The following is a 71,288-nucleotide window of genomic DNA, read 5'->3' on the forward strand; positions in this document are numbered from 1 at the left end:
TAAGTGACGATCATCCCTAACGTCTCCCTTCCGCTGCATCGCGCGTCCAAGTGGACGACGGTGAATGAAGTTCGAGATTTAGCGGCTTCTTGCGCCGACAGCCTGACGAACGATGCTCCACTGGGCATTAATGACCGCTTCCCGTTAGCTAGATAACCATTTCCGCGGACGTACCAATTAATTAGAATCGTTATGTAATATGTATCATACGTCCGAAGCTTGAGCAATAACTTGCGTTATTCGTGTCGTTATTCATGTCGATAGAAAGAGAGACAGAGCTTAATCGAGCTTAGGGGATTTTCATTAGAATTACTGATGAGAAAATGTGTTCTCAATTTGACTGACGCGATGCAAAATATCGTATTTTGCGCGATTTATTGTGTTTATTACTTTTGCGGGAGCATGCTTTTTGCCAAATGACATAGTCCACAAACCGACTGCGTTATTACGAGAGATCGTTACGTGTCTAAAAGCACTGTCTCAATTTGATGTAACTGCAGTGTTTTACCGCGTCGTGTTGGTCTCTCATTTATTCTGATAAAAACCTCATCTTTCTTACTATCGGTAACAGTATTTGCGTAACAGTCATTAAAGCGGAACATATTTGCAACGATCGTGAAATAATGTATCACGAAAAAAGCAACTGTCATCGCGCGTTACGCGTTACGGCACATTGTTCAAATTTGTTTCAAGTGTACGCATTCGTGCGTGCATAGCGCGCTATCCGTTACGCAACCGAACACGGAAGAAACGCTAAACGCGATTGGAACAATTGTTTTCCGTTGTAATGATCTGAAAACCGAGCAATTTATCTGACAGCATTGTGGATGCTGATCGCGAAAAAAACAGAATATATCCGCGCAAACGCTTTTATTACGTCCAACACTAAACCGTCCCGTACGATCGAGTAATAATTATTACTGGAAATCTCACACGGCGAAAGGGACGAGAGGGTGAGAGAGGAATCATTAATACATCGCGTAGTGATAACGATCCCAAACTAATTGCTTCCCTGGTATTACATTTCATGTCGTTACGTTAAATATTAGCACGGATCAAAATGCAGAAATGCATGCGTCAAGTTAAAACCAATAAAATGCAGATGCAGTTTCCACGTTATATTCTCGACATTGAAACTCCGAATATAACGGTTCGCGCATCATATTTTAAAATAAATTCGACACATGATGGTTTACGAAGTCCACATCATACTGATGAAAGTACTTCCATAATGGTTTCTCTCATCGAAATAACGGAATAATACAAGAAAATTCTAACGAAATTTTTACTTTGTTACTTATATTTTAACGTAACAATTAACAAGAGAGGACAACATACTAGAGCCCGTTATGTCAGATTCCACTAGCAATCATCGGTGACTTGGTTTCACGGTTTTTACGATCACGATCGTGGAAAGCGCAAGATCACTCGTGCGTACAGATAATAGGACTTACAACGGACGATCGACGATTCGGCTTGACGCGATACGCAATCTTTCAATCGCCATCGTTGGCAAGCCCAATCGTTTGACTTCTTTGATGACGCCTTTTGCAAAGCAGCGGTTTAATTACATAATCATCGATTGTTTCTCAGTCCGCAGTAAAACAAGGATTGGTCACCGCCAACCCGTTTAAAATACTGGACAGACGTCCGCGGAAGACGTCGTTACGAAATTAACGGGGCACGAGCCAAATTGCTTGTTTGCGCGATTGGCCACAGCGACGACAGCAAGATCGATGTACGCGCGACACGTCGATTGAAATTTCTGTCCGAGGGATTATCCGGCGCGAGAAAGTGGGAGCAATATAAAAGATCCGACAGGACGGATCGAGCGAGCAGGGCATCATCGAGACCGACGTGATTAAACTAATCCCACGGAGATGCATTGGAAAGTGCTGCTGTCATTGCTTCTGCATCTGTTCGTTCACGGCACTTTGGCTGGACCTATTATCTACGAGGCTGTCGAGGACGATGTCACTGCTGTGGGCTCGTTCATTCGCGAGGTACGCCAACCGGCGCCGCTGAAAGTTGCCACAGAAGTAGAGGACCTAATGAGCGCCAGTAACGCACCCGAGTCACGAGACACTAAAAAACGCATGAAAAATGCATCTGGTACGTTCGTCATACTAGTACCTTTAGAAAAATACACGACGCGGTGTTGCAACTTAAAAGAGAATAATAAAGTCATCTTTGAGAAGCCTTAAGACCAATAAATTATCTCGTATAACTGAAGATAGTTACGACAGCATAAAGACGACGAGTCAGAACGAGAGGATGTTGAATTCCGAGAAATTAATTAATCAGTAATTTGTAGTGCCTTGTCTTTCTCTCGTGCTGAAACGTCGGATTATCGTTTATCGTCGAATGTTGAATTTCACGAACGCGTCAGAACGTCTTGTCGAGCGTAACGAGGGCGGACAACAATGCGGTTTTAGGCAAATCAGACGAGGGCGGTTACTACAGAACCTACGGGAGCGATGCGGAGGGCGAGAAGGGTTACTTGAAGGAAACCCACGGTAAAGGTGATCAAGGCTACAAGACTCTCGACACCTTCCACAAACAGGACGGCGACAAGTACGAGTTCGAGACGCAAACCACCTACGGCAAGGGCTTGGCTGACGATAACGAGCAGAAGGAGCGTCACAAGGAGAAGCGAAATCGCGATCACGAAAGCGCAGGTAAAATAAAAGAGGCATCGTCAAACCGCGCGATCGTCTCATGAAATCCATGAGTGGAGAGGCAACCGTAGAAACTCCATAAAGCTCTATCAAAATTATCTTTAATGCGACATGAAAACTTTTATAGGTACCATGGTCGATACCGATTACGTCGGTGGTGAAGGGGGAGGCCAAGACGAAGGAAGCGAATATTCACACTATACCGGAAGCGACGATGATGATCACTATAGCGGCCACCACACGGAGAACGAGCCGGAATCTACGAGTTACGGCCATAGCGAAAATTATTCCTCCGGAGGTGACGACGAGGGTTCTTACGAGACGCACAGCTCCTACAGTTCCGACGGGGAAGGCGAAGAGGAGGAAGACCATTATTAGCTTTATGGGTGTATATCACTCTGATATTCATTACGATCCCGATAAAAGCGGCATTGTCCTTTGTAGTTGTAACCGCGACCCGTTATCGGTATAATATCAACGGTTTATCGCACGCAAAAACGCGTTGGTTATCACCAAAGCTACCGGAAATATAGTCGCGCGCGTACGCGCGAATTTATTCTCGAGCGGTGAAAGCGCGATATGCGCGCACATCGTTCATGATTATTGTATCAATGGTCACTTTGCGGTTGTGAATTTGTAATAATGAATAGCAATAATGACCTACGTTTGCCAGCTAATAAAGTATCATCGCGACGATCCACATGTTAATTTTACTTGATCGTTAACTTCATATTTCCGCGCCACCCACGTGTAACACATCAAACAGCGGTGATTCGCGATTGACGCAATTATCCCTGCGCGACGGACCTTTTAATCGCGATTGCACCTATCAATCTTTTGATCGCTGCAATTAGAAGACCCGAAAACAATGACCATTTGCGCGGTCGCGTTACGTTGCGTTACGTCGAAACTACACATGGAGTACACCGCCGGGCAAATCAAGCGCTAGATTAATATTATAACAGCGTTTCCATTATGAAATTTGCCTTTACGCTTTCGCGCTGGGATCGATCGGGAAAGTACGACAAGCGCGCGTTCGAAATTACCGGTCGGCGAAACTCGTTACATTAGCAATGTCCGTGCATGATCGATTATCAACAGCTAATCCATTCCGGGTATGTTTCGCGTTGCATGCAAATAGTTTGGTTTCACGATACGGATGGATGCGCGTTCATTTGTCGAAACATTAACCCGTTAAACGCTACATTTCTCGATCGAAGATGAGCGCGATTGCATTGTACGTAGATAAAATGCGCGACAAGACGAGGCACTGGTCGGTTCGATCAAATCAAATGGAATGCGTCCGCCATAATGCGGAAACCTGACGAAAGACGGTAATTTTCGGATAGAGAAATAAATTTACGACTTAATACTACGGTGACCAGTGGCACGCAACTAACACCCCGCGAGTTAACACGATTTAGATGTCGTCCGTGCGCCGTTTGTCGTGATAAGGCATTCGATTCGAATAAATTACGGCGAGCTCGTGCGCGCGCGTTTGTTACGTGCATCGTACTAATTAAATTGTCGTTTAATCCCACTGTGTGAGAGCACTGCAGCATTGTTCCGGCTGCCGCACAAAGCATATAATTCTAATTTCAGATTTAACGTCACTCTCGAGATTCGGACGCAATAAACACTGTATCTTCCGAGCGCGCCTTTAAATCGCTACGTATCGCTCGTTGTTCATGCTAGCATCGTCGTGTTCGGCGAGCAAGTAGCTTTTCGAATCTGTTCTGCGCCGCCGATTATAGATTCGCTTTAATTGCACGCCTAATGGCGACTGCTTGGAGCTGTGCGAGATCGCAGATACTGCCACTCGGTTGGCGTATACGACAGACACGGGCTAATCGCCGACACGCGGTAAGGCAGAAGACGAATACGATAAAAACGTGAGTGTTTGTTAAAAAGTACTTTCCGTCACGCGAGTACCGCGTCTTGTTGTATATACGATGTGTTTCAGCGCAGACGTGTAACATTCACGAGCGGCCCGCATTTTGCAATTATTTATAACGAGGAAACTTTTCTCGTGTGGCCGCCTCCGGCCCCGTCCCCCGACGCAGGAAATCGGTTTGTTAATTGCACGAGATAATTATCGTTAAACATCGCGCGTGACGAGGAATTATTTTGTTGTCATCGCTACGCTGCGCTCCATTTCCGGAGCATGCAATCCGGCGTATCACAATATGCGATTTATAATAAAAGACGTTTCAGGAAGACACCCGGATCTAATCATCTCACATCGCCGCGCCAATATCATGCGCTGTGTTTAACTAAAAATTCAGCTGGAAATATATCATGCTTTTCGCGAATGGATTAAAACGCAGGGCTTATCGAACAAAAAATAGCCGGCGCGATCCGCGCGCAAAGCGATACGCATCGGCGATTAATAAATCATTTAGCTTTACAAAAAATTGGAGGCACGCAATGCCGTTAATTCATTTCATTCGAACATTCGACCGCGATGAAGTTTTCATTTCTGCGGCGCATTCTCGTACGCATTTCTCATGCGTACACGCGATTAGAAGGCTGATATCACGCATGGCGGATCAGTTGACGAGGCTGTGGGGGAGGCTGGATCAGAATTAGGGATTATCAGTGGCGGTTTTTTTTTTCGCGATCATAGCCGGAAAAACTTGTAGCTTTGAGCACAGAGCTCTTGACCATAGAATGGTAGCTACCCCAGTCTCTCCAGGGTTTAAATTAGAAAACAATTTCATTAGCAGCCCAGGAGCCGGCACGCGGTCCTTTTGTTCGTCGTTGTATAGCCCGACGGTTTTATTCAGCGTGCGAGAATGCGCGCGCGAGGATGAAGAGTGAAACGACGGAGACGGGAAGGAAGAAAGGAGGAAAGAAAGATGCTGCGAGGGTGCGACCTGAATGTGAGACATTTCGGTCGTCGGATTGGGAGGGTTTGGGACCAACGGTTCCATCAGCTGATTGCGCACCTCACAAGTTAGCGACGTGGAATTAACGTCTGCGATATTCGCGCGCCCGCCGCTCCCGGCTTCGTGGGATGATTATTAAATAAAATTGACGGGGAAGTTGCGCGCGTTGAAAGCGACGCAACGGTGTCCCGAACGATTTTTCATCCCTCGTGATTTTATTACGTGATTTCTCGCGCATCCTTCCGAGATTCCCAGGGCGAGAAAGTTACTATTTGAAACTAATGATACTTCCACACTAGCGATATCAAGGCTGGCATTATGGAACTTTCGTATTATAACGAGCATAATGATATTGGAGTTTCTAATTATAAAAGCCACGCCCGCAGGGCCACTTCAAATCTCGCGATTAGCATTATTGTTACAGCGTTATTATTCTCCGCGTGAACTGAAGAACGATGCCGGAACGCTTCGGCGAGTCAACGAACCGTGCCGCGATTCACGGAGCTGCTCCATCCCACGCTTGTTTGCGCTTAAAGATCTCAATGGCATTTTAGATTCTAATTGAGGCCGCGCCTTGACCAAACGAAAGGGCGGTCTGCAATCCGAACGGCCCAACGTCGCCCCGACGGATTCGTTTATAAAGTGACCTTTCCATGCGAGCCTACGCTTCACTCCAACGAAAAACGCCACCTAATCTAATCTCCGTTACGGTACCAATGCCGCATCGAGATCGATCTCGAAGAGGAGACCCCCGGATTCCTCTTGCCTAAAGAATCCCAGGAAAGATGTTGAAGAGACCGAGTAACCAATCTTTATCTTGATTATGCAGCGCTAACGCGGCAGGGCGAGTGCCAATCTCAAGTCGAGAGCTAGTGCCGGAGTGCGGATCGTGGAGAGTCCGAATCGATCGATCACGGTACATCTCACCTGCGAATTCGACCGGCGCTTCGCATCTGCAATGGAAATCGGCAATCGACGGCCGGCGTATATCGCCTTTTTCCACTTGCGAGATTCGTTATCCGCTCGCGCGCGCCCGTTTGCTTATTCCGTTTAACTCCACTGCCACGTCAGAAGGTTATTTTACCAGAACGCCGTTATTATATCGTTTGCGAGAGTTATACGAACTTTTACGATTATCGAGATTTACGAGAGTCTCCTTTGTCGGTTCTGATTTCATTAAGCAACGACGTAAATCGAGTCTCTCTTTTTTGCCGGCGTGGGATCGGCGGAGGATTAAGACCGCCAGGACGGTTATTTCCCTCTGGTTTTCGATGGTTTTCCGGGATCATCTAATAAAACCGTCAGGATGTCGAGACGAATGGGTGAACAGTTAGCGGAACGATCCGCGCAACGAGCGCGCGTGATATATGCATAGCGGGCGTAACGTCTGTAAAACTCAATAAATTGTTTCTGGCTTATGACGTTATGAATGACGCTGCGTTTGCCAGAGAGGCGAATTTATGTCGCAGGTAATGGAATTAATGGTAAAATTAGACAGCTTATCGATGAGTTGGCGACGCGAACGCGAGCGCGCGGTGACAATAAAACGCTTCTGGGGCATTCATCCCGAGCGAGTGCATTCTATACGTTATACGTCATAACGTTAATTAAAATGATCGCGCGAGCATCTGGCGGGGTGCTTAACTTCAAATGTCGATTGAGGTCACACCGTTACGCGAGGTGTTGATCGAACACGAGTGGCATGTGTCGGCGGACGAGATGCTACTTTGATTGGAAGTAGACATTCCGGCCATTCGTGGCGGTTCCGAGCTTCGACCGGAATTTCGTGTATTAATCATTGTTATCCGGAAGAAATAAGAGGCCATCTGTCACGCTTCGTGTCGCTGTCGCGGCTCCATTATTCAGTCAGCAGATTTTTCTCCCGAGAAATGGAAAATGAAATTTTTTCACCGAAAAATACAATAAAATGTAGATATAATCAATGCATTTTGATTAATCACGTCGAAATGCCTCTACACTCCGATATCGGTTAGAAACGCCGAGAAAAAGACCAGATTGGAACAAAAGCGATAATGCGATTTGTTGCGGTCTAGAAATTTCCGTGGTATTGTTCTCGCAGCGGACCGATGGTCACGGAAAAAGTGGTAATGGAAAGTTCTTCCTGGCGTTGGATAGATTTTTTTGCGGGCATATTGCGTTCACGCAGTGTATCGAGATACGACTGATGATCGTTAAGAGGTTCACCGTAGCTGTTCCAATATTCGCGAGCTCGTAATTCTAAATGGAGACATTGTGGAAATACCAACGAGAAGCAATTCGTTACGTCACTTTGCGAGTAAGGAACTGTAACGTACCTATACTGACTTGACCAATGACGTTTTTAATACTGACTGACTGGATGGCAAAACGAACGCAGTGTGCAACGACGCGAGAAAGTGTGAAACCGCGCGCGTCCCCGTCGCGGCGTGTCGATTGGAACGAAATTTAGGAATACCTGCGGTCGCGCGGATGAAAGTGGACTCGACGGAAATGAGGCGGAAGTGGTCATGCCATCGATATTTAAGTGTCAATCGCCGCGACGTCGACCATCAGTCCAATCGAGATCGAAGGTGCGACCGAGATGGTGCAAGGTGCGATGCTGCTCCTGCCGTTCATCGCAATATGTTCGCTCACGTTGCACGCGCCGTGTTACGGTCGAGATCTGGCCGGTGCGGAATCGCGTGTAATCAGTCGACGCGATGTGCAAAGCAAGAACGATAACCGTCAGGTAGATCATTTGGTGACCGCGGCCGCGCCGGTCGCGGAGGTCGATCTGCAGACAGCTGCGACCGAGCACAAGGGTCATCATCACGAGTCCGGCGGTGGTCACAAGCACGAGTCCCATCACCACGAGGAACACGGCGGCAAGGGTGAAAAGGGTTACAAGAGTCACCACCATCACGATAAAGGCGAGAGCGGCAAGCACGACAAGGAGCATCACTCCGGTCATCACGACGAGCACGGCGGCAAGAAGAAGGGCCATCATGACGAGCACGAAAAGTACGGCGAGCATCACGAGGGCGAGAAAGGCCACAAGGGTGGCAAGTTCGGCGAGAAGAAAGGCCATAAGAAGGGCCACAAGACCAAGGGCTATCACAACAAGTTCCACAAGGATGAGTATCACAAAGAACACAAGTTCTACGATGATTATCACAAGGGTGGACACCATGAGAAGCACGGTGACTTCCATGGTCACCATGAGAAGAAAGAAGGCCACCATAAGAAGGGTGGTCACCATCATACCGGTTACCATGAGGATCACCACGGCAAGAAAGGCCATCACGACAAGGGACACCATGACGAGGAGCACAAGGGCCACCATGGCAAGCACGGCCACGAAGAGCACCATTCTCATCACGACGCGTACGGCAAAAAGGGCGATCATCATTCCGGAAAGAAATATGGCTACAAGAAGGGACATTAGGCCATTGTACGCTCAAGTGTTTGCGAATCGAAGGGGCGCGATCGCTCGTTTGGCAATTACGGTTTATGTACCTACTCCAAACGGAATCACGCGAGTGGTGTCGCGTGCTCACATAATGTAACGTTATTTTGTACCGTTCTTTACGTATACATATATACATTTAGGCAAGCGGGAAGAAATCGTTTGATTGCGCCTCGCTCGCTTTTCCTTCCCCCGTCGGTCCTAATGGGGCGAATAAGTTTCTCCCCAGCTCATATTTGTCCCAGCAGCTACATTACAGTCAAGACGGCAACGTGATATTACGCCTTATCGATTCCTCGCGATTTATTGCCGCCGTTTTTCTCGTCGGCCTTTTACCACCTCCCGCCGGCAAACTAAAGTAATTTCGCCGTTTCCTCTCTTTCTTTCTCGCGCCCCGCACCCTTACCCATTCACGGAGATAACGATCGTACGCGCGCGCGAAAGCGCGATCGTTTCGCCGATGGTGCGACGAGATGTCGTGCGGCACTCGTAATAATCGAGAAACGACGCGTCATTATCGTCAATCCGGCCGAAAAATTCAATCAGTTAAAGCTAGACCAGACGTTCATATCGCGCGCATCGGCACGCGGATGCAAATTTTTCCACGCGCATCGAAACGACCGTGTCGTTGGTTCAAGCGAGCGCGAATCAATTCACCGCGCGATAAAAAAATATTTCTCGGCGCCGCGCGTCTATTGTCGGCCAGCAGTAATGTATAATACAAGCAATGCATAAAGACATGAATTTTAATGTGTCACGTATAGCGCAGGTCATTAATGCGCCAATAATTGAGGTTAATCGATTGGCCAGCTGATTGAATTGATTACCGGATATTAATGTGCCGGTCCGTGGGAACGCGCATTGCGAATTAACACCGTTAAATTTGTAGGTAAATACCGCACACACGTGCTGCTGCAACGATACAGCACTTAGAACAACACATACACACACATACACTACGTTATCTATTATAAAGCATCAAAATGCAAATGCATTTTTGTAATGCTACCGATAATATCCAGAAACTTGAAAAATAGAATCGAGTAAACCTGCAATTTACAGTATATTTCGGAAATAACGTATTTTATTATGACTGATGCTTTTTTCTCTCGAATATTGCAGCTTTTTCTTTATTATCGTGTCTCGTTTCGACACGTGCGATTTTTAGTTTTTCCCTTTTAGCGAGCGATATTATTGACGTTGCTCTTACACAGATAATTCTCTATTGTTTTATCTGGCCTATCTATACCTCGTTTTTGCATCTCCTGTATATATATCTTGTACATTATTTCTTTCGCTGTCGCGTTATAATGATTCTCTCAACCAGCTGGTGCAAACCGTCGAAAACACATGTCCGCTTAATGTAAAATCGCTGACACTTCCTGCAATATGCATACACATAACCAGCGCTCATTATTCGTCGATTAATCAACGAAGATTTTAGGAAATGCTGCGCAAATCCATCTTCGTTACATATAGTAAATATGTAATTTATACGCCTGGCAATGAACCGGTTACGAATAATAAGAATCGAATTTTCATACAAATGTCATTGTTATTTTGAAGGAACAAAAATGTTTCTGAAATAAATTATGAATAAAACTGACTGAATGTGAAAACGGAGTCTTTGAATTTCTCCTGCTCCTTCTATGCTTCTGTTGACCTTTCACGTAAATTGCACTTATTTATGTACCACTGATGGTGCAGAGCTTTGATTATGAACATACTTAATTATCTCGGTTTTTAGTACAACACACAATGAGTGCGCCAACCGGATGAGCTTAAGACAAATATTTAATCTAACAGCTCACGTCGTCAAAGGATTTCTTGCGCGATCTCATGATGCAATTTTCATTATACGACTATGGCGCGCCGGTCATTTATTATTCGAGGGGTTGCTTCTGCTTCGTGAAAATTTTATCAAAAGCGCTTCGAGTTCAAGGTGCATCTTGTTTAGCTTGGGCTTTCAACAGCATTGTGTTAAACAACTCCCGCCTTTTGTTATACATTCACTTCATAAGAAATAACTTGTGCTTCTTACACTTTATCCGATGCATCATTTTTAGAATTAATTTCAGAAAGCGTGGTGTAATTGACGTGACGCATTTCTTGTCGACAAAAAGGAGCTAGGCACGGGGAAAACCATGTATTTGTTCTTTACACTTCTAACCCAGGGACAAGCAGCGGCGCGATGCAAAAGTCACGTGTTCCCGAGTCCTCGTTAATTTGGTCGAAAGACGAAAGACTCTATTCCGCTGACATGAAAGCGCGCGCGGAATCAGCGCGCACTCCCGCGTACTCCACATGCGCCTTTTTTTCACTCCCCGCGACTCGGCCACTTCAATTACATTAATTAAACCATCCACACACGTGCACGCGTTATGGTCGAAACAATGGCGGGGGTGGTCCTTTCGACGGCCGGCGGAGCATTTCAAGTAGGTTCGTTGTCGGCTGCGCATGCAATCTCCGGTGGAGAATGGGCTCGCGCGACCCTGAACACCCGCTACATCGTGCACGATGGCAAAGAAGTGCATAAAGCCCCCGTTAATCCGTGTCCGGAGTGCCGGAATTCAATTCGGACGGACGCCATGGAAATGGCGATCTCATTTGCTACGGGGCGCGGGATCGTTAATCAAATCCGCGGCGCAATGAATACGATAGTAGGCCCCGTGTGTGCGCCAGCAAGTTTTTACAAGCCTGTTTTTACAAGCGAGCGATGTGATGCACGCGCAAGACGGCAAAAAGTAGCCACATAACGAAATTCTTGCGAAGCAGATCGAGACAGAGCAAGAGGGAGAAAGACAGAGAGCGCACGCTAATGAATAACAAATATTAATTGAAAATCACGGTGTTCTTTTTGTGTGCTTTTGCATGTTTATGCGCCGCGCCGTAATTACAGTCACAGTGTTTTCCTTTAATCAACTTTAATAATTACGTTTATAAGATAATGAGCGTAACAGGGAGCTAGCTTGTATGTACTAACTTTATATTCCTAGAACGGTTCATTGGACTGAATATTGATACGTAATACTGCGAGAATAGACTTTATTTACAGCTGTTCGATAATGCATCATAATCAACGGCGGATTTAATGGAGCTTATTAATATCGAGAATTGATAAATATATAGTCATCAGAATTTTCATTAAGAGCCGAGATTCTCCAAGCATGCCAGTAATTTACGGCGTCCGTTAATTTACATATCGCTCAATATACCTAGTATATGTTTATTTAAGAAAGTGCAAGTTATCGATAATTTGATAATTGCTAGTTTGCGCGCATGGAAATAGCCGATGTATTCTAGATGATAAGCTATGTATCGCGGTATATAATCGAAACGATATCGAACGCTCTTGTTGCATTAATAATCACCGCACAGAAACAACTTCCGCATTCCATTAAGAGAAATATAGTTGGTTATAAAAAGAAACTGCATGAAAAGCCTCTATATGCCATATTAAAGAAATATAACCGGTTATAAAAAAAAGACTCTTAAAGCTTCTTCCAACAGTCATAAGCTTGGTAATCGTTTGTGATGGAGCAATTTGTGCAAATATTGTGCAACGTTATGAGCAAAGTGCATATAGACATAACGATACGTGACATATATATTATTTTATTTCAACAGCATATGTGCATAATTAACAATTAACAGATTAAATATGTATCTTGAAACTATATCGTGTAAAGAAGAACAACATGAAAACAAACGATAATTGTCGATTCCGTTTAAAAGCAGCTGGTGGTATCTCGCGATAGCAACGGTGAGTCTCAATGTCCCTTTTTGAATCCCCATTCCTTATGATGCTCGTGACCACCCTTCTTGCCGTGATCGTGATGATGATGATGATGCTCCTCGTGATCACCGTGGCCCTTGTGACCCTTATGATCGTGATGATGGTGACCCTTCTCGTGATGACCCTTCTTACCGTGATGACCCTCATGATGATGGTGATCATGATGACCTTTCTTGAAGTGGCCGCCCTTCTTGTGACCATGCTCATGATGATGGCCACCATGGTCCTCGTGATGTCCATGATCGTGGTACTCGTCGAAGAATTCCTTATCCTTTTTGTACTCGTCATGCTTTTTCACTTCGTGATGACCGTGAGTGCTGTGGCCCTTGCCAAAGTGGCCCTTCTCGTGAAACTTGTGGCCCTTTTCTCCCTTCTCGCCCTTATGATGCTCTTCATGGTAACCATCGTCATGATGATGGTGCTTCTTATGTCCTTCGTGCTCATCGTGATGTCCGTGATGGCCCTCTTTATGGTGATGCCCTTTTTCACCTTTCCCGTGATGATCGTGATGCTTGTAACCCTTGTGACCATGTTCACCATGTTTGTGATGATGATCAGAGTGATGTTCTTCACCACCACCGCTCTCGTGATGGTGACTGGCGGCTACCTGCAGATCGTCATCGAAGTGATCTTGGATAATCTCACGCGCGGTGGTGACGCCATAAGTAGCGATATAGATCGCCATAAGAATGGCTACTAATTGTAATGTACCGCGTAGAGTGCACATAGTGCAACGAAGATTGTATTCTAACGTTCGATCTGTTAATTTATCACACCGATGTAAATGTTTTCTAGCGGTGCGACGGTATGATGTCGACGATCTGTGAGAAGTTGATTTATATTGCGATTCTGGTGCAGTGAGCCATCAAGTGGTGTAAAAACTGCTATATATATTTGTATAAATAAAAGCGCGAGAGTTTCCCGTTTTATTCCCCTCGTTGTGGTAAATTATACAAAGCAACTCGCATTTTGCAATCTGTTACTCGTGTTTGAAATTACATAAACGGAATCACGTAATATTGATCAAGCTTCCTTTATCGATTTTCAATGCTACATCAAACTTGCGTTAGGAAGTTACACTGCGTGTCAATATTGCCGTTTATTGTGTAGATTTGAATTAAATATAAAAAGTTAAATATTCCTATTAAAATAGCCATGAGAGAGGGTTGCGTTTTAATAATTTGATTCAGATTTATACATTGTTTATTTACGTCCTCTCAATGGTCAGAGCGATATTGTTATCACGAATTTTTTAAATTTGCAGTTTACAATAGCGGATGAGAAAAATGTTATATTATGTGTTATATTTTATTATCTATTTGTATAAAATTCCAGCAGAATAAATATTTAATACTCGATTGACTTTTAAATATTTATTCTGCTGGAATTTTATACAAATAGATATTTATATGATTGAATAATTAATGAATTAAGAAAATATCTAGTATTAAAAGTAATAATCGTCGGTTTATATGTATTCTTAATTTGCATTTGTATGAGAAAAATATTGTGAAATTCAACTTGATTCTTACCATGTTAAATTAAATATTTCTGCATTTATACAAATCATAATATTATATTAATGCACGTATATTTAACCAATAATAAATACGTGTATAATAATTTTTTTAAAGCAAAAACAGGCTGCGTATATTACATAGCGGTATGTGGTTTTATGGTTTTTATACTCAAAGGAAAAATATATTTGTCTCTTATAGCAATGTTACAATATTATTTTATTATAAAAATGCTTTATGTGCATAAGCACACTATAAAACCATTGCGCTGCATATACATCGAGGATTATAGGAGAAATAATATATATTCGATGATATTTGATGTAGACATTTTAATTTCTCAATGACGAAATGAATCGCTAATTATATGTCATCCTAAAATTAATCAACGTAAGAACAAGAAGTGAACGGTACAACAATTTATTTTCTCGGCGTACTCAGTTGGCATCTCGTTTTGCATAATTAATGATGATGACCATGATGGCCGCTCGAAAAACCATGCTTCTTGCCGCCATGATGCTCGTGCTTCTTTCCGTAATCCTCGTGATGGTGATGATGCTCCTCATGACCATGTTTGCCATGATGACCGTGGTGATCCTCGTCGTAATGCCCCTTATCATGGTGGCCCTTTTTCCCGTGATGATCCTCGTGATGGCCGGAATGATGATGTCCGCCTTTCTTGTGATGACCCTCCTTTCCATGATGATGCTCATGATGATCACCATGCTTCTCATGATGACCACCCTTGTGAAAATCGTCATAGAACTTGTGTTCCTTGTGGAACTCGTCCTTATGGGACTTGTGATGGTAACCGTGAGTCTTCTCGCCTTTCTTATGGCCCTTTCCATGGCCGAATTTCGACTCCTTGTGTCCGTGCTCGTGTTCGTGATGGCTACCATGTTCATCGTGTTCATCGTGATGTCCCTTCTTGTGACCGCCATGCTCGTGATGATGGCCCTCGTGGTGCTCTTTACCATGATGGCCGTGCTCCCCCTCTTCGTGATGATGGTGCCCCTTGTGGCCTTTGTGCCCTTCTTCACCGTGTTCTCCGTGGTGATGAGAGTGATGCTCGTGGCCACCACCGTGTTCATGATGATGTCCGTGATGATGGCTACCAGCCATCTCCAGGTCCCCCATAAAGCTTCGCACATCTCGCGCTGAAGACAAGGCAACGGCCGCGCATATCACGACCATCACCAGAAGCAAGCGCGGACCTACGTATTTAGCCATGTTGGCGCTTTGTAGGACCAATCAGTCAACAATCGACTGGCCAGGAATCTTCAAAGCACAGCTTATATACCTGCGGTTCCACCAACGTCTTGTACGTAATCGCTTTCGTTCCTTCGCATTCGTTTAGTAACAATACAGGGCTCGTATTTCGTAAAACATTTGTTCGCAATGCGTGCCGCTGCTTGAACGCGCTGCTTAGTCGCAGATAACCGTTGTCAATCTTGGATTACTTAACGCAGCAAAACGATGTCACTTTTCACGCGTTCAGTATCAAGTAAAAAGCAGAGAAACCTGACACGCGTGCAAGAGATTAAAATATATATAATCATCTGTAGAATTGTGTATCAAAAGTTCATGTACTAAAATATTTTGAAAAATAAGATGTAAAATTTCATATACAAAGTGTAATATTAAATGTAAAATTATATTAAATTTAATATTAAGCAAATAGTGATATAAGATATATGTCTAAAACAATATTTCGTCTCAACAGAATCATTCATTGAATCTTCAGACGTAATAATGAAAAAGAATATTTTATTACAAATGACGTAAGGAATCATTTTTACTCAAATTTCTTGTCGTTTCCAGAAACAATTGCAGATACATCTGCAGATAGATATCGAATTAATTCAAACTCGAGTAAAACATCAGTGAATCGTGCAGTCGGCGCTGATCCAGAAATTTATCAGGAAGTAAATAGAATCTGTCCGCCAATGTAGCGATTGACGCACCACGGAACGCAAAATAAATCAGAACGATTTATCGCCTTTTATTCATTACCGCGCAATTTAATTATCGCGTCAATCACAAAATAGTTTTTTTTCAGCGTACTATCCACCGCGGTAATCACTGGCAAATGCTCAGCGGCATCTCTGAGCGTGTCCACGCGACACATATAGTAATCGTATGAATTCCCGCGCATTGTACGAACGAATATACGAGTTGTCGAAAACCGGCGCTCGCCGCGGGGCGACAAAAACGCGTTATTTAGGCTGCACGTGAAGTTTGGCAAGCGCGGGAGCAATGATTTCAGTTACATTGCATAACTATCCGAGCGACAGTCGCACGTGGGTTCACTGAAATCCGTATTACAATTTAAGCAGGTTAAGGAGACGTTGCTTTCGTAATGTCGGGCCAACGAGCCAAGAAAGAGCTCCTGACTTCCCTTATATCGATTATCCCGCGATCGATATATAATCCGAGCGGGGCGACCAGTTTAATCATACCTGCCGATCACGGCGGCCAAGTCAAACACACCTCTCGTTGATATTGGACCGAGCGCGGAGATAAACACGGCACGATGAGCAGATTGACGGTGGTGATCTGCCTGCTGGCGGTGTATATCGCCTCGCATCGCGCAATCACCGCGCGCGAGATCACTAGAGCTCATTACGACGATCTGCAGGTAGCTGCCACTCATCATCACAAGAGCGGTCACGATGAGGAGCATCACTCCGATCATCACCACAAACACGGCGAGAAAGGCGACAAGGGTTACAAGTCGGAACACCATCACGAGAAGGGAGAGAAGGGCCACCACGACAAAGAAGGCCACTCTGGACACTATCACGAGGACGAGGGTCACAAGAAGCACCATCATCACGACGATGGCTATTATGGCGAGCATCACAAGGGTGAAAAGGGAGAAAAGGGCCACAAGTTCCACGAGAAAGGGCATTACGGCAAGGGCCACAGCACGAAGGGCCACCACGAGGTGCACAAGCTCGACGAGTTCAAAAAGGACAAAGAGTTCTTCGACGAGCACCACGATCATGGGCATCACGAGGAGCATGGTGGTCATCATCATGAGCATGGCCATAAGAAAGGCGGTCACTTCAAGAAAGGACATCACGATCATCATCATCACGAGGACCACTATGGCAAGAAGGGACACCACGAGAAAGGACACCATCATCATGATCACAAGGGTCACAAAGGCCACGGTGGTCACGAGGAGCATCATCACCATCATTCGCACCATGGCAAGAAGGGTGGCCACGAAGACCATAAGCATTGGGGATTCAAGAAGGGGCATTGATATGACAATCGTCATTTCGCTGCTGTTACTTTCATTGAGTTGCATTTGTTGGTTTATCGGGTTGCATCGATCGTTGTACACGTCGACGAAAATAAAGTTTTTCCCATAGAACCACGTAATTTGCGCGTTTTTTTTATATTACCGTAATATTAATTGCGATACATGGCCTGCGTTTAATTGGTCATCGTTCCTCGCGCTCCCGCCGCCACATATTTCTTTGTGAATGCGCAATGGCTTGCATTAATCAGGCCGTTATAACGCTATAAACGTATAGTGGACGTAAAATGAAATTTGAATTATGTCCACTCCGCGGCCGTAACGCGCGTCGGGAAATCGGTGACTGTCGTAATAATTTAGTGGAGTTTCATGTTTTGTGCCACATCAGTCACGCTTCTGCGGTGTAACGGCTGTCACAAGAAAGTATGGTCGCTCGTTACACACCATTTCCATAAAACCGTTCTATCGGCTAGTTATCGCGCTCAATGGTGCAATTGACATGGTTTTATATTTGTTTTGTAAGGTTTTTTCAGGAAATACGCACAGCTTTAATATCAACAGTGTAAATCGCAATGAATGAGTCAATCCCTAATTATATGTCTAACTCGTTTATGTGAGAAATATATAAATTAATACTACGATGGTAATCGCGCCATACAACCAATAATGCATTGCTTCCCGATGTATTTCAATTACACTTTTAATAACCATCCTATGTAACGTTATTCTATTATGAGTACATTACCGAGGTCAATAGTCGCTTTTAATATTTTTCAGTGTATTGTTTAACATATTGAAAATTCGCTCCGCAAAAATATACGATATTATAAAATTCTAAATAAAATAAAATTCTTCTCTATACTTTATTGTATAAAATACAAATTGCGATCAATATAAAACAAAGATAAATTACATTAGAACTAACGTAATGTTAATTTTTATGATACTTGATGACGTGTATCAGGCTTTTTGTGCTTCTTGATTAATTGCGTATCCTTATCGGAATCGTAATTTTCGTAATCACTATGAAAGGAATCCTCGCCCTTTTCCGCCATATAACCCTGATCGCGATTCTCCACATGCCCTTTATCGTAGAAGCCTTCCTTTCCGCTAGTCTCGTGATCGAAGCCAGAGTTATGACGTCCACCTTTTCTGAAACCGCCCTCGGCGGCATCGTGATATTCGTCAGCGGCGACGTGCTTGTCAAAATAGCCTTTCTTGTGGCTTTCGTCGTAGAAATCGGTATGTTTTTTATATTCATTCTTGCGGTATACTTTATGAAAGCCACTGGTCTTTTGCCCTTTATTGTGGTACGACGTTTGCCCATAGCTGCTACTCCGTTCGCCACCTTCGACCTCTCCGTAGTGTCCATAATTTCCGGCCACGTCGCTGTATCCCTTCTTGTTCCGGGTTTCGGCATCGTAATGCTCTGAAAGATCCAGCGAGAAGTAACAATGTGGCCGCGTGAACGCCCTCGCGAAGAAACATAAACGCCTAAACGCGTAAAGCCAACAATTCAATAAAAGTCTATTGGACAAATAAATAAAAATCTACCTCGTCGGCTGCTCTTATCATGCCGTCCGCGTTCACCCACGTCAAATTCCACCCGTTTGTTGTACCCTTTGTCGCTCTTTTCCCCGTGAGCGAAATTCCGCGCGGCCGAATACTCCTCGCCGAACTCCAACGAAACGTCGATATTCGGACGAGGGTTGGCAAGGCCGTGAATGGGATCAGACACTCCGGAATCAACGACTGCTTTTTCGCGATTCTCCGTCACGTGATCTTTATCCGCTTCCTCCTCGCCGCTATCTTCCTCATCGTAATTGTCACGGGCGTCCTCTTCGTCATCCTCGTCCACCTCGTCATCCTCGTTCATCTCGTCGGCGTTCCTCTTATCAACGTTCCCGTTGATATCGCTCGGTTTAAACGCATTCGCCGTGTAATACGGCGCGCGAGCAGCCGTCTGCACGGGCGGTCGCGCGTATCTCGCTAATTGGCTCCCACCATAATTGATGAATCCATCGCGCGGGTAAGGCTGTATAATTTCGTGCCTCGCGGTCGCGTACGGCGTGCCAGTTTCATGCGGCGACGCAGTTTCAGAAACGGCGACGGGCGCAACAGGTGCAGGACCGTCGGCGTCGACGACGTAATGCACCGGCGCCGGTGCACGGTAGTAACGTCCGCTTCCGTGATTGGTATACCGCACGTACGAGACCGGAAGCCCGCCGCGCTGGCTGTACGCGTACCCGCTCGCGGAGGACACGAGATCGGTCGTCCTCATCTCGGAGACCATCGTGCGCGCCGTCCCCATCGGCGATGCGCCAATCTCGACGGTGAGCACCACAGCCATTATCATCGTTATCATCTTCATCCCCGAACCCGCGATCATACCGCAAACCGCACCCCCTTCTCGCTCGCGCAAACGATGCATCGGATAACGATCGCTATTATCACGCCGTGCGGACGAATTGTCTGGCACTGTAGCGTCAGATTGTCCGCGTTATCGCTTTATATATGAACACTGAAAGAATGGAAGGACACGTTCGTCCTTCGGTCGCATGAGTGATCCGCCTACGTTTAGCATCGTGTCAGGTGTTTCACGGTCGCGTGGACGCTTCAAGTGCGCTGCTGAATGCTTCTTGCGCCAAAACGTTGGCCAAGACCACCGTCGTTTTGCGTGACGATTCGTCCAGGATTTCTGCGTCGATCGCAGAATCGCAGTTACGGGAAATATCCAGGAACGTCAAAGTTAAATTCGAAAATAATTCACGATTATGCAATAGAAATCTTGTCAAACCGTCAAGCGAGAGAGAGGATACTTCGGGCATTTTTTGAAGTTTCCGTTCCCGATCATGCTCTAAGCCGATCTAATGCGAGGTTGCTCTGCATCGCCGATTTTCCAACCGACCTTGAACTGCACGCTACGCTAGATGGACACCGAAACCACGTGAAATCGATGGCGCGGGTTTGTCGAAACGTCTCGCAAGTCGTCCTTCCAGATGCATTCGACGGTCCTGGGCGAAAGCCAGCGGATCTCGGCTCGGCTGAGTGATCGCCGCGTGATATAAAAGAGCTGGCTATTATTGCGCGGTCATTACGGCGCGCTCGCACGACTCGTGTCACGTCGGAGATCCCTCCGTTTCGTGCCGAGTGGCTATTTATCTAGACACGTAGATAGTACACGTAGATATTGAACAGAGTAGACTTGTGAATCGCCAATCGGATTACTCGGGCTCGCAAGCAGCCGAGGATACCTAGACATCGGAGACAAATGAAGATCCGTGAAGGATGGTCCACGGCGGTATGGTACGCCGTCTGCACTTTGCTCTGCGTCCATGCGCGTCCGATGAGAGACCGACCTGACAAGATGTACATTGAGGACTCCAGATTGTTCAAGACAAAGTCAGCTAACGGTTACGGGTTCGAGAAGGAGGTATCCGCGAGCAAATTGTCCAAGATTGGCGAGAGTCTAGAAGAGTTTGATGAGAAGAGTCCATCGACGATGAGAGCCATCATCACGAGAGCGCGCACCCACCCGGTTCTGCTGCCCTTGATCTTGGAACCTGAAGCAGAAATGCTGCCGTTCGGTTACGAGGGCGTGAAGCCACCCGGTGTCAGTCATATGGAACTCACGTTGCAGAAATCACAAGCTGATTCACCGTCAAATCGTTACGAAAGCACACGAGCCTCAACAATGGACGACGATGAATCAGCATCCGATCAGGACGATGATCCGCGTTATGCCGCGTCGAAGTATGCGACACAGAACAATGATTGGGACAGCGTCGCCGTCTTCAAGGCGGGTTCGAGAAAGCAACGCAAGAAAACGGAATACAGGGAAGCTTCCGGTGCGCGAAAGAGCCATTCGAGGAATGAGAATCGCGCGAGGGACGATAAAGAGAACATCGCGAGGAAGAAAGGAACTACGTACGAGGCCAGAGATGGTCGCAGGAAAGCCCATAACGCTGCCGGATATCGCGGCGTTTATCACGAGGACGAGATCGAAAAGGACCTCCATGATAAGGAGTGGACACTTTGAGGGGCATGGTCGATACAACGAGCAGTGTGTCGCCGCGAGCACATACACGAAAGGCAAGAATTCGACGATTCTGGATCGATTGAGGTGGAAGTTCGAGAGGACCAGGAGCAACGAAGAAGCTCAAGGTCGCGCCGCGAGGGGTTCTTCGGGAACTTGGACAGATTCATAAAGCAGGAACTAGCTTAATAGGGAACTGAAAGTTTGCCTTCAACGAGCGACAAGCGTTAACGCATGGTGTATTTGTGCGAGTCGCGATCGTACAATAGGTCGTACGGTAATTAATTTAGACAGAAAGAGAATTAATAACGTACAGATAAACGTTACATTATTTTTTTGGGGGTTTTGCTCATGCATTTAATACGCGATATATGTTATTCATTATATTTCACATGCTACGTACGCGTAATTTAGCGAGATATGAAATTAAATAAGCGCGACTTTTTGTACTTATTTTTAATTTTTTACTGATTTATTCAAGAAATCTGATTAATATAAATACGTCGTATTTTCAATGTTCCTATCCAGTATCCTTTCGATTTTTCGTTTCTCGGTAATGCTGTTTTATTCTACGAAATTACGTTTTAACATGCAGATATTTCTCTGGTCTTAGCTTCATTTATTGATCGAATGGCTCAAGGCTATCATGTTAATATTAATAATGTCCGCGTAGTCGTTGGCGATAAATTGCAATCTTTCGCGAGTGATCTGGCTGAAATGGGAATAAACGCACATAATTGATGCATGTATGGTAACGTTGTATTCCCTGCTCTCTCATTGCGGCTTCGCCGACGGGGTCCACACGGAGACTTTCCACCCCGGTAACATATACCTATCGGTCTCTCCACCATCATCCCCCTCGCGCGTAGTCTACGTAGTCTACCCGACTACCGTACACGTATAAAGCCCGCATCCCCTTCGTGGCTCAGTGAGCTCGGGTTCCCCGCATTCATCAACAATATAAGCCGCGGTACCTACCACCCTCGCGCCCGGTATCCGCCGTACCACCACCTTATGTGAGCATATACATGTGCGGGGGTATGTTTGCGCGACTCCTCTCATCTACGCACTCCGTCGATGTACGTATTTATATATGTGCAGCACACATGCACACAAAATCGTGCTCGGCGTTATATGTATCCGCGTTCATGTGCGCGCGGGTGTGTATATCGGAGCGGCGGTGGAACGCGGCGCGAATACATAAATCAGATGCCGCTCTGCAGGCTGCCAGCCATATCACTTCGTACAACGGCCATGAATGAATAGAGCCGTGTTTGAGTTATCGTCCGACCTGGTCTCTCCAGAAACTGTGGAACGCCGGCGTTAAGTCCCACCGTCGGCGTCGCCCGGAATGCTCCTTAATGGAAATGAAATGTGTTCTTCCTTGGCCGCCTTGAATTTCCTCGCGGAACTCGACTCGCGGAATTCAGTCGGATGAACAATGAACGTTATTCGTTTTATTTCGCTGGTGTCTCGCCCGAATGCGGCTATCTCGGGCGCGACGTTCCTCCTCCGAAAGCTCGACGCGTACAACGAACGTCAGCCGGCCGGATAATAAGATAATTCACGTCGAAGAGGTGAATCTCTGACGGCTCGCCTCGACGGCGACGTTTTACGCCGTGAAGAAATGCAATTTATCTTCTGATAATCTCCTATCCTTCGAGAGCGAACGTCCGCCTCGTATCTTGCTTTTCTTCCTTTTTACTTTGACCGTCACGCGCTCGTGTAGTTCTCCAAAAACGACTAATTTCAGCGAGGCTGCTTGATCGTTTCCCTGCGATGGTTTATTGTTAGCCGTTTGTCTTCGCCGAAGGGGAAAATCCTAGTAATGAAACAGGGGAACCTCTATCCTCTAGCAGAAATAGGGTTCTGATGGCACATCGATTTGCATTTTTTTAAGCGGCATGAAGTACGCGGTAATCGGCAAAAAAATGACGGATGAGCGTGGAATATAATGTGCACGTGCAAGAAACACAAATGGTAGTTTCGACTATTCATTCGTATCGTGACTATTCATTCGACCGTGTTCGTGAGTTCACGAAATATCGTATTTCAAATTTCAGACGGAACGAAGTAAGTTGCCTTCGCTGTAATATCTCATTATAATACATCATAGGCAAATGAATCTAAAAACCAGATAAATGGAAAGTATCGCATGTAAAATGTCAATTGTCAACGCGAGAACCTTGAGGCACGTATGGAAAGATGCGTCGCATGCTTCAAAGAATTCTATAACAGTATACATTTTGCAGATAGATGAAGATCATCACGTCGGAAATATGACAATCTTTTCGAGGTTGGTTTATCCTGTCACAAGATGTGCGAAATACAAATCGCGTCTTAGCATCCTTAAGAATCGAGACCACTACGTCACGGCGCGGAATCATGCGGCGAAATGCACCGTAAGCTACATCCAAGTTGGCGCAAAAATTTTTTCGCGCAGATCAAGCACCAAAAACAGCTCGTTGTCTTGAAAATCAAGTAATCGTTTACTATTTAATCGTCAAATGCAGGATCCACTAGTTTACAGAACACGATTGGCCTTCCCGATGGACTACGACAGAGTGATGAGCTTCATGTGTGACGCGTTCTTCAAAGACGATCCGACTATGGTAAATATAGGTCTGGACGAGGAAGAGCCCTCGCCGTCGTTGCTGAAGCTCATGTACGATGACATTCGTGAGGGTATGACGATAATCGCCGAGGGACAGGACAATCATATCATGGGCGCCGCGGTGAACGCTGGATCCTGTCCTTGGGATCCGGACAGGTTCGCCGAGTTCGCCCGGTGCTGCGAGTGCGAGCCGACTCGCGACGTGATCGAGTTCGAAGCGTACGTGACCAGCAAGCCGAATCTCTGGCGGCGCTACCGCGTCCTCAAGATCTTCGAGTGCAGCTATCTCGCGGTCGGATCGGACTTCCGGGACCGGGGTATTGCCAGAAAGCTCGTGCTGGATAGCTGGTATCTCGCGCGCGATTGCGGCTATCGATTGTTCCGCGTTGACTGCAGCAATAGGTGAGTCCGGCTGTCCGACCGTGGAATTCCGGTTAGGTTGTTAGACGCGCGCGGAATGCCAGTCGTTTCGCTTCAGTTCGTCTTCCAGACGGATCTTGAGTAATTTTCGCGACGGGCCGCGTCTAGGAGAGAGATCGTCGGTACCTCTGACGCGGTATCTACACGCCAGCCTTTGTACGTCGCATGTTCGACGAAACCTTGTAACGCGATAGGGTGAGACAGCTGATATACGGCTTGGCGTCGGATTAAAAGAATAACGAACGGGTTATTGGAATTGCTGCGATGACTTAATGGGATTTGTACGAGAGCGTATGAGAATGTAGCTTGATATCGTAACGTCTCCTCGCAATTCATGTTTGATGAAATGAGCAAAACATGTAACATTTAACTGACAAATAACTGACGTGTGGATATCAGTCTGACATACTGCTGTAATTGTACTAATATGTAGTTAAATTGAATTGATGTAACAAAATATTAAAACACTCTTGAGTTATATCACGTTGAATATGATTCATTGCAGATATCTTGCACGAATCGCGAAAGGTTTCGGATGGAAAAAAGTGTGTACGATCCCGTTTCATCAATACGTTAAAGACGATGAGCTGGTGTTTAAGCACATTAGGGAGCCACATACTGAAGTGGAGGTGTACGTCGACCAGGTCACATATTGCAAAGATTATTACCCACCTTATAAGAAATATAAAAGAACCACCAAAGCATCGGAAATACATGAGAAGAGAAGTTAATTAGATTTACTTAATAATTACTTGATCAATAAAACATTAACATAATTTATTAAAGTACCATAGCCTTTTATTTAACCTTCTCATAAGTCAAATATTCTATTTCTTGTGTCAACCATGCGAATGATTCATAAAAATTCTCATGCATAATAAATAAGTAACGTGTTTTATACAACCGAAATTGACGCAGACTTTTCTGATCCGACAATGTGTCATTGCGCAACTATATGACATTTATCGAAGGAAAGTAGATTATTGACGGATTCGCTGTAATAATGAAGCGCACTATAGTTACTGGGTAGATCTAAAACAAAGTTTTCGTTCTCGCGCTTTGATGACACACATCGATTTTACCCGGTGCTAATTTCGACAGTTGGCCTTATTGGAATAGTCTGTCAGAGTCGGAGAACAGTGATTGATGAGTTGAACGGCGGCTTATTCTCGTGGAGGTGAAACTCCTTTGAGTACGATTGAATAATACATTGCGCGACGCGCAAATGCAATTCTCGATATTTGACTTCTAAGCTCCGACTTCTCGAACGCGAGAACTAGAGAGAGAGAGAGAGAGAGAGAGGGGGGGGGAGAGGATCGACGAAACTTGGACAGTAAAATTAGGATTGTCCAGAGAGTGCAACACTCGAATCTCGAATTTAAATTGGAAGAGACTCTCTTTCGTATAACCATCATATTTATTCCGCAAATTTATTCCATTCAGTAATTGTCCGCCAAACATCACTTGGGCAGTTTGTTGATCACCGTTATAAAACACTAATGATCCGTTGGGTGAGTTCCAACGTCATAGGCATGCAAAGACTAAAGTCTGTTTGATAATGGTAATTGAATTGCCGGTCTCAGGTAATCTATCGCTAAGGCTAAGTCAACTCATTTGTAAAACAATTTCGAACGGACGTAGGATTGGCTATTACTATCTATCATTGCTGAGCACACGCACGTTAAGTAGCGAAAACTTCCTCGAACTCGCGCAACAAAACAGAATTCTTAAAACACGCGAATAATGTAAGCAACTAATTTAATAATTTAAATGATGCAGCAAGCATATAAAAACTTTCCGTACGATTGCAAATATATTCAAGAACGGAGTCATATCTTTATGATAAAATTTTATTAAAATCTTGTCATGGACATATATTATCGTGATATGAAATATTTACGTAATTCTGTCTGCTAGAGATTCGTGATAAAACTGTAAATGCGTCAAATTGCTCGGTTTTTCTACGAAATGCAACATGCGGCAAAACTTAAGATTATCTATTATCTAAGATTATTTATCATTCGTGGCAAATTGACCATTGTATAATTGAATTCACCGACATTGTAACCGACTCCACTTGCTTTAAATGGAAATAAAATGGATAAACTATCTACAAAAACAAGGTGCCAAGGATATTCCTGTCACCAGTCGAACCTGTTTCTTACGCAATGTCTCGACGATTTACACAAAGATTATTAAAATTATTTACTAAAGAATCCAAACTTGACAATCGTATCATGTGAAATTTTAATTTTATTTCCTAATTATTTACGAACAAGATTTTAAACCTGAATCTATTTTTATTCGGAGAAATGTCGAATTCATTAACAGATGCGTAAACTTGATCGTATACTATATTCTGTACTTATTTCCGCGTCGACATGTTCGATGATTCATATTCCTATTGACACGCGCCCTTGTCGAAAGCCAGGAAATGCGCAAAGCACGGCCAAGATGGATTAGGATTCGAGTAGACTGCTCGGACCTTTTAAAAACGATCTTGGGCAGATCTCGGAGCCGTAATGATTAATGGAGTTAGGGAGCCGTGCGCAGTTCCGTAATATCGCGGCAACTATCGACTCAGAATTACAGTTGAGAAACTGTGCGGGGTGAGTTAGACGGGATATCTACCCTGTCGTCGTCTCTCAGTCGACCCGGAGGACTCTGTCGTTCCTCTCTCTTCGGCTGCACAGCCATCCGATCACGTACCGAGCTTGATTTGATTTTGATTCGACCTACACTAGAAACGCATTTAATACATGTGCTTACGTGCGTGTATCGCCTTGAGGATGAGGCGTCTTTCGTCGATGAAGCGACGATAAAATAGTGTTTCTACTGTTCGTATCGCTCCGTCATTATGCATACATGAAAAACGTCAAAACTCTATAACTTTTTACGATACAATTTTGCGATTCGATTGTCACAGATGTGCAACTTTTTAAATTGTTCGAACAATAGAAAACTGGCCTCGAAGCACCATTTCAAGAGAATAAAAGAAAATTTCTCTCTCTCTCTCTCTCTTTCTCCTCTCTCTCTCTCTCTCTCTCTCTCTCTATATATATATATATATATATATATATATATATATATCATTTTTTGTGCATAATACATTTTTTTAACGAATATCATGTATGCAAAACTTTCAAAAAATGATTTAATTGTCAAATCAGCCATTTATAAAATAAAAGTAATAATAAAAAAATTAATGAAATAAAAACACAAAAAAAATTAAAACGACAAAAACAAATAATAAAATTGAAATAACAAAAAAAATCTTTCGTTACCTGTACATAAGCGTTCTAACAATGAATCGTGTTCTGACACACTTACAGAAAATAGTGAGAGGCAAGGGAACTCACTCTAATCATTTTTCATTTCATTTTTTAGCTACATTGTTTAAACAATTTTGTTATAAACGATTAATATTTTTAACATGTTTAATTCACTTCACATAACTAACAATAAATGTCAAAAGTTGATTTTATTGTATTTTGAAAGTCTCATGTCGAGTTACTGTCTATTCAAGTAATTTTTCGAGTTTTCGTCCGCCATATTGAATCCGCCATATTGAATTTTGAAAATCTGATTTCAGATTCGGATTCAGCGACTTAAAAAACCAATATATTAAAAAGATCGAACAGTTAAAAAATATAGTTTCACAAGGTGTTTCATGCGCAATGCCAAACGAACGCGGCAATTTAGGGATTGTTTACCCCCCAAATATTTATATAAAACAAAACAAAAAAATACGTGTTCCTTAATTAGCTTTCCTCTTGAAGTTTTAATAGATTTTACTTCGATCAGATCAAAACTGATTTTTTGCAGCAAGAAATTGGTCACTTTAGGAATAGTTCACCCCCTAATTTTCACTCCCCTTCCAACATACCTAGGCCGATTTTCGTCTTCTATCGAAAGATACTTTCATACCAAAAATCATTAAAATCGCTTCACTGGTCTCAAAAATATCGCAATTTTTCCATTTTACCCCCCATTTTGGGGGGTCGTTTCACCCCCTAAATATGTTTTTCCGCCGCTAAAAAAAAATACGTGTCCCTTAGTTTTTCATGTATTATAACATATCCAAATTTCAGAAAAATCGGAGAGTGACACTTCCGTAGGTTTACTTGTCAGTAACTAAATTAGTAATTCGTTGCTTTAAATCTTCAAGCGAGATTACTTCTGTACTGTAAACTTTATTTTTTAAAGTTCCCCATAAATAAAAATCAAGAGGCGTTAAATCGGGCGATCTTGGAGGCCAGAAAACCGGTCCTCCTCGACCAATCCACTTATGAGCATAATGTTCATCTAATCAGTTTCTAACTTGTCTAGCATAGTGCGATGGACAACCGTCTAACTGTATCCAGCTGTTTTGGCGAAACTGCAGTGGCACATTTTCCATCAAAATTGGTAAATCGTTTGATAGGAATCTTCGAAAAGATTCTCCGTTCAATCGGTCAGGTAAAAAGAACGGACCAATAAGCCGGTCATGAAGCATACCCATCCAAACATTACATCGAAATTCGTGTTGAAAGTTTCTTTGTCTGGTAGTATGTGGATTATTATGAGCCCATACATGGCTATTATGAGAATTGAATATGCCTCGTCTTGTAAAGGTCGCTTCATCTGTCCATAATATCATTGATGAGAAAAGATTGTCCCTTTCTACTGCATTCACATACCAGTTACAAAATTCGACTCGTTTCTGATAATCGATTGGAAGTAATTCTTGTACAGGTGTGTAATGATATGCGAATCTGTCATCAGCACGCAATGTTCTCGAAATAGTGTTTCGTGATATCTGCAGTTGAGCTGAAGCACGTCGAACACTTTGTGTAGGAGTATTATCAAAAGATTTAAGATTCTTTCCGAGCGTCGTCGGTGTCTTAGAGTTGAACGAACATCATCATATTCATTCATAGGTCGAAATGAACCCAAATTACGTAATTGCAAATGGGTATTACTAAACACAGAACTATCTGGTACTTTCCTGTTAGGAAATCTACGTTGATACTCTCGTACGGCAGCTCGTGCATTTCCGTCACAGAATCCGTACACGAAATGAATATCAATGTATTCCTAATTTGAAAACATTTTTGGCATTCTGATAGTAATTGCTAGTTCACACGACGATTGAAATCTAACAGCTACTGTTGTGAAAGTAACAATCATACTGAATCATTTCAACATAGTGAACATGAATACATGTGAATACACATAACATAAACATCTTCGACCTTCCAAATTCTACACTATGTTCCGTTGTTACTTATCTCATATTTCTTTTCAATATTGGTTTATAACTTTGTAATAAAGCATTTCTAAGCAAACTCGATATAAGAATTTTTTCTTATTTCCACTAGTAGAATATGCTCCCGCAGTTTGTCAGTTAAAACCCGGGACACCCTGTATATATATATATATACAGGGCCCGCCACTTAAATCCGGACATGAAAATGTTTTCTCGAAAAAGTCGTGTATTACAGAAAATATATAGAGATACAAATAAATTCTTTTATAGTTAAGGTGAGGGATCTTTTCTGAGTTTTTTCACTCAATGTAGCCGCCCTGCGCCTCGATCACCGCCTCGATCCTGATTCAAAAGCGCGAGCACGCCGTCTGTAATTACGTCCGGTCCATTTTCGCGAATGCCGCTTCAATAGCGGCCCGAAGGAAGGCCACGTTGGGGTGTCTGGCTTTGTTAGTAACCCTCTCGACTACGCCCCACACGTAGTAGTCGAGAGGATTCAGGTCGGGACTATTGGGAGGCCAGAAATCCTTCGACCAAAACATATCGACATTGTCGAAGAGCCAGTTTTGCACTAAATGACTCGTGTGAGCGGGTGCGCCGTCTTGTTGAAATATGTACGGTCTCCCAGAGGGCACAGTTTCCATCCACCCCCAAGACGGCCGCCAATTTTGTGAGTGAGGTCCCTGGATCTTTCGAAATGAGGTCTTGTGCTTTTCGAATGAGTTCCGGAGTCCGTGTCGCCTTCTCCCTTACGTGTATCTTTCTCTCCGGAGTGCCGGAATCCACCTCGGACTCCTCTGAGGCCGCATACCTCTGGACAATGTCATAAACCGTCGATCTGGGATATCCGAAAAACTTGATGATTTCACTTGGCGTCCTTCCGGCGCGAACACCTTTAATAACCGCTGCTCTCTGGTTATATTCCGACATCGACCTGAACGACTCGGCCATTTCGAGGTTATTAACGTCTTACCCACATCTCTGACTTACTTTTACGCCATCTGACACCCACTGCTGCACTCTTATATAGCGGGAATTTCAAATTTAAATTTGTCCGGATTTAAGTGGCGGACCCTGTATATATATATATATATCTCTATCTCTTTCTCCCCCTAGGCGGTAATAACGCGGAACGATAAGCGATTCCTCCAGTTGACCTAAACGCGCGGTCGGAGTTAACGTTCGCCTGGGCTCTCGGACACGGTGTGAACGAGCCATAATCTGCATAATTCCAATCCCCAGCGTAACGCACGCGTTCGTGTACATGAAACTGCGCGTTTGCGCATCGTACACATTGGCCCGAGTGATTCCGCCAGCATCGTAAATTGTTCGCCTAATTGAAATAGTTCGGCTTGAGACTTCCAGCCTCGCTTCTTCCGCCGTCGTAGCATTTTCGCGGTTTCGATCGAGGATTCAGTAGCGAGCAATCCCTGCACACGTCTGGATATCGCGCGGTACTAACGGAGCTCTTGGGAGGAATTCAATCGCATTACCAACCGTTTATTTCTGATCGTATCCGCGGAAATCCGCGCCAGTCGCGACGACCGTTTCGTGCACCGCGCTAATCTGCGCGATCTCTCGTATTACTCGTGTTTGTCACTTCGCAAACGGTAGTTTCGAACATCAGTCTATTTGCTAATACGTAAATGCATAACTGAAAAAAAGAAGGACAAAGTTTGCGCAAAATCTGCTTGTGCAAGACGAACAGATAACTAATGCGAGCATATTCCTTACGTTGGATATCTTACAATTGTAAGCGATAGAGTGCGGTAGAGTCCAAGCGCTAAAAGGAATGCGATTTAATGATATATTAGGCGGTCGCGAGATAGCGTATCGGCGCAGCGTTCTAGTAGCGATGATTTGCGAAATTTCGGAGCGGAGAGAAGGCTCTTGAGAGCGTTAGCGTATAGACGTGTTTAGCAACGTGTACGAGGGACTGTTACACGCGCTATTATTATATTGTTAACTCAAAGGACTGAGTTAATGTTGGAGTGGATACTCATGTATTAATGGAAATATAAGTGTGCTTTGTTATATGAAGAAACTTGGAGTTATTAATTATTTACGAATAAAACCTGATGCGTACACAATTAATTTATCTTGGTACCAAGCCAATCAACGTACGACAGTTTTCCTCGTGGCAATTTTCTCGTATCACAAGTATCTCGGTTCTAGAATCGTTTTTCTCTGGTGGACGTTACACAACCGTATCGTGATCACGTTTACCATTAATGCGGAAATCAATGCGGAAACACATTTGCAAAAGTCCCACCACGAGAAGAAGAGATCTACATAACGTGTTCGCTACGTTTCGGGAGTTTCAGTCGAAGCGCATATTTTTCCTCGAAAACATGCTGTAAACCGTTTCTGCCGAATGTCAAAAGTCATGTTGTGATCAAGTTAATTGATTCAAGCCCTCTCGAGTAATTTGTATCTTTTCACGATTCCAGAGGTGAATTAGATCTGTCCTACCGCAAAGGATAATTACTGCGTTCCATATCTCTCAACATCGCACATGTGAGTATGCGTAAACCGGTTTGATTAAACGCTGAAATTTGTGAAACGTAACCGATGGAAACCACCAGACACCATACGCAGAGACAACACGATAGCGCGGATTAAACACGGATAATCGTTATTCTCTTTGTTCATAGAATGAGACTGATTACCGGTATCTCGCCGATTATCGCGGCCCTGTGGGTTCTGGTTACGGTTAACGCGGCGCACAGCAAGAGGCTATTGATCATTACCCCGGCTCCATCCTACAGTCACCAGATAGTATTTCGGGCGCTGTGCCTCGCATTGAATAAACGGGGACACGAAATAGTAGTATTGACTCCTAACATCCTAAACGACTCGAGCTTAATCAACTACACGGAAATAGATTTCGGCTTTGAATACGAGAAGATTGATGACACCGATCTGAGCCAGACCCGGTGGAACCTCACGCAGCTGGGCGGATTAAAGACGCGATTGCTAAGGCTGGGACACGACATCGCGGAGGACGTTCTCAGTCATCCCGACCTGGTCAAGTATTACGCGAACAACACGAACGAGCACTTCGACGCGGTAATAGCCGAGATGATTATGACTCCTGCGATTTACATGCTGGCGCACAGATTTAACGCACCTTTGATAGGTAAAACGCGCGACGCGGAACACAATTTTTATCGTTCTTTTATCATTCGTTTTTAATTATTAATAATAATTAGACTCTTATTACTTGCACAGAGCTCTCCAAGAGATAGCATCGTGCACTTGATTATAAGATAATAATTAGATTCTTGTGATTAATTGTGTGAATAAGTTTAAAAATATATTTTGCCGATGCTACCATCGCTAAGGAAGTTGTACGACCATAGGAATCATGTCCATGGACCTACAAAACTGCCATCGTTTCAATCTGGGCAGTCCGGTGCTGCCGTCGCATCCATCAAACTGGGAGCTCGAAAACTTTACGGGATTGAACCTTCCATTCTGGAAACGACTGGTGAATTACGTCAATACCTGGTGGAGCATACACTCGTGGTTCAACAATTTCGCGAACAAGCAACAGCAGATTGCTGAAAAGTATTTCGGCAAGGATATACCGCACATCATCGACATCGCGAAGAACATGAGCCTCGTCTTGATCAATCAGGAACCTGTGCTCGCGTACGCCAGACCCGAGATACCAAATATCGTTCATTTTAGTGGACTGCATATCGCAAAGACGCCTCCGCCCTTACCGAAAGTATGATACTTCACAACTACTAATTGGTACTCTCATTATTTTTCGACTTGACGTGTTTTAAACACACATATAGGAAGATTTCTTTCCCTATAAATAAAGTTTCGAATTTACAGAATTTGAAAAGTTTCCTCGACGGAGCGACGAACGGCTTCGTTTACATGAGTCTGGGAACGAACGTGAAGAGCAAGTTTCTGCCGAAGGGGATGCTGGAGACGTTCACCAATGCCTTCGCCGACCTGCCGTACAGGGTGCTGTGGAAATTCGAGAACGACAGCTTCCACGTACCGGCCAACGTTTTTATCTCGAAATGGATCCCGCAGCAGGGTGTATTGGGTAAGCTGAGACGCTACGACGCGCCAGTTAGTATTTTACAATAATTAATACGAGAACGTTATTAATCTCTTGATTCTTTCTCCCCCTTATCTCGGCGCAGCTCATCCGAACATTAGACTCTTCATTTATCAGGGCGGACTGCAGAGCACCGAAGAAGCGGTACATTACGCAGTTCCGCTCATAGGAATACCATTCGTTTTCGATCAGATGTATCAAGTTATGAAAATGGTCTCTCTGCGAGTGGCAAAGCATCTAGATATAGTCCAACTCACGACACCGGAACTGCGGGATGCTGTACTCGAAGTCGCTGGCGACAGACGGTAAGTAACGATATCGGTTACTCACGAGTGCGCGCGTATATGGATGTGCATACGTGTGTGTCTAATCGTATGAACCAAGAGAACTAATGAGCGCGACATTTGCATATCATAATTAACATTTATAATTAGCATCGCGCTGCATGTTTGCAGATACAAAGATAGAATGGCGGCGCTACGTGTCCTCACGAAAGACAAGCCCTACGACAGCTTGGAGAACGTTATATGGTGGATCGAGTACGTGATGCGGCACAATGGCGCGTCTCATCTGCGTTTCGATGGAGTCGACAGCGCGTGGTACCAACAATGCGACCTGGATCTCATCGTGTTCCTCACGACAACGGTGTTTGTTACTCTGTGCGCTTTCTTGAGTCTCGCGGGATGGGGACTGATGCAGTTGTATAAACGTTGCGATAAGAACAATGCCTGCGAACAGCTGCAAACGTTCACGAACGGGAAGGTGAAAGCGGCATAATCGATTTCTGCAAATTAAGAGAACGTTCGAGCCATAATTTTCCACATTAACATCGTTTCCCTCGTCGCTTCACATGTAAACTCGTGCGTAATTCAGTTTGGCGATAGGATTATCTCGTGCAGAGAATATCATCTGAAAAATATACACCGCACCAAACAATGTGAAATGGTCGCGAAAGCGGAGCCCTTTTACCTCTCGAGTGCTCGCACGTGGATTTTACAGTGCTCATTTATACGAAAAATAGGGAAGCGAGAAAACTGGAGAAAGTGAGAGAGGGCAAATTTCGGCGTAGAGGCGAACGGCTCCGAGTTTAAAACTGGTGGTTGAGTGAAATGGGTTTTGTGGACCTACGAAATTGCATCCCGAGGTCCATTACGTTCATTTGTGCGTATTCACAGAATTACGAGACATAAAAAGTAGAGATAGGAGGAGTGAGGGAGAATGAGGGAGAAAAGGTGAGTCTACAAAAAGGAAAATGGACGAGGGGGACAGAAAAAATTAAAATATCACAGGACCACTTTCCTCGTACGAATCTACTTTCGAGTTAAGCATGAGTATACATAAAGAGAGATTACCAAAAGTCCTAAATGCATACACACTGAACAAATGGACTTCAACAACAAAAATACAAAATTGTAGATAAAACGAAAAGACAGTCTGGATGTTCTGGACGATCGAGAACATTTGACGGAATCGCCGAGAGTAATCGTGCCCCATAATAGCGCACGCAACGAATGTCGTTACGCACGATATATCGATATATTCCCGCTGATATAATTGCGACGTACCGTAGAAATTCAAAACTCGGTTAGTTACGGAAATGACGCTAAGTGTCAGGTATTATTGTTAACATGACCGATGCGTTTCGAATATCCGGTTAATGAGGCTGCCTTTGTCGCTGGTCGGCGCGTCCATTTGGCAGATGGACCTAATTCAGAGTGCAAGGATCCATTAACACGTATACTCGCCCCAAGGAATGTATAGCGCGATAATGTATACGATGCTAACATCGCGCACGTACACAGGGGCAAACGCCGCCGACCTGGGTGCACACGTATTCTATGAACGTTGCAGCAACAATTAGGAGACCCCTTTGCCATTGAACGGAATACATATCTACGGCCATTTCAAGTGGCTGTGTGAAACCCATGCGAATCGCGGACATGTACCGCACACAGGTACACAGCGTCGATGACTATGGCATTCATCGCCGTTGTAACGTGCGTAGTCGCGCTACACTTCCTGCCCGTTCCTGCCTCGGGAGCGAAACATTGACTAATCAGGGTATCGATCGGCAATTTCGACGCTACGTTGGAAAATTTTCCGCCTCGGTCAGGCAGGCCGTTTCTCACGCGACGTTCAACGCAGGAACTTATCTAAACGCGCGGACTATTCTCCGCGGCGCGATCTCTTTGCACGGTTAGCGCGCAAATGAGCCACCCGAATGAGCGACCAGAAATGGCCGGCACGGTTACGTGGTCCACCGTAAATAACATTGAAGCTTATTTAAAACTTTTTCAATTATTGCGATATCTTCCACCGACAGCGAGCTCAAAGTCGCCGTTTATCGGCACCGGAAGAGATGCCCGCTTTCCTCCGTTCTTTTCTCGCGCGTCCCAACGACTACGACGATGAGTTCGCGCTCGTTCCCGCTGCTGGCGAACGTTTCATAAATAAGCCTTTGTGCGACCCATCTAGAAATTGAATTGAAAAGTTCGCCTCTCGCCCGCACCGTGGGAAAGCTGAAAACGACACCGCGGCTCGGCGCGGATCGGCGCGACGCGCGAGTCCGCTCGGCCGGCGGACTCGACGACGTCAATTTTCTGGACGATTTTTCCCTCCCGCCTCGCGTCATCGTCCCGCCATCGTCACGACGTGCGCCTCGTTTATTCGCATTCAACCCGTTGAAATCTCATTTATTATCCGTGTCCGTATGCAATTTCGTCGACCGATGCTTTACCGCGCCGCCGAGCCGGCCGGCCAGCTTTTTAACGGCTACGATTCTGCGACTCGCACGGCGAGACGCAATTTCCGACTGCGCTCGCAAATAATGTTCGATTTGCTGCGGAGCGATCTGGCTATTATCATCAGCGCAGATCGGCGTTTATTGTATTTGTCGTCATCATCGATGCGATATCAATCACGATAACGCAATTCGCGATGAGGATGCAATACCGCTGACGAAGGCAACATCCTGCCGCGATATCCTTGTTCGCGCTACATTCGCCGATCGTTCACGCTCGCCAAACTTTCATGCATTCAGCGAAGTGTACGCACTCCAAATTAACATTTCGAGCCAATAGAAGCGGAAAATTTGGCTGTGCGATTCAAGTGCGTTTTATTCGTTTCGGAACGATACGCGTTCCGTGATTTATGCACTCGGAAAAGAAGTAACGAATTACGCAAAAGTGACATATGTATGTTCCTAAAGCTAAATTTCTTTCCACGATTGATCACGACGTTCCGCAAATCTGGGTCATGTAGCTCTACCACGAGAGAGCGAGGTCTCCAGATTTATCGCAGCTGTAAAATTATCTCCGAGTTTCGGCGCTAATATGGTCCCCGCAGAGCGTCTTCTTATTAGTCCATTTTATTCCGTTCCGCCTACAACGGCGAAGATTAAATGGATTCGCGCGGCAATTTGTGGATCGATAGATTTTAACGCACTTGGCAGACCTCGCCGTGTCGGGACGTTGGACTGTTTCCAACTGGGGCGTACTGGAAATGTAGTTGGCCCGGCACGTATAATTGATATTCTTGATGCAAAAATTCATTTACGAAAATCGCCGGAGGCGGGGTGAGGAAAGCCGGGAGGTATGTCAAATAAAGAAACGTTCAACTTTGTCCTAAATAAAAATCTTGGGAAACTCCATTTAATTTTAATCCGATTATCTCGGAAGCGCGCGATTCTTATTTGCACGCGGGCGCTCGCGCGCGATTAAGTATTTGATGCGTATCTAATTAAAAGATGCAGCTAGCGGCGGACTCGCGGACGAGAGGCAAACAACAATCGGGAGATGGCGACCAACGGGACGTTTAATTATATAAAATTTTACGTGGCGACGGTTAAGCGCAAGATGCATGCATAAACCACGTCTCGCTTAACGAAAACGCTCGGAACAAGATTTACAAAGCAATCTAGCGACGTATACTCGACGTTCCGTGAGATGTAACCGTTTCAATGAATATCATCATGCGCTATGCATATGTGTATTTGTTGAAATATTTGACGTAGGATTTAATCAACAATTTTGCGTGGAAACTGAAGTCTTCCTTGGATTTTTTGAATTTGCGCGCACTAGCAATGCAAATCTCTCTCACGCAGATATAATTACGATCCGCTTCAGAATTTACCATCGGCCGCGCTAATGCAAGTGCAAACATTTACGAGCAAGCAGCTCGAAGGAAGGAGCCCGTCCATCTGCGCGAAGAAGCTCTCTCGCTCTTTCCCGACAGTGCAGAGAAATGCATATTTGTCAAAAGTTATTTATACGCCAGTCCCGTTGCTCCTGGAGTGCTTTAATAAAAAATACCCTATTACGTTTCCTTCCACGGTCTCCTCCCCTGTCTACAACCGGACGCGCCGTTCCTATTTTTCCTCCGTTTAACACTCCTTGTTCCTCCTTTCCCGTCAATCTTCTTTGTATTGTACTAGTTCTCCGTTGAGAGGGTGAAACGGGAGACAGGAAACGGAGTGACTCCAAATGCGACGTTCTCGTCGCTTTCCTACCCTCTTTTACTCTTTCTCTTTCTGTTCTACCAGCAGCTTTCGTTTCTTTGTAAATTGAAGATGCATAATAGCTTGCGTACACACACGGTCCCTCTGACAGATACGCCTCGTCTACTATCTGTAATTATATCGAATTTCGTGCCGCGACTGCACGAGCTTTCTGCTCAGAGAACGAATTAAAGTAAATCTCGAAGATAGCAGATCTGCCGGCGAGCGAGAAAAATCTTGTTGGATCTGGCATAATGAGAGCTCTTTATGGAATACTTTGCGAGTGTCCTGGTAAATGCGCAAGGGGAAACAATCAGACTTCATAAACTTGGATGCGTATCCGATCCTGTCGCAAAAGATCTGTCTAAAAGATAGATTTTGATGTTTTGCAAGCAGATTAAAAATTAAACTCGAGAGGATTACTCGTTTCACATGATTTTATCTAATCCAAACCTTCAGTCGACTTTTTCCATCAGTTTAAAGAAATATAATCGGCTTATAATCAGTTTTCCTTTTCCAATCTACACTTTAAGCCACGCCGATGTTGCGCCGATGTCATCTCCCGATCACGGGGACGGATTAGCGCGTGAGATTTTTATCAGCGCCGACAGAACTTGGTGATGTATTAGTTAGAATCTAAAGCTCAAGTTAAATCCGGCTTTTAAAATAAAGAGGACGGACGTATCCCGTTTTAGTTATTACTTATTACTGTTTCGCGCGGCCGGCCGCGTCGGACGCGAAGTAAAAATCCGAGCTTAACGTTTCGAACCCGGGCGATTGCCCAGTCGGAGACAAATTTTTGCGCGATATTGGAATTCTTTTTCCTTGTTCCTCGTTTGGCTAATGCGATCTCGATAAAGAGAACAGAGGCAGCGCTCGATCAAAGAGGCAGGAACGCGTCCCTTTTCGTCGGCGGGCGGAGGATGGGGGAGGCGCGCAATCAGGAATCCTTTCACTGCAACTTACTGGGATGTAGCCGATTCTCCCGCGTTGTATGCAAATCCATCTTTACTTGATTATTTCGATTCATCGTCGATGGTCTCATCGGCTGATCAAGCCGATCTAACAGGCCGCTCGACGGGGAAGGGCAAGCGTATTGCTGCGGGTGTTGTCGACGCTTCTCTTCATTGTTAATAAAAGTTCGGCGAAGCCGCTCGATAGAATTTCGGCTCTTCGATGCCTTTCTAGCTGAAGGATTACCGAATCGGAAATACGCACGGCGCTTGTACCTCGGCGTATTCGTGCCTTACCGATTATTAATAAAATCATTATCTGCGCGAGCGAGATGAAATTTCTGAACGTAAAATTTGGCGTGACAGTGCAGCATCGTGAATTCACCATCAATCGTTATTCGGCTTGCAACGTCTGCAACTCGGCGCGTACTCGTATCTGCAACTGAAACCGCGGATCGCAAATTGTACAGCAAGAAGCGTGCAAGAAGCGTGCCGGCCGACAAAGAGGGCAGGGCAACGAGCATACGTGGCTCGAATTCGCAAGTTGTTTGTAATTGGACAACCGACTTCAGTCCGAGCGGACGATATCGCGGACGATCCTCTCGTTTACGTCTCGCATGCACGCGCGCGTGATTCCGCACGGCTATCCTTTATTGGCGGCCTGCGGAGTCGCGTCTAGAAGAGAACGCAACCTCGTATCGGATGCTCCGGTTCGTTGTGTGTCCTGTACGCGAGTGTATGTGTGTGTGTGTGTGTGCACGGTAGGAAATTGAAAATACTCCAAATTCCGTTGATGCGGCGAAACGTGATAACGTGTCTCTTGAATGCGAGAGTGATCCGCTTTCGGCGGCGGCGGTGGCGGCAGCAGGCTGCTAAAGTAACGGCGCGCGATTGCGCGCGTGAAGCTCCCTCCGGCCTTTCCTCCCCTGGTGGCGCACTTTTATTCGTATACTTTTTGGTCGTGCACCGTGACGCGATCGCGTCCTTTATCGTTTCCTCTCTCGAGCTCGCCCGATGAATGTGCGCGCGCTCGCACGAATTTACTGTGTTTTAAATAAAAGTCGGGGCGGCTGCGAATAATGCGATCCGATGCATTCATTGCCGGGGGAGGAATGCGCATCGATCAGCGCTACGGGAACGCCGAAACTTGTGTAGGAGCTTAGAAGCGCTCCAGTATGTACGGTGCATATATACATGTACGTATACACGGAGCTGAGGTATATCGCATAGCGCGCACGTTTCTCGATTGGACGTTTAGACACGTTGAGTGGCAGGAGCCCGACCGAGGAAACCCGGGAAGGGTCGAGGGGCGCGGGAACCAGGGGATAGGGTGAGAAATAGGCAAGAAGTAATTCGGAGACGGGGGTAACTCCCGAGCTACTGAACTTTCTCGATTAAAAGTTAATTACCTTTCGGCTAAGACCGCAGAATTTCAATCGACGGACGAATAATTGTTCCGCCGTGGACGGGAACTAGCAGCGCGGGAGCAATTAACAGAATAAACATTTAATCTCGTCTCACGCTGGAGTTCCTTGACGTTAATGTCAACGATAAATCGCGCGTGTGTATGCCGTCCCGCCGTTATTACATTTTACGTAAAGTTGCGCAAGACTGAACTGAACTGATTTCGCGAATCACGGATCCTCGACGGCAACGCGTGAGTCTTTCAATTTCACGTATACGTAAGGACGGAAGAAAGGAGCGCAGCTGGGTGAACGGCGTATCATTCTCCGTTCGCGAGGAAAGATTCTACCACTCGGAATACACCTATATTTTGTGGACGCGTGGGATATCTTCTCGTGCGACTACAATCACGATGTATTTTCCCTCGCACTCTTCGGGCAAAAAGAATCTGAAGCCGAACGCGCGACTTTCTGGACGTTTCCGCGGTGGATACATGAGCATCGCGTGTCTCTTCTTCAGGGGTGTTAGCGAGTCAGCTGAACGCACTCGGCGCGCGTACCCGCGAAATCACCCCTTCGGTTCTCCGCTCGAGGAAGCGGCCGTGGATAAAGCGGCAGCCGAAGAGTTTTACGGAAAAAGCTCCTCCTCTATTCGCGCAAACGCTTTTTACCGCCGTTCCCGCACGAGGAAGCAACTGAAGACGGCACAAAAGAGGCGAGTCTGAAAGGACCTTTCAGGAAAACCTCGGCTGGTAAGAGCAAAAGGAACGATAGGCACCAGGGGCAGAAAAGCGCGAATGGACGAGCGCGAAATTCGCGTGAGATATAAGGGGAAATTAGCAGACGGCTAGCTGTGCCTGTGTCTGCGTATACGTTTGTATGTGCATGTGTGTATGGTCGGGATACGTTAAATTGAATAGGAATTCCTTGGACGGGGGATGGAGTTCACGGAGGAGACATAACTCAACTTGCAACTCCGGCTGTGGAACTCATAGCTCCGTACTATTCCCATAGAGGTTGCCGGTGTTTCCCTCCCTTCGCGTTATCGCGAGTGCAGGGCAGCATCCACATCGACCCTTTCCTTTGCCGAACGGGCCCAGTGAAACGCTGAAACTCTAGTGCTGGATTCAGAACGGAAATTCGCTGCGAACGTGCACGCGAACGCGATGATGTTGACGGGATCATTTAATTAACAGCTGCGACAGTGGCGGGGCCCGCATTCCTTAATCACGAGGCGGTCAATTATGCAATCGTCAAAGCGCAGCGGAAACGCTGAATCGCCTTTCCCTCTCTTCCTTCCGGAATATATTCACTCTCGAGGATCTCCTTCGCTTCGCGCGCAATCCTTCCTGCTTTCTTTTGTCGCGAAAATAGGTCTCCGTGAGAACGAGTCTTTTTAACGGCTTTCATTTCCCGGGATTTCCTTTTTTTTCTCACGCTCTTTATCCCTCTTTCTCTTGCTCTTCTCTCCCGCGTACGCGACGCTGGACGATTTTCATCGGGCATAACAAAAAGGAGACTGCAGATCGCAAAATCACAAGGTGCCACAACCACAAACTACGTGGATAGGATTCGCCAGAAGTTTCCAGGAATCGTCTGCTTTTGCTGTCAGTTGCATCGCGCGTCGACGATGTTGAACGAATATTTGCTAAGGCTGGTAACTGAAATTCGTTCCGCGCCTTCCGGATGGGCGATTTAAGAAGGGATGGTGTAATTCCGCGGAAAGTGCACGTTCGAAATACCGGGCGTGGAGCGAAACGTTCCGTGCGATGTTTGGGTCGATGATGAATCGGTGTTCGCGGTTGTGAGATTGCCCATGTAAACGATGCACGGTTTTACGTGTCCGTTGTAAACGAGCGAAATTAATGGGCCGTCGCAAAACGCGATGTCAACAAACAATATTACGCGTGCATTTACGTGCCTACTGAATGGAAATATATAATTTTTCGAAATGACTGGGAAATAAAATTTCCTAAGCAAACATTCATTATGTCACGAAATACAGGATAGAAATATGTGTAAAATGAAATAGGAATTCACGCAAGAGCAAGACGCGATTCCCTTTTTCAAGATTAGCAGTCTGTTACAAAAATCTATTAAAATCTTAAATGTATAGTACATTTATATCTCCTCTAATATATAAATACTACAATTTACTGCAAATATTTAATTACAAGACATTAAATTTCAATTAGACAACACGTTTCAAGATTTCAGATTGCGCTACAATTTTGTTTCCGCCGTTTCATCGGAAAACATAGACTGCTAGTTTTAGGAAAACGAGTAAAAGGATCGAAATGCAAGCGGGAGTGAACCAATACACATCGACGAAACAAGCGTACAGCAAGTAAATAGCAAAACGAGCCCTAGAAGGCAGACAGGAACGGGAGATTTAAGTAGGATTCTTATGTCAATCGGATTTTCGCCGGGAGCGGCAAAGAGAAAAGATCGAAAAGAGTCAGACGCGCCGCCCCGGGGCAGATGCGACAGAAGGGTTGCGGAGCATTCCGACGCTTAAGGGAAGAACAAACAAATCGATGTGCAAGCATTTCATTTTCACCCTTTTATCGACGCCCGCTCAACTTCACGATGTGCATGACTTTTACTCGCTGTCGAGGGAAGATTTAAAGGGAACTTGCGACGCGTACCCCGTCTGTCCCATCAATCTGCATAAGCCTATCGACATTTTTCGCACGTCGTAGTGATCGCATTATAAATCGCCGGATTTTCGGCGCTCGTTAATTCGACAGGCATAATCGCGTGCGATCATCTTTGTTATCTCGACGATTCGATTTGCTTGCCGGCAGTGTTATCTGTTTGCAAGCTGAAATAACGTAAATCCACTTCTCGGCGCGATTTATGATTAAGCGCGTCTCTCGTCGCTATTGCGATATTTCACCGTGAAATCAACGTTAAAACGCGAATCAGCTTAATTGACGGATTGTTCTCGAGATTAGCTCGCCGAAGCGAACGAACAAGAATGCATTTTTCCTTTGAAGCTTAACACGTTGTTGCACGCAACAGCGTGTATACTTTTTACATTTTTTGCATAATCGCAGGATGAAAAGTGTCATGTACTGTTCGTGCAGTTAATGCAGTAAACAAGCAACGCTATACACGTTGCCGAAACTCTGTTTCATAATATTCCTTTTTCTTGCGACGTTTTCATTAATAATCAAATTTATTCGTAAATGTGATGCGAGCGCTCTGCCTATTCTCCGCATATCCTGTTAATTCGACGTTCTGCGGGCCAGATCCAAATTTGCGCGAACTCGTACGGCAAAAATATTATACCGAAATCGCATTCCCGTTGAAACGGCATTTTTTCGCAAGATAAAGCGGCAAAACGAAAGCGCGGGGAAAAAATGTCGAGCGGAGAACGAAACGATTGTCATGGTGGATAAAGAGGGTGGAAGAGGGTGAAATCCCGCGGCGGAACTGCTTGGTGGTACTACGTTTTCACAATTATTCTCCAGCAGTCGGTGAAGAAGAACACAGGAGGGTACGAGACGGATGAACGAGGGCGAGGGAGAAGTATGCGAGGCAAGAGCGCGTGGATGACGAGGGGGAGACGGAGGTGAGACGGCAGGAGGACGGAAGAATTCGAAGTGGGTCTCCTCCCCAGAGATGGGGGCCAAGGGGGTGGCGGTAAAACTCTCGGTGAGTACTTTTGTTAATTAAATGCCGTTGTTCGGTTCAGCCGAGCTCTCTTTTGATCGAGTTATCGTTTAAACAGCGTTCGCTTAACAAAAGGGCCCCGTTTAAGCGGGTCGGAGCTGCTTAAAACGCCGCGCCCCCATCCCCGCCAGCGCAAACATATCAAACCACCGCCATCCTTCGCTAATTAGACCCAATTTCTGTTTCCGTGCTGTCGCTTCCGTGTTTTGAGCTCGTGCATCCGAGCGAATTACGAATTACGCTCCTCCGCTTTTCACGTGTGCGGCATGTAATGCGTTTCGCCGTAAGTAGCACGTGAAACAACCCCTTTACATCGCGGCCCGGTATTACACTTGTTAGCCATGTGACGGATTTTACGAACCGCGTGATGCTCAAAGCACTATCCGTTTTTACGACGCGGCGTTCATCGATCCGTCGATCATCGTCATCGTCGCCGAGCACACACCGTTGCCGCGGAAATCAAACGGCTTTACAATATTTCCGGTGGTCGTAAATCCGCGGACAAGGACGCGCGTGCACGTCACGGGATGAACGGTTCGTTTCGCATAAGCGGACCGAGCGCACGGATTGATATCACAGCGAGAGCAGCGAGCGTGTTGAACGAACGAGCCAGCGAGTGAGCGAGCAAAAAGTTTCGATCGCGTTGTTCGAGGCATCGTCGTATGCATGCTCGCCGGAGCGATCATGTGTGTCGTCAAAAGGCGTTAACTTAGACGTAACGCCACGCATGACACACCGTCACACCGACACTGTTAATAAATCGGTCGATTTTTTGCAGTCTCTTCTTTATGAACGCTCTGTCTCTCTTCTTCGCGATCGTCCGCCGCCGCCCCGCCATGCCTCGCCTCACGGAAGTCTTTTTCAGTGAAATAAAAAAAGCTCGATACATGGTCAGCTGCTGCTGGTCAGTATCGGCTATTGCCGCTCGAGCGTCGATCGTCGAAGCATCGTAAAGCTATTCCTGACTGATCGCTGTCGCCCTCGAGCTGCGCGCCCTTCATGGGCGCGTTAAGAGGAAGACTTCCTCCTTCGAGCCGACGCTCGTCCCTTCGCGCATCACCGTCACCCTGCCTTGCAGCTCGACCGTTCTCGCGTACGATAACGCCACGCAATCTCGGCCAACCTTCTTCGTCGGGGTTTCGTGCGTCGAGGGAAATATGATAATCCTCGCGCGGCGCCGGCACGTAAATCGCGTCGTGCCAGGCGGGATTTTACGAGTGATCTCGCGAGTCCTCTTCACGTTAGTTCCGAGGAGACCAGTCGCGAAATCGTCCTTTCTTTCCCGTTAATCCCTCACGCGAAAAGTTCCTCTCGAGCCGACTCGGGAGAAAATCGAACGTATTTCGTATACCTCCCGCGAAACTTGCAAAGCGTCGCGTGACTCGATAATAATCTGAAAGAGATAATACATCCATCTCCTCGGCTAATTATTATTAGAAATGCCAAGCGGAGAAACTAAGGGAAATTTAGCAACACAACAGTTTAAAATGGCTTCCTTCCATCTCTCTACCGCGCCTATTTCTTAATGCTAAAAATACGCTGCGCCGAAAGTTAAATACAACTTTCCTGTGAGAATGAAAATGTGTATTTTTCTCGTCGCTGTTGGACTTCTTCGTCACGCGGTCGATCAGTCGTCGCGAAATCGGAGAACGGGGGTCGACATCGTAAAGTTGTTTCGTGCCTACGAGTCACGCGCCTACCGCCGAATGCGAAATCCATTTCCGCCTAACCAGGAAACTTTTAACAAGCCGCATTCAAAGTACGCGTGTTCCACGGTAAAGTTATCCGGTGCGCCAACGAGGGTGCGTATATATCTCGCAGGAAGGTGTGGGACGTAGAGCGGCGGTCGGCGACGTACGATAATTGCTTCGTGCCGAGATTCGCGATTTACAGAGACGGTGCGGTTACAGTCTTAGCGACTCAAGGGATGCCTCGGCTTGATGAAACGGCATTATTCAGCAGAGACACGTCGGGAACGGTCTCTCGCGCTATCGTCTCAAACATCAATACATCAAACTCGCGATCCGGCGAACGATAATGACTGATCAAATAAAGCTCCGAGAGAATTCTTCGGAGTCTCCAGAGAGTATCAAACAAACGCAATCTCTCCCGACGAGAAACTCCATCGTGTGACACTCTTGTCAGGTCCATTCTGACCACATCGCCGTATTGTTCCCGTCGCGTTTCGGGCGCGTTTCAACATATCCCGTTGATGAAGTAGAGCGACTGAAACCCAACCGGTTAGCCCTGCCGTGCTCAAGTGGGTCAGCGCCAACATCTTGAAGACATTTAAACTTAGTCCCGACTAACTCCCGCGGGATTCTCGCGCATAGTGTCTGCCGCATGTTGAATACACGGTTCCTCCGGAGCGGGTAGAAACTTCGGCCCGGCAGGACTGATACGCGCGGGATACATGGTACCGCGCACCGTCGCGATCCCCCGAACTGATTGCGAACTAATATTCCGTTAAACTCGCCGCGAGTTACGGCAGAGCATTAATGACGAGTACGGTATAACATCGCAGAACGCGGTTATCCGATTTCAATGTCAAACTAATTACAACCGCTCCGCGAAACGCGCCGATCTCCCGCCGCAGCTGCGTGTACTCGCGCGGGATGCACGAGACAGCGAGATCCCGCCGAAAGTTTTTGTCGCCCGCGAACATTCCGACACGGTTCTCGCGCCACCGCGATTAACAATGCCAACTAACGCTAACGTAATTATCGCGTCACGTTCGCGTGAACTGAAGCCGCTCGCGGCGATGAAGGTATCATACGTCGACTTGAAACCGCTAAGCTCTACTCGCGTACTTTTGCGCACATTTTCGTATTAGTGGGCCGTTTCATCCCACGGACGTTTTGTAATTACGCGCGAGTAGTAATGCACGGTGCACCGCGCTTTCCGGCATCCGGTTTACATAAGAACTTGCGGAATCACTAAATGTCATGTTGGTTCACTGTGGCCAAGAGCCAGCCCAGAGTCAACGCGATGAATCCGGCCGTTGTGCGTCGAGAAAACAGGGAGAGAGGGAGAGAAGGGAGGGAGCTAGCGGGCAGTAATTAAATGTGAATTATTTAGAGTGCGTTTTGTGCCGAGTCAGCTGCAGATATCCCCGATTCGCCGTCGGCGGGTACCGGCGTTCAAGGACCACGACACCTATAATGGAGCACTCTCGTATTCGCCCCCGTGACGAAATTACGCCATGCATGCGTCCGCGCAAACGTGCACGTGCGTGTATACAATCGCGCGCGCATTGTACAATGCACGAGCAACAATATGGGGCGGCATAGGTAAGGTAATTAGCGGAATCGAGCGGATTTCACCCCAATACCCCCGCGAACATTCGTTATCTTTCCATCGCGATACACGTTGATCGCGCGTTTCGCGTGCGGCGCGTTCGCCACCGGGCATCCCTTATGCATGGTATAACGCTACAGTTTCCGCGAGATTTCTCCGTTACATTACGTTAAAACAAATGCATTTTTCGTAGCAAACGGTTACGGAGCAGGGCGATCAACGCATGACCGCCAAAGGAAAAAGGGTGAAAAAGTTTCGAGCAGAAAATGGCGCGTACGATAAAAGATGCATGATAAGCGGCCGTTCCGTGCGTAGCTTTCCGTAACGCAAGCGGAGGGAACGGCTTAATCCAGAGATATGAAGTAATACGCCCTGTGTAACGCGCTCTCTCTTTCACGACACGAGCTAATAATAAATCTCAATCTCGCCGAGAGTCGGAATAATGCGTGCGCGGCGAGATAGCGTCTCAAGCGCGACTGACGATGAGTTTCGTTTTAATTAACGCTGGAATCGCTGCGAAATTACGATAGCATGATTAGCTCGACTGGCAACGCGTTCGACGTGGCTGCGACTTCGGAGACGCATAAAACGACGCTTCTATATCGCGACTGCGCTACTTATCGATTCATTGTAACGAGCTTCGTGGGTGTACTCTTGGATAACTATTCTTACGGAGAGAAAAAAGGAACGAGAAAAAAGGTCGAGTTAACTCTCGACGAAGTGCCAACGGCAACCCTCCATGGGTTTTTTGTTTTTTGCAATTGGACCATTTTTCAGTGAGTTACAGCGTTCCAAAGTATACTGTTTTATAATTTAAGTATATACATAAACCAAATCTTGTATCGAAAAATGTTTCTTACAAAAGTTTTATGACTTCAAGGGGGACATAAGATGCTGCCACTGATTTGACCTTGGGTGCACCTGTCAAGGTTATGTGAAGGTTAACTTTTTTTTTAATGGATCTCTTTATTTCTCATTATACAGTCTTGTAGCTTACCTCGAGAGCTTTTCAAAACGCTATAATAAAGTATTTTGTCGTGGCCACCGTCCTGCTGTCTTAAGCAACCAACGCCTTTCATGGTGTCCCATGAGCGTCGAGTTGGGTGCCTTAAAACCACCCAAACACGATCCGATCTGCAGGATCGATTTGTAGGAGATCCTGCAGATCGGATGGTGTGTAGGCTTGTCGGAACGACCAATTTATGATTATTCCGATATCGGACGGTTGGTCGGGTCGACCATACGATCTCCCGACTCCCCACTCCAACACTCTGCAGATTGTGTTGTGTCTTCTACAAGTTGGATCGTGTGTAGGACAATTGAACCAATTTCTCGACATTTGCCGTGCGACTGCCTATTGTTGTGCATCAAAATGTTGGAAAAGGAGAAAGAAGTTTGGAAGGAAATATTAGAATTATATAAAGATTGAATTTCAAAGTTTCGTAACTTGCACCAGTTACTAAAAATCTTAACGTCACGATTAATCGTTCTTGTTCACTCACACTTTTCCTCATTGTAGTATTTGTTATTAAAGGTGCATTCTTGTTTTGTTAGTAAAGGTGCAACCATATAAAGCAGTTCATTGAAAGTGTCATTATCCATTCGTAGAAAGTTTTTAAAGTCAACTGAATTTAATTCTTTGAGAATATTTATTGACTAAATTTTCGTCTTTGCAACAACCACTTTTTAGCCCAATATTTTCTTTTTCGTTTTTACATTGACATTTGGTTTTGCGACAGTAAAGTTAATGCAATCCCGATTTTTTGGGATTTGGAAAGTGAAGGAGTCATACTGATTTACGTATTTACACAGCAGAGCGAACCAACAGATTGACTCGTGTGGAGAGCAGCACCCGATTTATCCCCTCCTAACTATCCTGCAGATCGGACCAGTAGATCGGATCGTGTGTAGGGGGTTTAACTCTGCGTTTGGTTCATCCCACAGCGCCAGTTCTGCTTACCAAAAATGGCCCAGGTGGCACTCTGATCCGAGATGCTCGTGACTTCATAATTCAAGAAAGCCAGAGATCTCACCCATTTAAAGTTTGAGAATAGGTTGAGGTCGTTTCGGCCCCAAGGCCTCTAATCATTCGCTTTACCAGATGAGACTCGCGCGCGTTCCGTTGCGGAACGGAGACCCGGTACGAGTCGCGCACGCGGCATTTAGCCGAGTTCGACTGCCAGCTTTCCACTCGACGCGAGAGAAAAAAAAAAGGAAAGATATTCTCCGCAGCGGCCTCGGCGAGTGCAATTGCGAGCGCGGACCGGAAGAAGGGCGTAACTCGCACTGGTTAACTCGCTGGTTTGCCTCTTCTCGCCGGCCACTTCGTCCGAATCGTTTCCGGCTGGCGCGAAGCGGAGCACGAGTGCGAGCATAATATTTCCCACTTGAAACTTTCGGCGGCGAATCGGAAAAAATTGCTCGGCCGACAATCGGCTACTCGGCACGGTAATTCGAGCGGCCGCAATCGGTATTTATCGGTGGTGCAGGGCCCGCTCTCTTCGCAGTCGTCATCCCCTCTCCTTTGGCCGCCACCCTCGCCCGATTTTACACCGACCGTATAATCGCCGACGAGGCGAACTTTCCGAGACGAAAAGGAACTCCGATTCGTCTTCCTTCGGACGGTCATTGATGCTCGCCGCGCGGAGAGGCATTGAAACGCTACCGACGATTGATTCGTCTGAATGCAACGTCGATTTTCGACGGTGGCTCTAAATTACTGGACTCCGCCGCCGTGCCCTCAGCCCAGCTCGTCTCGCCTTTATTTCCGCGAATAGAATAAGATCTGCGTAAACTTGGCACACCTGAGTTTTAAAAGTTTTAAATTCGCAATACACGAAATTTTTGCGTACTTTGCGTATGTCCCCGTAATTTGTTAACGGTAAGAAGAAATCCGATCAATATTCCGTCCAGCGAAGTAATGGAACAGTATTCCCGCTTTAAACAAATATATAAAACTGTTGTATATGTAAGCACATAAGCATAAATAGATCTTTAAAAAATTAGCAGTTGAAAGGCAGTATCGACAATTCCATTAGCGTCGTGCCAAAAGTATCCTGCCACTCGAAAGAAAATCGATCTGCGTTACATTAGGAGAAATGGCTCGCGCATTGTGAAAGAAACGCGGCTGTCCTCTCAGCGCTCCTTTTAGCGTTTCGCGTTATCACACTTGTACGCACGGATACATTGATACGTTCAATCTTATTGTTAGCTGGATCCAGCGGTATACGTTCGTATAGATCGACCATTATCCGTAAGCATCGCTGGAGACTATTAATCCTAATGCCAATCGATTCAGTTGGCTGTGTTGTTCTCAGAACTGCGCGAGAAACGTTCAAACGGTTCCTTTTTTCATTTATAGGTGCTGCTTGCAGCTCACTGTGTTCAACTAATCGCCGATCGGAGAAATTGCTGGTTAAGACACATCCGTAATACGTCGCCAGACAGATCTCACGGCAGAATCTACAGAACTCGAGGTAGATCTCTGATAATGAATGTTGTAATCGTATTTGAATTATTAATTTCTGAATACTCGTATCTCGATAGATAGATATACAGAGAATAAATTCAGATCGTTACTAATAATAACCGTTATTAAATTTTAAATGAAATGTTAATGAAAAATGTAAATTTTAGAACACGTGAATAAATGAATAAGGTGCCTGGGCAGGAATAGATTCGTCCACATTTGTTCATATTGGGAACTCGTAGTCCGCGTGTAATCGGCGGAGAGGAACGGTGAGTAACGGCAGCGGGAGTGCTTACAACTTGGCGCAATAAATCTGGGAGCTATAATGCCCATATTCGATCTACGTTATATCATCATAAACGTGAACAAACTTTAACAGAGCACGGTAGTCCGACCACGTTTCTGTGCCAGACAGTAATACGTCCGACTCACCTAGTAGGCAATGCGTTAGGCAGACGTGCTTAGTGTCTAAGCCGAAACGTGTTCCTCGAAACTGTGAATTGCGCGATTCGTCCACGTACCGATCACAATTTAAACACACAGTATCAGGAAAAATAACTGGACACACAGTGCACGTTCTTTTAATTCCCGCGATAAATCGAAAATGACCATTCTTAGCGTGATGGTGAACATCGACAAATTGTTCCACGAGAAACTTCTTATCCCATTATCTTTCATCGCGACCCCCTTCGCGGTCGCCGTCCGCAGCGAGTGACCCTTAAATTTCGTTTCGCAGGACGGAGCTCGCATAGAGACCGTTTTAAAGCGCTGAACTACCCCGTGAAACTTTCCTCCCTTCCGGTCCGCCCCCAGCGGGATGCGACTGCGGGATCGCCGTCTTTTTCCGTTTTCCGCGCACGCACGCGGACGTTCACTACCGACTCAATACACGTTGAACTTTATATTGCCGGTCATTAAAAATGACCCGAGGTAGTTTGCGAGAGACAAAGGCGCGCGCGCGAGGACCGCGAGTTCTCTCCGACTATTACGGTCGTAAAATAAAGGCTGCACTTTTTTTCTGTCTCTTTCTCTCTCTCTTTCTCCTCTCGGTCGCCACAGCCACCATCACCGCCGTTGAATTAGACACGCCGCAGCCTCCGAACGACGGCTATTAGTCGGTGAAATTTTCCTCTGGAAACGGAAATCCAAGCAGCGCGGCGGCTTCCCAAACGACGACGCGCGCGCTCCGACTCGCGGAAATAATAGCCGGCTCCGGAATCTCCATTTCGGGGGCATTAGTCAGAGTTGAACTATGCATCACCAAGACGAGCGGCCGTTTCGTTATTACGTGTACATCGCGGTCGGAAACTCGAGCAATCCATCCTCGTATCCCTTAAGATCTACGCTTTTAACGCTTAATGCGCAAGACGTATCGCACCCGAGCATTACGATGGATTGGAATTCGCGTCCGTTCTCTGTCCGCGATAAGTCATCGCTCTTTGGCATTCAGGATGTGGACTGTTCGCACAGTTTGCACCATGCGATGCGATCATGTGCATCATGTAAAACGCAAACGTTTTCGAAACAAGAAAATGCTAATTGTCGTTCTTCACGTTCAAAGACAAATGCAATCGTTTTTAATACATATTAATGTGATTAAGTATGATAACTTTGATTATTATTTTTAGAGCCCTTTACGTAAACAAGAGAATGAGCCGTTATTTCGAAATGGTAAACGCCAATGATGCAGTGGATCAAAAATTCTTCGCGAAGCAGCTTTACCGCTGAATATCTATTTTCAGACGCCGATAAAAATCCAATCCTTTCCGGAGAAAATTGCAGCGGCTGCGCTTCAGAAATGGAAGGAACATCCGTAAATCGCGGATATTATCATCTCCGAGCGAAGAAACTCCAGTATCTCAGAGCTTACTCCTCATTTTCCCCCGCTTTCTGAATTGATTCGTCGAAGGTAATTTGTCAGCACGCGTACTCGTGAATATCATAAATATTGTCGACTTCGTCACCGTGACTACATTTTTACGACGATTTATGGCATCGATATTACACCATAATATTCGCCGTGCGTAATAAAAGTTGTTCCGGCTGACATTGATGTTTCATTATACAAGAGTTATATTTTATTCTTATACGCACACACACCAACGTATCACTTGTCATTGCACCATATTTCGCCAATAAGATAAATCCCTCTTCATTTGATACGTTTCATTTAACTAGACGCTCGATACATGCGTCTAGTTAAAAATTATAATTAACATTGCGAATTACGGATGTGCACGAATCGCGCACGTAATGCGCGCTATCGCATCCGGCTAAATGCCACGCGAGTTGCAAAACGTTGCGTCGACCGATATAGCAGCGCGACGTGCTAATTTGCAGAGTGCGACAATCACCATCTTCATTACACCGATTGTAACGGTATGCTTTTAATCACGGTATTTCAAAGCGACACTCGGCGAAACGACGCAACGAAGCCGGCCGGAATATATATCGGAATCATTTTGCACGCTCCACCGGAGGGTAACGCCATCACGATAATTAATGACGATCCGCGCGGGACGAAGTTTTGGTTCGTAAAACGTTTCGAGGGAGGATTTGCGTCGTGACGACGACGAATTAGCTCGCCGTCGCTCAAAGTCCATCAAGTTTCCCTTCGCGAATGTTTCGCAGGGCTTGCAGTCGGGAACGAGGGAACAAAATGCGACGGACAGAAGCGTTTTATTCGTTCATTAGTCACATAGACCAGATTGAATTCCTCTCGAGTTTTCTTCGCCGGATACGATCGCAGAACGGACGTGGGCGGGATCGGGTGGCAAGGAGACGAGTTGAGGTTACGAGAAGATCCTTCGTCTCCGAGGTTTTACGACCGGGAGGGAGACCAGGGTGAAAGTCAATTTTTCCCGAGGATTTTTATTAGTTAGGCTGAGCCGGTAAAATCGAGGAATGACGCAGCTGTCGCAGGCAGGACGCGACAGTAATTGACGATCCTTGGATTGATACTCGCGCGAAGCTCGATATTAAGATTTATCCATGGTTCGCAGAGAGATCAATATATCAAAAATTTTAATATACTAAAAACGTCGCGGCTTACCCACGGCAACTCTCAATTTTTTATATTAATTTTCTTGTGGGTTTTTTTCTGTTTTTTTTTAATCACTCACAACCGGAAGCTGATGGTTACTGAAATGTACCGATCACTTCGAAAATTTAATGGATACGCTGTAACCAAGTTTCCCCGAGAGCGTTTTAGTCGAGAGTGCCTGTCAATAATATCGGGTTTTAATACGGAAATATTAATTCGCTCCAATTATCGGCAGACTCGCGTTCGCTCAAAAATGTCAAACAAGTGACTATAATTGGCCGCATTCTTCCGGTTCCAGCGAGGTGGATCGGTTTCAATCGGCGAAGTCGTACTTTCGACGCGCGTGCTGAATACCGGCGTATCGGGTAGCAATGAAGTTAATTGATAAGCGCAAACCATTTCTCTCCACCCCTCGTCGGTCCGTGATCCCGGCGTATTCTGGGATTCTGGAATTCTGAAATACTCGCAACGTACACACACTTTAAATCGGCGAGCCGATATGCAACGGTGTCGCGAGCGGGCTCCTGTCAGCCTCGCGTATGATTTATTGCCGACACGAACAAGCTCCTCGTAATTTACGCACCCCACGTCCCCAGCGTCATCCACCCTCATCCCCCTCGGGCGTCGATGTTATTTTGCGAAACGTCCAAACAGTCGGGCGGTCGTGTAACGTTGACGCGACGAAAGGAACAATTCGCCTACCATTCGTGGCGCCGCATATCCGTTCTACCTCGTGGCTCGCGATAATTATTCTGAGCTTGATAATTATGACGTTTACTAGGAGGGAACTGTCGCGTCTCGATGCGACGATTAATAATGTACATTTTTTTCCATTACTCGCGTCGTCAACATCGATTAACTGTAAAACGAAAACGGTCAATCATGGCGCATCGCATTATCACTGATAACGGCGTGATAGCGATTTTCATATTCATCGACGTGTTTTCGCACATTTTCAACGAACTTTTTCATCGTTTCTCTAACAATGTGAAGGGATTAAAAAGGATTCTTTCCTTTATTCGAAAAAAAGTTAATAAAATTAATAAACTGAAATTAGATATAAATGGAGATTTCTCTCTCTCTAGCACGAGATAAATGTTTATTACCCCAACAGCGTTAAAATGTACAATAAATCATTATTATTTCTCAGATAGAATTTCGAGGAAATACGAACGAGTATTGGAAATCGATTCGCAGATAATTCGGCGCTGTTAAATTTACAGTGAGCCTTAAATTTAATTTGTACAGTTTATTATTAATAGCGGTTGATATAGTCGATCGATGATTAGAAAGCGAAATTTCAAATTAAAATACGCGCGGATTAATGTTGCCCATGTCAAAGTATACGAACGGAAATAGAAGCCGCTTGAATGCGCCAGATAATGATCGCGCATTTGGCTGCGCTTTATATTATAATAATATAATATTTATTCATTTGTCAGGGGTGGATATAATGCACTTACAATAATAATAATAATAATAATAATCAGTTTTAATAATCATCATTTGTATCGTAGTAATAAGCCCATTTTAATAATAATTGTTTGTAATAATTATTATAATATCAGTCCTAATCCATTAACAATCAGAACTGTTTGTAATAATAATCGTGGAGTTTAAATACGAATTGCAATGACGATCACGTTAAAGCTGGAGAATTTTTGGAAACGCCAACATGAAAAATAGACTCAAGCAATTTATATATCACTTTGCACTCACCACCATCATTTTGTGGCTATTTTTTCCACTTGTAAGATCGCGGCACCGTTCTTAGCTGAGAAGCCTTCACGCGATCCTTTGTTACGGATTACAAACGTTACGGAGTGCAATCCTCTTTTCTAAATTAACCTGCTCGGTTGCACTCGTCATTCGCCATCGCGAGGTGGAGTCTATTATCGTCGCGGATTGTCCGATTCTCCCTCGACGAGGGGTGGAATCTCGCCTTCTTTACGACGACGGTTTTGGCAAGCTCGTCGTAAATTCGGCAGATAATTCTTCCAAGCCTGACGTTAACCTACATTACGCACGATTTATTAGAGTTTATAACTTTACGGTATTCGGCGTCTTTCGGCGGTTAAGTTCAACTTCGCGAGGGAGTTACGCGGGATACGGGTTTGCCAACTAGCGGGAGTGACATTTCTGTGAGAGGGAGGAAAGAATATTCTCCGGTTGCCAAAGTGAGATCCTACGAGATCTCGTGGAGGGATGGGGCGAATCGTTATCGCCATCGTCGGCCATCCGTTATCAATTGCGGCTCCACTTACCCCGTTGCCCGATCATCACCATGGAGAAGAATCGTACTTTCAAAATTCCACTCACCCATGCTACCGCTTGGTACCTGAAATACAGAAACGCAAATGTTTATTTTCTGTTCGTCATCTTTATTATTTTCAAGAGAAAAACAGACAGCGTGCAATGTTGACCGATTTCGACGAATCTAAATAACAAAAATTAAAACAGAGAGAGAGTCGCAGTGTTATTTTTCCACGTATATAATTTTTTACGAAATTCCAGCTGAGGGAAATTCAGAAACTCGACGTCTAAGACACAGTGCAGACTAATAAGACAAGCGAGAGATGATACTACTATTAAATATGATCGTTCATACGAAGCATACCGCAACTCGCATTTGTTCGCCTAGATATTTGGGTTAATGAGAAGTTAAGCCATACCGTAACGTAGATGTGTGCCTAATACATTCCGCATGCTGTGTTGGATTCTCCTCGCCGAGGAAACGCGTATTGTTATGATGTCACGTCAGCTTTCTCAATTGCTATTCATCTTTACTGACGGACGGCATGCAAATCTATTCTCGTGCCATTCCGAATACGTCTCAAGCGACGCGCATCTGCGTCGGAAGTCTATTTATAATTGATACAACGCGACAGAATTAATGGTAGAATTCTTGGCTGTTCAAAAACACATATATCGTGAAATGTTACGTGCGCAGGATTCGATCCAAGTTAATATGACATAGAACCTTTCCTATTTGCAGTTCGTAGGTCCGTAAGGTTTAAATAATTACGTGCACGAGCCATTTCTTTCGGTACGCGAGTCTGGTAGCTCTCTCGCGACTTCAGTAATTCGGTTTGACAGTGAAATAGGAACGACTATTCGCCGACGCGTCTCTTGTTAGACAATTCCGAATTCGGCCTCTTGTAAAATTCATTTCCGGATTCACCACGATCGAGTTTGTTGCCGTCTTAATTCCTTTTTTGCATGCATCTTTCAATCATTTCTCACCAGCTCGCTAGCGTGATATGACGGGAGGAGAAAAAAAGAGACAAAGAGAGAGAACGGATCAGATCGTCGGGAATACCGATGAGAAGATCGGGCAAAGACGGTCAGGCGCGAAGCCCACCCTTACATTCGGAAATGAAATCCGAAATCCTATTTGGGCATGATCCCTTTAATCCGCGCTGGAAACGGATTATGGAAATAATTTCGCCGAGTCCTAATCAGCTTTCATTTACCACAACTCGATGAGAAATTTGCTGAATCTTTGACTCCCGCGCGTCAGAAAATAGAGATCGCGGATCTTCCAAACGCGAAAATTCCCGTTCTCTCACTCTCCGAGGGCGAGATTTTCGCGTGAACTTTCCGTGCTCGCTATAATTATACTAATGCCGTTAATGAACCGGCATCGATCGCGGATGAAAGCAGCGCGCCGGAGAGCTACGCGAGTCGGAACGCGCCGAGTACCGAGATAGAACGAGAGTTTTCAAAGCGGCGCGTAATTGTTTATAACGTAGAATTCTTGACTTGACTCTGCGCGATAGTGAAAATCGAAGGAAAATAAAAAGAACTGTAATCGAGAAATCGTATCCTCTTCGCGTTTGCTCAAGTGTCCACGCGCTGAATAATTTCCGCTCACGAGTATCACGAATCGTCCGTACCGCCTGCGCGGAAATCATTACCGCGAGCGGGCTCGCATCCCCCGCGAAGTCGATATCGCTCTCGTTCACGATGGAGACGAGCGCTGATCAATATTAATCGCATTCCGCCACTGGTGACGGGTTCCTCTGATTGACGACGACGATTAATGCGGGTCGTCGGCTTATGCGCCAAATAAACCGGCCGATTCTCCGTGTGCACACGTGTGCGTGCGTGCAAGCTCGCCGCAGAGAGCTTGTGGGCCGCCTGTATTTAGATACATCCTGCAATTTACATGACCGGGAGGAGCATGAGAGTGCGTGCGGCTACTTCACGCACCATCATGCGCTCGTGCGGACACGCGCGTGTGCGGGAGCTAAGCACCAGGTCGTCGTGCACAGCCCGTTCGCCCGGCGAACAGAATTTCCATCTGGCACCATCGTTATCGCCAAACAGCCACGGGATTCGGTGCGACTAAACAGTTGCACGTCCCGTGCCGGCTTTCCTCTCGAGCTCTCCGCTTGCCGGCATTCCCTCGTCGCGCGGAATCGGTCGGACGGGGAACAGTACGTGAATAATTCATCGAGTTCCGAGGCGCTTTCCGGTCGTCGCGGCTCGCAACCACCTCGTCGTCCCGCCCGCGCCCACCTCCGGTTTGCCTTTTTTCCCGTCTATTTTTTCTTCGCTTTTTATTTTATTTTAGCTTCTTTGCCTTTGGAATTCATAGTTCGTTAGCGTCGGGCCAAACAGAACGCAGACGCGGCCGGCATGTTGCCGCCGTTAATCGCGGATGCACGCGGCTGTTCCGCCGCCGTCCGAGAAGGATTGCGACGCTGCGGCAATCAGATTTAACGACGCTGCGGTTGGTCCCGGCTGCGTGCTGCGAAATTGACCTTTTCGTAACCGGATCGATCCTCGCGCGGTCGACGAAATCCGAGGTCCTCGGCACAACGAGCAATGTGTCCCGTTGTTCGTTGAAATTATTCTAATAACGAGGTCACGTTACAGCGATCGATACTCCCCGTCGAAGTGCCGGGCGCGCATTAATAATTCCGATTATGATTGCACAGGTATTTTTCCCGTGGACGTCATTAGCGTTCCGATTACGATGGAGATAGATTGCCGTGTGCGCGACAACGCGATTGCGGGCGTGTGTGTCGTTAAGTTTTCGTCAAGAATTAATGGCCCGGGTGATTAAAACGAGGTAAATTGCGGCAAAATAATTCGTATGAGATTAAATGACGCCACGTCAACCGTTAGCACAGCAAAGGTTGACGTTATGTCCGTATCGTAAAAGCATTCACACACACATTCTTTTGTGTGCATTATATATCGTCGACTTCTCAAAAACCTTCACATCCTCCTTCTCTACGTGACGGTGCTCGTTTATTACATCTTGCGGAATAACATCATGATATTAAAACTTTGTACTACGCCGCGGTATGAAGCGAACACGTACGTTTTCTAGCTTCCATCATATACAATTATGTTATTTACGTTAACGTCACTTTCGTAAAACTGTAATTGTGGCCACGAGCAGACGTCGCATAATTTCAAAAATGTTTACTCAGTTAGATATCAAATACAACCGATGTGCAATTTGCGACGGTGCTGTATTAATTAACAATACTCTACTTATTATTCCGTATCGACGTTTCAGCTTGGATGCATGAATAAAGCAAAACGATGAATTAATTACGATTGGCAATGATAGATATATATATATAACTCGCCTATAACCGTCCGTTAAGTACTTTCCAATAATGACGCGATAAAGAATATATAAACGCCGACGCTACGTGGAATTCCTCATAAACAGGTGACCGCGTTAAAGCAAGAAACAGAAATCTCAAATGGTCAGGGAATTGATTAAAGCTTTTCGCGCGGCAGCGGCGGGATAATGTACGAAGCATATTATCGATATCGATTATCGTTATTTTTGTAAGCTTCTACGATGACTGGGAATCGGCCGGTCCTAGACAGTCCCGCAACCACGGCGGATATGAGAGTTCGTTACATATCGAATTATCATCCTTCCCGATGCACGTAGTTGCAACGGTGGTGTGCAAGAGATGGTGGTGCAGTATACGAGGAACAGCTGGCGCAACCAGATACGCCGGCAAAACATTTTCACCTCGCTGAATTGTCAACGACATCGTGCGAGCGGCGGCTTAATCCGCGTCCAGCTTTTTCCTCCCATCCGTTTCGTTTGCTGGCGTGTACGAGCGCGACGTGTATCGATTATGTTCGCTGTATCAAAGTGGCTTCGTTTGCCGCAATCGCGAGGACCGCGTGTTTTTCCCCGCCGACATGCATAGAAGGGCATCCCCTGGCGCTGTAACTGGCTCTTTTTAATGACAGTTCCGTCAAGTTGACGGCGCGGTATCGTCACGGGTCTCGTTAGCAAATTCGATGACAGCGCTCGCCGTTAGTGTCATCGATCCCAGAATCTCGTTACTTTTCTCGATACAGTAGCGGCGAATGCAGGGGGAGGCAAAGAGGAAAGCGGCCGCGAGATAAAATATTGTGCGGTTCTGCAATGGTATATTTCATGCAGATGACATTGGCTTTCGTTAACCCTTTTTTCGGGAGTTGGCGACATGTCCAACTTTGATCCCTCAAAGTGAGATGAAATATAACAAAGCTCGCCGTATCTTTCCCGCGGGGGAAATGCGCTTACTCTTTACGCTCCGTCTTTAAATACGACAAAAACGAAATATTCGATAAAATTACTGGAGTTATAGTCAAGAGATTACTGTTATTAAAATAAACTAACATTATTAAATTTAAATACGACGAGAACGAAATAATCGATAAAATTACTGGAGTTATGTCAAGAGATTACTGTTATTAAAATAAAACAACATTATTAAATGACACTGATGAGACGTGAATAAAATACATCATTCGTTTTACAAACGTTCACGTCGTAGAAAATCCTTAATCTTCTACGTTACGATCAGTCGATCGCTATTTATGCTTTTTACCGAGTTCATCGTGCTACTGTCCATATGTCAATCTCGCGAAATTATGCGTTTTGCGCGCTCAGCCCGATGGTACTTATCGTCGATTTCGTACGGCATTTCACTGGAATAATTTCTCATAGTCAGCGGAACAACACGCAATAAAACGGCTCGTACTGGTTGGCGATGTTTTTTATAACGAAATCGATAAGTCGAGCGTATCGCCGCCTGATCGACAGTCTCGGAGGGGGAAAAAAAATAGAAAAAAAGAAGACTAAAAAATCGAATACGCAAAAATCCAACTCCAACCGGGCGTTATCGGGCTCTCGCACGTTAGCTATCCGGACGGCTGATTTTAATCCGTTAAATGCCATTTCCTTGTACACGTCAGCTGCGAACCGATGAGCTTCGGAGGCATCGAATGTCCGGCGCTTCGCCCGCCATTTACCGGCTAGCTCGCCGCTCTCGAGTGCTCTCTTATGCCATTCCGTGCCGATTGCATCGAGATACGCGTCTGTGTATGTGTGTACAGGAGCATACGTATGTGTACATGCCTATACATACGTCGCTCACGTAGTCCACACCGAGAGAACGAAATTTGCTCCAACCTATCAACGAACGCACCACCATCGTGGCCGCATTCGATTGTATGGGCGGTGAAGATGAAGGAAAAATCGGGAGTACTAGGACAATTTGGCTGGCCTGGTCGAAAATGTGCGTACCGCCACACGAGATCGCGAGATGGGAATCTGAAATTTCCGCTATCACGGCGAAATCACGGCAATATCATGGCGCAAAGTCTGAGCCTCTTGAATGTCAGAACTACGCTTCGATATCCTCTTCCGCGCGGCGTATCGCGCAGTCGTGTATAAATTGGACCGACAAAGATTTTAATCGAGATTCAGCCGAAACGCATAAAGTGCAGATACCAACAACGGCGCATTTGCAGTGGCCAAATCGTCGATGCCGAATCGTGGAGCCGCGAGAAACGAATAAAGTTGCATTCGTTCGCTCGTACCGTACATTGGCGAGCGTCTCGCAGTTCTCGCGCGTCGCAGATCGCAATCGCCGACTCGGGGACAGAATGCAGTGGGATAATATTTCGTAGCGTTATCTGTTGGTGGACTCTCTCTCGTCTTTCTCCCGTGTGAATGTTCAGAGAGAGCTCTGAGGACCGTTCGTTACGTTCACGCCGACGTCGCTATCCGCGAGATAGCGCATCATTCCGACGAGAAAAGCAGGATGAGAGAGAGAGAAAGAGGGGATACAAGAGAAAAGAAAACGCGAACAAACAGGGGAAAAAAGGGAATATTCCGATATACCGAATCCCCCTCGGTACAAGAGAGGGTACACCCTCCGCGAGGCTCATAAATCCTGGCGTTCGCAAACTCGTTTCGTCGTGGCCGAGGCCGCGTGACGCTGTGTGCCCCGTTATAATTAACATAGGATGACGCGCGGTATAAATTACAATTACACATGATTTACTGGACGCGATAGCCGCGGGCTGGCGTCCTTCGCTGCCACCGCTTTCTCTCTCTTCCCCGCGTTCTCCTGCGTTTTCCACCTTATCGCGTCCTTTGCCCTTCGCACCCACCGTGTCCCGACGTTTTTAAAGCCGTACCCATGACCCCCACGGGGGTGCTATCCCGACGGCTATCCTCGCACATCCCGGATGAACCTCTTCACGGCGGATTACTGAATAAACATATCCGCGCCGCTAAAGTTGCGTTACTTCTCGCTATCGTAGTGCAGGCGACGTAAAAACTGTTAAAAGTAACGTTTGTAAGAAGTCTGTGGTGTTAACGCGCCACAAATAGACGGTAAAGCGACACGTGACTCCGCGTATTGCACAATATGTGTCATTTTCACGTCAGGCTCACCGTCTATAAGGCGACGCGACGAAAATGCGCATCGAGAAACTCCCTCCAACACGTCGCGACTGCCAGATACACGTGTACACATTTTTCCCGAATACCAGATGTTACATCGCACGCAACGTACGTGTTGCATCTCGGATCCGAGGATAAACACTTTCGAACACGTACGAGAGATACAAAATGAAAAAAAAAAACAATAAAAAACTATCTTGAATTCGAGTGTATAATTTATCTCTTTTCAGATACAGAACAGTTCTTTCTTGAGAATTTTATTTAGACACTGAGAGAGAAAAATCCCGGAGCTTTTCCGCTTGTTTAAAAAACGAATGTGGTGCAATAAAATTTTAAACAAGACGTGCGACAAGTCTGGCAATTGCGGGGAGATCCTGGCAGTCTATCACGTGATGCAAATTCGTAACTGGATCCAGATAACCGGGTAAAAGCTGTTGTGAGCCTAAGACGCGTCGCGGAGCGATTTCGCAGCGGCGGTTTGCATGTCTGAAAATGTATGTGCCAGGCCGTGCCGAGGTCGAGGCGCATGCTAGTCAACGACAGCGGGAGTCCTCTTAATTATGCCAGCCAGTCCTGCACGAGACACAATATGGAAGTTGCGAATAATAATTTCAGCTTTCCTGAAACCCACGCCGAACTTCCCGAAGAATTCAGGCGGCACCAGAAATGCCTGCGGATTCGCGTTGTTACCACGCTGAGTGTAAGTAATTGCCCACGCGCGTTCCGTCGCATATCGCGTTAATTATCGCGACCGAATTAAACACGGTACCATCGGCACCGAAAGCGGAACTCATCGCGTTCTAGTTAAGTTTGTTCGCGAGTTCAAATCGCGAGCGTATCGCGCGTAGGGATCGGAATTTCACGTATTTTTTATTCTTACATAGCCATTCTTGCGCGTGCACTTATATGCACTACGATACTCGTTCCACGTGTTTTGTGAGATTACAATTTTCAATTGTCACAGGAGCTTAAGGGCTCAGCCGATAGGATATTTCTGCGTTCCGATGCTTCTTGCCGCAAGGAACATAATCTGGGTACGCCAAGACAGTTTACAGCCCGGCGAAATCCTCCGGTGGGTTTTACCTTCCATCAAACGAGACAGTGCAGATGCATGGTGCACGACACCAAGACACGAAGGAATTTATTTCGGGCGTATGATTTGCGTGTAATTGTCGGAAATCGCTTTGCGCATCCCAAGGAACGTCTATCTGTTCTGTCCGCCGGCGCGTCCGCTGATCGTTCTCGTCGATTCGTGATAGTCACGCACGCCGGCAGTGCCGTCGCGGACAATATCAGCGTTTTTATTATGACAGCTGGTAACCCAAACCGGTAAGCATCAAAGACGGATGCGCTATTACCCGTTTAAAGCAATTTCCGGAAATCCCTCGTGACGTTCGACAAATGGACTGGAGTCATAAATACTTCCGCAGTTCTGGGCTGTAGTACGACGAACGCTCGTTCCCTTTCGCATCCTTCCTCCTTTCCACCCTACTGTCCGCCACTTTCCTCCATGGGCGTCTCGTGAAAGATTAATGCGAATTTTATTATTACGACTGTTATACGTAGGACACTAACTTGGAAAAGACAACGTTTCCATCGTAACGTTCTGTCGTTATTACCGAACTTATCCCCGGGTTGTCAGAATTCGCTTCGATAATGTCGAGGGTTACAGTGAGGTAGCCCTCGTAACTTTCGCAAGCACTTTACGTGCTTTATACCGACATCCATCGGCATCACGGGCGAATCGTTCATTCATCGCGAATTACAGATGGCAGGGAATTGTGATATCTAATTAAAATAGGTACGAGTGCGCCGTTTTATTACGGAGAGAATAAACCCCGCCGCTGGCGCCCATTAACGAGCAGAATATAAAAACGCGAAAAAACGCATTTTCCTCCCCCTTCGTTAATCAACCACCTAAAATGAAACAAACGAGGCTCATTCTATTTTTTTCCTTGTCTAAATATCCCGCCGATGTTGCTTGATGATACTTCATTAAACGCAAATATCGCAAACGACGTATTCGAGGTATCATTTAATAGACTTAATGTAACAAGAATAATCATAAAACTGTAATTAAGAAATAGCGTAATCACAGCAAAAAAATAGTCAAAGGATCATATAAAAATCGTAGGATTAGCAGCATGAACTCTTGCTACATTTTATTGCTGGGTACCAGCGATCGTCCGCGTGCAATCCTCTCGACGAAGTGGATTGCCGGCGCTTTGTCGAGCTGGGATTTAACGCGACCGCGATGCACGAACCTCGGCTCAGTCGACGTGCACTCATCGTGTACGTCGCATTAAAAGATGCATCAAGTTTTCCCGACGAATTGTGAACAACTACCTGCCTACCGTGTCGCTAACCGAAAAGAGCACGTGCATGCGTGAGCGCCAAACTCGTCCGTAAATGTTTGCCTCCCGTGGATTCACACAGGCGCGCACGTGCGTCGCGGGCAAATTTATCCATCGAGAATGGAACGATCCGCCGCGCCGGTGGTTTATTTAAATTTTGTGTTTCCTGCTGCCGATCGGTCTCTTCACAACTGCGCAAGTTACACGGGTGTTCTATATTTGTATTTTTGCGGAAGCTACGTTTTACGACATAAGTTTGCACGAGATAAATGAATAAACATGTAGTATCAAAGACGTCATGTTCTCTGACAGTAAATTCTATCTTAGAACAGTACATTCCCGTAATTTTATTGGCATCTTGGAAAATATTATGTCGGTTAATTTTATTTAAATCTATATTGTCCTGCTGGAAAGTTAGACATTTCTCTTTGAGATCACGACGCCATAACGTTTTACTTAACTGCTGTTTTGCCGCGATTACATCGGTAGACTTTGAAGAGCTCGATTGCTCCGTGTTACGACGTCGGGCGACAGCGAGATTTCACTTTCTTGCAATGTCAAGAAAAACGGTGCCTGATACGAATGGCCGGGTACAGTAATTAAGGCTGACAGAAATAGGCAAACATGAAAAATGGAGAGAGAAGGGCCGAAAAACATGAACCTCCGCAATTTATATCGGCTCTATCGGTCCACTGAGTTTTTCATTTGGACATGGTTCATCAGTTCCATGCGTAATGTACACCATTGTTCTCGAACGAATTTCATTGCCTGAACAAACACGAACTAATCGTGAGAATAAATCGATCACGCGTAATAAGAGAAAAAATGTGGCAAGTTCTTCTCCTTAATTTGTTGTTGCATAATTTACAGTATAATATAATAGCACAAGAACATTTATTTAACATTTTGAAAGCGACAATGCTTTATGCAATATTGTCGTTTAATTTGCTGACAAGCTGAAAGAGCTTGTTTGCAATGTAAAATGCCAACTTACAATGTTAATATATGAAGATATATTGGAACAGATATAGTCTATTAACGTCAATTTCTTAAATAACTTATCTAAGACATTCATATCATCTATTTGACTTATGATCTCGCATTCTATTATATATTATGATATAGATATTTCAATAATATCAATTTCGCGATTTCGTAATGTTATTTAGTTCAAATGATATTTATGCTCGCAGTTATTATTCGTGTGCTTTCAAACTCGTGTGCTACGATTGAGAACTTACATGGACTCGATAAAAAGATTTTCGCGCGAGTTTCGAGTAAAAAGAGTTTCTCGTTATTTCTCTCGTTATCGATAAGACAAAAGATGGCAAAGAATATAAGATACACTGTCGCCATGATAGTTTGCATCGTGTGTTGTTTGTGCATCATCACGACGAAATCAGCGAATATATTGGCAATCCTTCCGACACCTTCCTACAGTCATCAGATACCTTATCAAATATTATGGACCACTCTGAGCCAACGAGGACACAAAGTTGTCGTTATAACGACGGATCCGATTAATGATCCCAGTTTAAAAAATTTAACGGAAGTCAACCTTCAATCCAGTTATTATTTAATGAGGAACCTCAAGTTAATTGGAGATGATGGCGCCATACCGTGGTTTAATATCTTACGCGGACAGATCTGGCAGGTCTCGCAAGATTTAGCGTCAATGATTTATGAACATCCGGAAGTGCAAAAATTATACGTGCCAGACAGTGACGAAAAGTTTGATGTAGTAATAATAGAAACTTTTACTTTGCCTAGCCTTTATCCTTTGGCGTATAGATTTAACGCACCTCTTATAGGTAAAAAGCAAGAATAGCAACTAGCATTATGATCATTACAAGATCCGCAAACGTGCACGCATCTCGTATCATCGTTTTTTCAATAAAATTCCTTGATTACGATTTATTTCAATTGTTAATTTTTGTTATAATTTTCTAAATTCTTTGGTATTCTGCTAAAATAAATTTTTATCTCGAAATCTCAACTGACATATTTTAGTTACTCTCACAACTTTTTGCGATCGTTTACAGGTTTATTGTCTTTAGGAATAGCATCTAGTCAATATTATATATACGGCGCGCCGGTTTTGCCGTCGCATCCATCGTCTTGGGAAATGGAAAAGGATGTCACTTTAAATCTGTCCTTCTGGCAGAGACTCAAGAACTTCATCCGACAGTGGTACCATATTTATTGTGTGTTTAATCACTTCTACCCGCAACATCAAGCGTTAGCGGAAAAGTATCTTGGGAAGTATCTTGGGAAGGATATACCGCATATATATGACATAGAGAGGAATATGAGTGTCATTTTTCACAATCAGGAGGAAGTCATCACTTATGCTAGACCAAAAACGACTAATATTATACCATTCACCGGTCTTCACATTTCAAAAAAACCTGCACGTTTACCAAAAGTAATCATTACGTTTAAGTGATATCGTCGAAAATTTCATACAATGTCGTTCATTGCATTATTGCATTATATATTATTTATTTCATACCTAAAATCAATTTTCTCGTAAAATGTTGCTTCTTTCTTCAAGTACTAATCAACCATAATTATCTCGTTCCAGAATTTGGAAAGATTTTTGATGAATGCGCCGGACGGATTTATTTACTTGAGTCTAGGTACAAACGTCAGATTGTCGGTAGCCGAACATATGATAGACATATTTCGCAATGTACTTGCAAATTTGCCGTGCAAAGTCTTGTGGAAAATAGATATGCAATTATCGAATAAGCCTGATAACATTTACATCTCTAACTGGTTTCCTCAGCAAAGCATTCTTGGTAAATCAACGCGAGTGTTATAAAGAAGAGTAAAAGAAGTTAAAAAACGAAATATATATATATACATATTCTTGTACATGTATATTATTCGATATAATTATAGTATAATTTAGGTATATATATCTTTTTCGTTTCGCAGCTCATCCAAAACTCAGACTGTTCGTGTATCAAGGTGGCCTTCAAAGCACCGAAGAAGCAGTTTATTATGCAATACCTCTCTTGGGAATACCCATGTTTGCCGATCAGTTCGTCCAAGTTAACAAAATGGTATCTCTCGGCGTTGCAAGGCAACTAGACTATTTAAATATATCGGAAAAGAGTTTAAACGCCTCTATAATGGATATGTTAAATGATAATAGGTAATTCTACTATGATTGAACGCATGACAAGTCATTAATTTATTTCTAATAATCTAATTTGTTTATCGTGCGGTATATTTTCATTTAATTAAAATCAGCATTTAATTATAGAGTATACATTATTATTTTCTATCTTCAGATATAAAGAAAGAATGCTCAAGATAAAAGCACTGATTCGCGATAAACCCTACGATCAATTAAACAATACAATTTGGTGGATCGAGTTTGTGATTCGTCACAAGGGTGCTCCTCATCTTCAAAGTAGCATTGCTCATTATCCTTGGTATCAGAGATATGATATGGACATAATAGCATTTTTGTCAATTGTAATATTTGTAGCGTTGCTTTGCGGGTTAATAGTTGTATATAATGTGGTAAAAATTATATTTAATTGTTATGCAAAAACAAAAAAAGAAAAAATTAATTAACATTTATTAAAAATAAAGCAACAAATACACGTGCACACTTTTAATCAAATTACTAATATTTGTAATATATGTAATGTATATAATATTTCTGATTGTGTACCGTTGTATGATTTTATTTCTAAATGAATCCTTCTACCTAACGCATGCGCACAAAAACGTGATATAGAAACTGAACGGTTATCATCAATAATTGTTCGATGAAACGTAATGCATACCTACCTACTAAATAATTGTATTCCCGAGTGTAAAGTTCTTGTCTGTATATAATTTTCGTGCATAGAAGAGCTATAATGGAAACGACGCAAATGCATAATTGAAGATGGCAGGGTATAACAAACCTTTAAATGAAATGTATTTTATGAAAAGGTTATTGCACTGGATTAATCCAACATAATGGCACATAAAATATGAATTGCACGTTCCTTCGCGGAAAGTCAATTTAAAAATTCCAATGAGCAAACGTATTTGAAACCGGGTTAAATTACTATGGAGCTTTTTACAAAAATTTATCAGAACGCATTTTTGTTTTAATGCCTACGAGCGCAAATATTATTCATATGATAAACAGCAGCGACATAAATTGTATAGATAAATTAATTGCATCCGAGAATTTATTAAAAATTAAGAATTATGAGTATAATCGCATTGGTTAATATTTTGTAATTTTAGTTGTTCATGTTACTGTACACGTGTACACGTAGCCTTCCCACACATATGACATGCTCGTATCAATGTAGAAATTCTATAATTATCTATCTTTGGCAGATAACATAGCGTATTGCATATGCATATCCACCGCAAATAATACCGACATTATTTATTCAGCATTCAGAATAATGCGCTCCGTCTTTCTAGCATGATATGGTTGATATCCAACGTCGCGTTAACATCGTGAATGGCGATTACATATAATAAGGATTTTTACCGACTTATCTCTGCAACCTTTTTCCTGTCATTATCGGGAAGACCCTTTCTTTATCGTATAAGCAACATCCTCGGGAGGTTATCAGAAAGCGATAGGAAAAGATACTCTTCTCCCGTCGAGAGTTGTCCTTTTACGCTCGCTCGACTTCCCACTCGAAACTCGCACCGAGCCAAGAGGCGCGTAATCGTTTCTGTCCCTGATAACGCGTTTTATCCGTCGCCTCAGCCGTCTCACCCCCTCGCAGCGATTCGCTACCGAAAACGGCAGCCTTTGAGAATCGCGATGTCGTGATAGACGATAGAGGCGCACAGTTATTTGTCGGAAGGACAACACGCGCGGCGGAGTAGACGCGGAGGGACCAGGGACACAAAGGAGATCAGCGCGAAAAAAGGAAAGAGATCTCCCCGTCCTCCTGCCTCCTGGGCGTCGCGTCCGGGAAGATGCAATCTGGTGGTATTGTTTGATGCGATTTGCCGGCGGTTATTGTTTCGTACGTCGCAGCCACGAAGTTACACAATTACGCCGACGACATCGTTGTACGGATTTGCCGCCGCATCTCTCTCCCCCTTTCTCTCGCTCTAGTCTCTCTTCTCTTCTTCGACGCTCTCGGCGACGTTCCCCAGGGCACAAAAGCGGTTGCCGGTTAGAGCGTCGGTCGTAGCATACCGACTCCCGCTAGATCGTCCGGGACTCGTAGAGGATTTCTGAGGGAAAGAGAGAAGAGGAATCGGGGAGCTTCTTATTCTCGCCACTTTCTTCGCAGAGTTTTCTCACGATATTTCTGCGTTTCCGCGTCGCTATCAACCCTCGCGACGCGATGTTGGCAGGATATAAGAATGGATATAAGTTGCGTGCGGAAAGTGGCATGTCGTGCACTCTCCGATGATTAAACGCATTACGGTTGAAATCGGTTGTTTTCACGGCGACAACGGCCACGGCGGAAACACATCGGCGACTCGCGAGATAGCTATTGTCGTTTTCCGCTCCGTTTTCCCCGAAGAGGAAAATCTCGTATATTCTACCAGCGCAGAATATTTTCGCCCTGCCTTACACAACGTTGTCGTTGAGTGTCTCTTTAACAATCGCGTACACACGAGGTTCTCGCGACGTGAATCTCAGGTACCATGAGATATTCATCGAGCGCGAAATGGTCCATGCAGAATCCTAGTTATTTATTAAAGAGCCGTGTCAAAAGATGCTTTTTATCTTTTTTACCTTCGAGATAACGAGGCTGCCGGTGGAACACCGCCCGGAAAATACACGGGAAAATTCTACGCAGCCTTGCCGAGCGGATCCCACTTATATTCCTGAGCCTTTCATCGCGACCATCTGCCTCCTCTTTAAGCACCATTCGAGGAGTCAAGTAT

General features: G+C 45.1%; 8 protein-coding genes across 8 annotated transcripts; 6 read left to right on the forward strand and 2 right to left on the reverse strand.

The window, feature by feature from the left end:
- Positions 1 to 1,880: 1,880 nt before the first annotated feature.
- Positions 1,881 to 3,286, forward strand: LOC105277956 (spore wall protein 2). Its single transcript, XM_011336713.3, has 3 exons — positions 1,881 to 2,112; positions 2,436 to 2,678; positions 2,806 to 3,286. The coding sequence occupies exons 1-3, from the start codon at positions 1,881 to 1,883 to the stop codon at positions 3,054 to 3,056; spliced, it is 726 nt and encodes a 241-aa protein (XP_011335015.2). The 3' UTR covers positions 3,057 to 3,286.
- Positions 3,287 to 8,147: 4,861 nt separating this feature from the next.
- LOC105277957 (histidine-rich glycoprotein) lies at positions 8,148 to 8,990 on the forward strand. Its single transcript, XM_011336714.1, has one exon. It carries the CDS (start codon positions 8,148 to 8,150, stop codon positions 8,988 to 8,990), a length of 843 nt encoding a protein of 280 aa, XP_011335016.1.
- A 3,791-nt stretch (positions 8,991 to 12,781) lies between these two features.
- LOC105277958 (histidine-rich glycoprotein) lies at positions 12,782 to 13,534 on the reverse strand. The gene has a single exon (XM_011336715.1). It carries the CDS (start codon positions 13,532 to 13,534, stop codon positions 12,782 to 12,784), a length of 753 nt encoding a protein of 250 aa, XP_011335017.1.
- A 1,252-nt stretch (positions 13,535 to 14,786) lies between these two features.
- Positions 14,787 to 15,554, reverse strand: LOC105277960 (histidine-rich glycoprotein). Its single transcript, XM_011336716.2, has one exon. It carries the CDS (start codon positions 15,552 to 15,554, stop codon positions 14,787 to 14,789), a length of 768 nt encoding a protein of 255 aa, XP_011335018.1.
- Positions 15,555 to 16,857: 1,303 nt separating this feature from the next.
- On the forward strand, positions 16,858 to 17,654 carry LOC105277961 (histidine-rich glycoprotein). Its single transcript, XM_011336717.1, has one exon. It carries the CDS (start codon positions 16,858 to 16,860, stop codon positions 17,593 to 17,595), a length of 738 nt encoding a protein of 245 aa, XP_011335019.1. The 3' UTR covers positions 17,596 to 17,654.
- Positions 17,655 to 20,863: 3,209 nt separating this feature from the next.
- On the forward strand, positions 20,864 to 21,631 carry LOC113561979. The gene has a single exon (XM_026969714.1). The coding sequence runs from the start codon at positions 20,864 to 20,866 to the stop codon at positions 21,629 to 21,631; it is 768 nt and encodes a 255-aa protein (XP_026825515.1).
- A 397-nt stretch (positions 21,632 to 22,028) lies between these two features.
- LOC105277962 (UDP-glucuronosyltransferase 2C1-like) lies at positions 22,029 to 35,255 on the forward strand. Its single transcript, XM_026968403.1, has 8 exons — positions 22,029 to 24,644; positions 25,168 to 25,365; positions 29,899 to 29,923; positions 32,644 to 33,049; positions 33,273 to 33,643; positions 33,757 to 33,976; positions 34,077 to 34,296; positions 34,447 to 35,255. The coding sequence occupies exons 1-8, from the start codon at positions 24,136 to 24,138 to the stop codon at positions 34,766 to 34,768; spliced, it is 2,271 nt and encodes a 756-aa protein (XP_026824204.1). The 5' UTR covers positions 22,029 to 24,135; the 3' UTR covers positions 34,769 to 35,255.
- A 30,244-nt stretch (positions 35,256 to 65,499) lies between these two features.
- On the forward strand, positions 65,500 to 69,017 carry LOC105277963 (UDP-glucuronosyltransferase 2B19-like). The gene is made up of 5 exons (XM_011336720.3): positions 65,500 to 67,219; positions 67,451 to 67,833; positions 67,993 to 68,209; positions 68,349 to 68,568; positions 68,708 to 69,017. Exons 1-5 carry the CDS (start codon positions 66,583 to 66,585, stop codon positions 68,994 to 68,996), a joined length of 1,746 nt encoding a protein of 581 aa, XP_011335022.1. The 5' UTR covers positions 65,500 to 66,582; the 3' UTR covers positions 68,997 to 69,017.
- Positions 69,018 to 71,288: the final 2,271 nt, after the last annotated feature.

Source organism: Ooceraea biroi, chromosome 1 (genome assembly GCF_003672135.1).
Source record: "Ooceraea biroi isolate clonal line C1 chromosome 1, Obir_v5.4, whole genome shotgun sequence".
Lineage (NCBI taxonomy): Eukaryota > Metazoa > Arthropoda > Insecta > Hymenoptera > Formicidae > Ooceraea > Ooceraea biroi.

Excerpts from the sequence above, each read along its gene's own strand:
- LOC105277960 (XM_011336716.2), bottom strand. The coding sequence starts at position 15,554 with ATGGCTAAATACGTAGGTCCGCGCTTGCTTCTGGTGATGGTCGTGATA.
- LOC105277963 (XM_011336720.3), top strand. The coding sequence starts at position 66,583 with ATGATATTTATGCTCGCAGTTATTATTCGTGTGCTTTCAAACTCGTGT. Across the intron at positions 67,834-67,992 it reads AACCTGCACGTTTACCAAAA|AATTTGGAAAGATTTTTGAT; the intron begins GTAATCATTACG and ends ATCTCGTTCCAG. Across the intron at positions 68,569-68,707 it reads GATATGTTAAATGATAATAG|ATATAAAGAAAGAATGCTCA; the intron begins GTAATTCTACTA and ends TTCTATCTTCAG.
- LOC105277956 (XM_011336713.3), top strand. The coding sequence starts at position 1,881 with ATGCATTGGAAAGTGCTGCTGTCATTGCTTCTGCATCTGTTCGTTCAC. Across the intron at positions 2,113-2,435 it reads ACGCATGAAAAATGCATCTG|GCAAATCAGACGAGGGCGGT; the intron begins GTACGTTCGTCA and ends ATGCGGTTTTAG. Across the intron at positions 2,679-2,805 it reads TCGCGATCACGAAAGCGCAG|GTACCATGGTCGATACCGAT; the intron begins GTAAAATAAAAG and ends AAACTTTTATAG.
- LOC105277958 (XM_011336715.1), bottom strand. The coding sequence starts at position 13,534 with ATGTGCACTCTACGCGGTACATTACAATTAGTAGCCATTCTTATGGCG.
- LOC105277957 (XM_011336714.1), top strand. The coding sequence starts at position 8,148 with ATGGTGCAAGGTGCGATGCTGCTCCTGCCGTTCATCGCAATATGTTCG.
- LOC105277961 (XM_011336717.1), top strand. The coding sequence starts at position 16,858 with ATGAGCAGATTGACGGTGGTGATCTGCCTGCTGGCGGTGTATATCGCC.
- LOC113561979 (XM_026969714.1), top strand. The coding sequence starts at position 20,864 with ATGAAGATCCGTGAAGGATGGTCCACGGCGGTATGGTACGCCGTCTGC.
- LOC105277962 (XM_026968403.1), top strand. The coding sequence starts at position 24,136 with ATGCAGGATCCACTAGTTTACAGAACACGATTGGCCTTCCCGATGGAC. Across the intron at positions 33,977-34,076 it reads CCCGCAGCAGGGTGTATTGG|CTCATCCGAACATTAGACTC; the intron begins GTAAGCTGAGAC and ends ATCTCGGCGCAG. Across the intron at positions 34,297-34,446 it reads GAAGTCGCTGGCGACAGACG|ATACAAAGATAGAATGGCGG; the intron begins GTAAGTAACGAT and ends GCATGTTTGCAG.